Source organism: Acomys russatus, chromosome 21, assembly GCF_903995435.1.
Source record: "Acomys russatus chromosome 21, mAcoRus1.1, whole genome shotgun sequence".
NCBI classification, from domain to species: domain Eukaryota; kingdom Metazoa; phylum Chordata; class Mammalia; order Rodentia; family Muridae; genus Acomys; species Acomys russatus.
This window is the reverse complement of record NC_067157.1, coordinates 25,756,533-25,828,621: the sequence shown is the minus strand read 5'-3', so window position 1 is coordinate 25,828,621 and position 72,089 is coordinate 25,756,533. Positions and strand designations below refer to the sequence as shown.

Genomic DNA, 72,089 nt, shown 5'->3' with positions numbered 1-72,089 from the left:
AAGTCTGAAAGCAAAACTTTGACAAGTATAATATTGAAGTTTTTATATTTAAGTTGTCCTGGAAACACAAACACAAACCTTTGTCAACCCACCCAAGAAGGTCAAGAAACACACCATAAATATTGGTCATTTAATCTGAATTCATTTAGTAACTCTTGTTAGAAATGCCTAAATATGTGGAAATACAAAAGCAAATTAGATTCTTCTACTGAGATCTTCATTCTGTGACAGAACAAGGCAGTGAGGGGGTTCTTCTGGCTTGTATTCTTACTGCGACCATTTAAGGTTTAAATAGAATTTGAGTTCCTTGATGGAGAATCCTATGGGAAACAACCAAACCTTATTCTAAGAACCAAAGGTCCTAGCTAATGTAGCTTCTGTTACCAGCTAACTGCTTACGTTAGCCTCTATTAAACTGCTTGCTTCTGTAAAGCCCCCTGTAGCTGCTGATCATTGAAATGCCTTTAGAAACCCTGTGTTCTGCATCCAGGTTCTCAAACACTTGGGTGTGGTCCCAGCTGACTGGAGTAAAGATTTTCCATTGGTTATAAGCCGTGTCTGAGTGGTCATCTCTGGTAAACTCCCTGTAACAATATTAATAGAAAAATAATAGACTGAAGTTGGAGACACAGCTCAGTTGTAGAATGCTTGCCTGGCATCATATGAAATTGGGCTTGGTAGCTAACATATGTAATTCCACCTTTTCAGAGGTGGCAGCAGAAGAATCAGAAGTTGGAACTCATTGTGATGGTTTGAATAAAAATTGTCTTGATAGGCTCATACTATGAGAAGGTGTGGCCTTGCTGAAGTAGTGTGGTCTTCCCGGATGAGATGTGTCACTGGGAATGCACTTTGAGGTTTCAGATGCTCAAGCCAGGCCCAGTGTCCAGCTCTCTTCCTGCTGTCCTCAAATCCTGATGTAGAACTCTCAGCTCCTTCTCCAGCACCATGTCTGCCTGCATGCTGCCATGCTTCCCACCATGATGATAATGGACTATACTTCTGAACTGTGAGCCAGCCCCCAATGTTTTCCTTTATAAGAGTTGCTGTGGTCATAGTGTCTCCTCACAATTAGAAATCCTAAGCTATTTGCAAATTTGAGACCACCTTAGGTGACATAAATCCAAGAACAGTAAAAGAAAAGTACTTTAAAGATCATGGCTGAATGTAGGTGTAGCAAACACAGTAGGGACAACAGGAACAGAGATAACAGATAGAACCTGTAAAGTCCAAAGTTCAGTTCTGGTCCTCATGTTCCCTTTCTCTTTCCAGCTGTGCTGTTCATGTTCACTTCAACTGAGTATCCAAGCTCCTCTAAACTGCCAGCTACTAAGATCAAGTGATTTTGAATATACCCATATACAAATCATTTTTTATTATATATGTATTAGTGTTCTGCCTGCAGGTATATATATGTACCACATGCATGCTGGTGCCCATAGAGGTCAGGTATACCAAACCATATAAACAAATTCTACTATACAATTTGAAGAGAGATAAAATACAGTAGCCTTTATCTGTCTTTCAGACATTCCTTATACAAAGAATATTAGGTATTATTTTGGCAAACCACTTTATGGCATCACTTAAATGGCTTTGAAACTTGGAGTTGAATAATTTTAGATTATATATAAAGATACATGATAATAATAGATTCAAAGTACCAGATATTATGTTATACAGAGTTTATTAAATGAGCATGGGGGAAAAGGAAAAGGAAAAGGAGAAGGGGTACTGCAGAGAGAGACAGAGAGAGAGAGAGGGGCCCCTGGACGGTTTGTCCTTTTATATGGCCCTGGGCAGGGCCACGCCCCCATGGCAGGTAAGCAATGACATCATAGGTAGGTGGACTGAAGAACTCTAACATTCCTACCTTTTCCTATAATTAAAAAATGAGGAACATTGGATTGTTTTTATATAAGGTAAGTTAAAGCATATAAATGAGGGTTCATTGGAAGCAGCCTTTGGCTGCCATGTAAGGGGAAAAGAGAGAAAAAAGCAATAGCAACAAAATGTCCAGATTATATAGTGAAGGGGAAAGAAAAGGTTTGCCCTGAAAGTTTAAGGTAGAGGGCAGGCTGTGTCAGCCATGCTCTGCAGCAGATAGGGACCAAGAAGTGCTGGGAGAATCTGGAGCTTTTTGTCCCAGGTCTGGAGCACACCATTTCAGCCTTTTGCAAATGGATAAGGGGTGAAGTAATCGTCTTTGCTACTTCCTGCTGACAGCAGGGCAGTGATGGGAGTTTAGAAGGCTGAAATGTTGGCCAGGTCCCAAATAACAGGCTGTTGCATTTGCTGTCCAGGGTCTGACAACATCTGCAGCTGGGAAGGGCACTGCAGATCCAGCTAGGAGGAACAATGCAGGCCCAGCTGGCACGATCTATGAAGTTGGACAGGAGTACTTGTGGGCAGCTGCTTTGATGATGTTTCAGATGTAGGAAGTCTGGCAGGATACTGGAACATGCATGTGGGCAGAAAGCAAAGTTAGTAGGTTATGGAGAAAACTCCCTTTAGGTGTATGTTTGAAACTCTTGGGAGAGCAAAGAGAAAAGGTTGGAGACAATGCTGACAATTCGTGAAAATCTTGGGAGAGCAAAGAAAAGGTCTGAACATGGAAGAGCAAAGAAAGTCCATTTTACACAACTGTTGGCAATAATTAAAAGGCTTTAGTTGGATCTGTTTAGGTTTGATTATAGAGGTGTGTAAGCTTAGAAGCCATTGAAGTAGGCGTAGGGATTTGAGATTCTCTAAAAGACATCTCAAAGGCATGCTAGGAGGAGCAGGTGTCTGGATGTTTTCCATGGGGAGGTGAGGTCAGTAACCTATTAGTGCATCTCCAAAAACAGATAGTGACCCAGGAAAAACAGGGACAGACTGGTCAGGGGCTCATAAGTCCTGACCAGTGACCAAGAGCGCAGCTCAATGGCGGATTGAGCTGGCCATGAGCTACCCAGTACACTGGGATTTGGACAGCTGCAGCAGATGGTGAGGACAACTGCAGAAAGGAAGCTACCTCTGAAAGCTCACCTGATGAGAAGGAACCTAGTTGTAAGTCAGAGGTTTGAGGTTGGTACCTCTACTCCCAGTGAACCAGAGAGGTGTCAACTGGTCTCTTGGACAAAGGAAAGCATTTATGTGACAAGAAAAGGGGATTTAGCTGGTGTTGGGTACAGAAAGGTGGCAATCAAGTAGTTAGGGAGAGGAGAGCCTTTTAATTAAGATGGAAGAGACCACAGTCTTATCTACTTTAAGATATTTACATAGGCAAACTTTGATTGCAGTTTATCTTACTACTTAAAGACTAGGAGTTTAGGGTTTTTCCCTGTTAAGTTGGAATGTTGAAAACACAAGTACAGTCCAAAAGAAGCAGAAGAGTTGTGTGTGCTAATAACATCACACTTAAAATTTAGAATAAACATGGTTTAAGGCAGTGATTTAAACTTTAACATTGTAAACAAATTAATGTTAATACAGTAGACATTATAGAATAAGTTAGAAAACCATATTAAACCCATTAGCCAGGGAGCCTGTAGTTGAATCCAGGTTAGCTGACGACAGGGGGAACAGCATTTATCTTGTTAATTTGAATAGACCTTTATATTACTCTGAAATAAACATTTAGAACCAGGGTACAATAAAATGTTTTTTTTTTTTTAATCTAAAAGGAAATAAACAGAGTGTAAGTTTTAAATAGTCTAAACATCACACCCAATAAACAGTCACGATTTTTTTTTTTTTTTTTTGAGAGTAGAAAAGATATCAGAGGCAATTTTTTATTTTTAAGAGTTGGAAAATAGATTTAGAGAAAAAGGCACTTTTTTTTTGGTTTTGTTTTTGTTGTGGTTTTTTTTTTTTTTTTCCAAATCCAGGTGTATTTGACTTTTTTAGTCCAAAATTAACAGAGTTAGCAAAGCTGAGAGTTTGCGGTCCCAGGTCTGCAGCCAGTCACTGAGTACAGGGGGGTTCACTCTGCCCCTGGTCCTGTCTGGCCTGCCTGAGCTGATTAGTAGGCTGGGCTCAGAGAGTAGGGGCCTCGCGTATGCATATACACTGAATCTCTGGCAGCCCTGAGGTGAGAAGCCGGTGGGACCAGGGCAAGGGCTGGAAGCATGTGGCTGCCCTTAAAGATAGCAGCTAGCCACCTGGTAGTCCTTAAAGACAGAGGGTAGCCATGTGGTTGCCAGTAACAAAAATGGCGGCTAGTCATGTGGCTGGCCTGGAGAGCAAGCACCTCAGCGGCTGTAATGGCAGGCTGATTTAAAATGTTAGCAGGCTGCCAGCTCAGGGGTAGGGTTGCACAGCAGGCTGCACAGTGGCTCTGTCACCAGGGAAGCGCAGCTGAGGCAGTGGTGGCTGGAGCTCTCTGCTGACCCCTTTCTGTCCCTTCCTGGCCTGCAGAGCAGGAACAAACCAAATAGGGGGAGTGGAGACAGCAGTGCTGGGTACGGGAGAGTGTGCACGCAGCTGGCGGAACAGGGCAGGGTAGGCCATTATTGGCCTCCCTCGGAATCAAAGTAGACCATCCAGGGCAGTAGAGCAACCCGGGGGACTTGGCTACCCAACCCAAGCAGATGAAAGCTGCAGCCGGTAATCCCAGAGAAAGCCACAGCTGATGGAACAAAACCAGGAGGGGTTGGGGTTGAGATTTACAGGTAGCTACCAAAAGGATGACGGGGGGGGGGGGGGGGGGGGGGGGGGAGGACGGGGGGCCGGCATTCAGACGCTGGCAGGCAGTACCGTTGGGGGGAGGTGCAGCCATGCGACAGAGTTCGGAGCAGCAGAAATTCACCTCTAACTAGAATCGTGGTCTCAGACTTGAAAATGTCGGCAAGAAAGCTTTTTAGGTGGGCTGAAGTCCCAGCTGGTGCTGGTGGGAAGCGGAAGTCCTCTGGATTTCTATCCGAGTCACGTGCACCAATGTTATGATTAATAATTAAGGCAGTAAGATATAAGGTTAAAAAGGTATAATAAGGTACCGGGTAGCAGATATTATGTTGTAGAGGAGTTTATTAAATAAGCCTGGGGGGAAAAGGGAGAAGGAGTACCCCAGAAATAGACAGAGACAGGAAGAGAGAGTACAGAGAAAGAAGGGGAGGAGAGAGGAGGGGGCTAGGTAGGACTGTCCTTTTATATAGCCCTGAGCAGGGCCACGCCCCCACGGCAGGTAAGCAATGATATCATAGGTAGGTAGGCCAACTGAAGAACTCTAACATTCAATCCAGTAGCCTTTATCTGTCTTTCAGACATTCTTTTTGTTGTTGTTTTGTTGTTGTTGTTGTTGTTGTTTTTGTTTTGTTTTTCGAGACAAGAGTTTCTCTCTGTACCCTTGGTTGTTCTGCCCTCACTTTGTAGACCAAGCAGGTCTTGAACTCACAGCAATGCACCTGCCTCTGCCTCTCAAGTGCTGGGATTAAAAGTGTGAGCCACCACTGGCCGGCTTCAGACATTCCTTAAACAAGAATATTAGGTATTATTTTGACAAACTACTTTATGGAATCACTTAAATGGCTTTGAAACTTGGAGTTGAATAATTTTAGATTTGACTGCTAGGTCTGACAAGCTGTATAACTGTTGTACCTATCTTTTACCTCTCTACTTGCAAATTTTTTCACAGACAAAAGAAGAGCAACCTTTTAAATTCTTTAGAGTTGATATGTACTTTGCATGAAGTGTTACAAGAAAGTGTTAAGTAAATGACAGAAACATAGCACTGTTGCTGTTTTGCAGAACCTTGGTGCCTAAATGCAGCACAAGAAAGCAATTGCTGCTATTTTCCAAGTGCCACACTTTCTGCTTTGAGGTCATGAACAGCATGTCAAGAAATGGACATTTTCATTTGTCACATTTTCATTGTGCCTTTTCCCCTTTACTTTTCTAGTGTATTTTGTTTAATGCTTAAGGAGTTTCAGCTATTTTTGTAAGTAAACAATGCACATATTATAAAGTTTAACTAAGATGGTATTCTTGGCAAGTTTTAGTTACATAAAAAATAATGGTCAGTTCAACATGTAGCCCTTGAGTTACTGTTTCAGAAGCCAACATCCACTGTGGACATACAAAGCTGACTGTGATACTTAAAGTTTCACTCTTCAACTGCTTCCTGATGGAACTATGATCTGTTTTGTTTTTCTTGGGTTCTGCGTTAGGGTTCCTAATGCTGTGATAAAACACCATGACCATAAGCAACATGGGGAGGAAAGGCTTTATATTCTTATAATTCCACAAAGGAAAAATTCAACAAAGGAAGTCGAGGCAGGAACTCAAGAAGGCTAGGAACATGGAAGCAGGAGCTGATGCCGAGGCCGAGGAGGAGTGCTGCTTACTGGCTTGCTCCTCATGGCTTGTTCAGCCTGCTTTTAGGACTACCAACACAGAGCTGGCACCACCCATACTGAGCTGGATCCTCCTACATGAAATTATTTATCTCATGGTTAAGAATCAAACAAGAAAAAGACCAAGGTGCTATAGTTTTCTTAAATGAAAGCTTTCAATGACCAAGAGCCTCTCAATTCCTGGGCCCCATCACCTAAAGGCTCTACCACACCCTAATAGTACCATCCTTGAGACCAAGCTTTTAACACCCTGACCACTGCAGGGGAAGATCTTTTTAGATCCCAACTGGACCAATAAATATTTATTAAAGGTTGAAGATATACAGATTTGTAGTATATTTTATAAAATTTCATAACACAATAAAAGACATAATCTCAAAACAGTACAGATTTAGATCATACAAATTAAACAACCCTGGGCTGAAGCATGGTTCCACTAGTAGAGTGCTTGTCTGGAAGGGGCAAAATGCTGGGTTTAGTCTTCAGTGCTCTTCACCAATAGACAAGTGTACATGTGTATACCTTATGTGTGGTATGTGTCTGTGTGTGAGTGTGCATAAGTGTGGGGTATATATGTATGTGTGTGTGCATGTGTGCATGTGTATGTGTGTATGCATGCACATGCGCTCATGTGTGTGTATTTTGGTTGAAGGAGCATGTAGCAGAAGCATTTCTTCAGTATACAAAGAAGAAGAGGGAGAAGAGAAAGAGGGGAGGAAAGGGAAAGTAAAACAGGGGCAAGATACTCTCTATGGTCTGTGACTTTCTTCCTCCAGCTATGTCCCATCTCCAGATGTTTCAAAACCTCTTCAAATCCAACTGAAGACCAACTGACTAAAAGCAAATCTGTGAGGGATATCTTATATTCACATCACAGTAGTTTTTGCTGAGCATAGTAGCCTACACCTATAATCTCGGAACTTGGAAGGCAGAGGCAGGAGGATCAGGAGTTCAAACCCAGATTGACCACATCGTGAGTTTGAGGTCAGCCCAGGCTGTATTAGAGCCTTTGTAAAACAAACAAACAAACAAACAAACAACAACAACAACCCAAAACAAAACCAAGATGGACATGGTGGCACACGCCTTTAATCCTTGTACTCAGGGAGGCATAGGTAGGTGGATCTTTGTGAGTTCAGGCCAGCCTGATCTATAAAGCAAGTCCAAGACAGTCAAGGCTACACAGAGAAATTCTGTCTCAAAAAACCAAAAAGAGAAAAAAAGAAAAGAAAAAAAGAAAAAGCCAAATGCTGAAGTTTTAAAGATATCATCCATAATAATATCAAAAACTTATAGAATATCAAGAGTTAAACCTAATAAAATGAATATATGGCCCTACTTCAAAAAATAAAAATATTATTAAAATACATGAACTATCAAATATGTGAGAAGATAGACCTGTAATATCTTCACACAAATATATGTATATACAATTGGGAATTTTTTCCAAATCCTAGTTCAGTTCATTATGAACCTGAAAAACAGGTTTGTAAATGCTCAGGCAGCCAAGAATTTGAAATTAATGAGATAGGAAAGCTTGCGAAGTTATGTAGCAATGCTTGTAATACAAATCAGTCACAGCTGAAATGTGTGGTCTCAGCAAACGAAACAGCCAGCATCAAATGGCAAGCCTAGAAATGATTACACAAACACAGCTTCATATATTTATGAGTGGCCTATGAAATCAGTAACAAAACAATGACTATTTAAATAAAAGTTGCTAATATTTATAGATATAAAAATATCCATATGTTACAGCATACTTGAAAACCATCATTTAAAGCCATAACTATAATAAGCTGTAAAATTCAGCATTGGTTCCTAGCATTCACATTGCAGCTCACAACTGCCTGTCCCTCCTGCTCCAGGCACTCTGACACTCTTTCCTGACCTCGGCAGACACTGTGCACTCTCATGGTGCACATACACAGATGTGTGAAGGCAAAAATCCTCATGCAAAAAAATGTCGTAACCTTTTAAAGCAGGTTAAAATAAGCCACATGCAGGAAGAAGACATTTGCAGTATATATGAAGAGTTCAGCTTCTGAGGTCAAGTAAATTGTCAAATGCTGATATGAGTACTGAGTTTTGTTTTCTCACCTTAGAGATTTCAGAGCATTCATGATTGTATGAATTACCAAATAATAATTAATTTCTATTTTCAATTAAGAAAAACACAAGTTGTGGACGATGTGTGTTTAATATATGCACTGGAGGCCGGAGGAGTAGAGCGTTACTTTCTGGTCTCCGTATGACTGAGTGCTTGGCATCACTGCTCTGTCTCCAGGCTTGGAACTTAGATGATTCCTCTGAACTCCCTTTAACTCCATACATAACACATACTGTTTACAGCAGCTACAACAAGACTTACTACAAAGGCAAGAATCCATGAAAGGCACATGTATCATTAAAATAAAGCCAAGCATCACCCCAGCCCCACCGCAACTTGCTGGTAAGCCAGACAAAAGTGCCAAAGTAAACCCAAGCCAAGCCTGCCGCCCTCTCTAGAAGTAGATCAAGTCATAGGTTTTATAAAATGGAAATTAACATTTGCTATAGTCAGCAGTACATTAGAAAATACTGTCTAAATATTTCAGATAAAAGTTTGAAAAGTCTCCCCTGGCCTGACTTAAAATGCTCACTTATATCCCTTTTAATTTCTATATTCAGGCACTGCTATATAAACCTGCCAGTGTTATTGATGCATCTTAACTACTATGGTTCCTTGGTGTTACCAAATATGGAAGAGCAGAAGAGTAGGCCCTTAAAAGAAGAAAAGATGATGGTTGTAGAGGGAGGAACAGTACTGCCTTTTCTCTTTTCTTCTTTATATATTAGACCTTCACATAGGAACACACACACACACACACACACACCTACAGAACAAATGTACTTTACTTAAATCTTAGGCTATATTTTTTCTTTAGAAAGAAATCACAGATCATGTGTTTAAGGTAGGGTAAAATTTTCAGTGTGTAACCACCATATTATTTTATCGTGCATGGGTGCTTAACCATAGTTTAGTTATTGAGTTTTTTCCCTCACATAATTTGCTTCCTGGTCTGTGTGATGGCTGATGTTATGTTTTAAGTTTAAATTACTGTGCTTAAGAGATCTATAAACAAAAATGCGTTTAACCTGTAAGCCCCATTCTCCCCAAAACAGAGAACTTCTTGGAATGCTGGGGGTATTGTTGATGAAAGGTAACAAACAGCCTGTTGTTGCTTCCGTGAACAAGCTTGGCTGCCCTGAATGTACAGGATATGTACTTGATTACACGCAGGCAGGAAGTAAGTAGCCGGGTGAATTTTGCCTTCATATGCCCCTGACTAATGTAATTCCAGGTTATACTCTCAGCATGGGTCTCAGTTATGGACCTGAGCAGTATTCATGGTCCTGGCCAGTATTTAATAAGCATCTTATTAAGATTTATTCTTGGCCAGACTGGTAAATCTCTGAACAACCCCCAGACCTATAACTGTCTGAAAGCCATAGACAAGCTGGAAACTGTAAGGGCAGGTAGACTCAGGTTTTGTATGCCAGGATCACATAGAGACTATACTATATAGAGCAAAGTGCTGTTTCTGCATGTTCTTTGATGCTAGTGCCAGAAATTTCACTTTATTATCAGCTGTAATGGGTTTCATCAGCCTTTGGCAAGCTTATCTTCAAAACCTTTGGTTTATATTTCATCTCTGACAGCTCTGTATTGTTTAGTTTCAACAATGACTCCCATGTCTCCATTGGCACCTAATCTCTTTCTTATGGCTCTTCCCTTCCCTTGTTCAAGGTTACTGCTTTACCCATGTGTGCCTTGGGTCTCCTTAATCTGCTTACATCACCATAACATACCATCCCCTCCTTAGTTTAGTTTATGTACTCAGTGTAACCCCCCTCTCCAGGTGCACCTGTTTCCCTGCCTTCTCTTTCTAGCACTTTTGGAATCTTACTCTTTATTTCTAAAACTTTAAAAATCACCCCATGAACTCTGATAACAATATTTGCTTTTCCCTAGAATACTCAGTATTTACTGTCTGGACCAGGATGGTTCTGATTGGCTCATGTAAGGTTCTTACAATTTTTTACTTCAATTCCAACAATTTGTTTCCTGTTTCTTCCAAAGAGACCTTGAAGTTTACTTTTCCCTCCTCTTCTGACTTCTAGTTCACAGTAGCTGTTTTAGGCTAAGTAGAAACTGTTTCTTCATCTAACTTCTATGGTCTTTCTCCAACACATTGAAGTTGTTTGTCCTCACAACACTGTCCTGAGTGTGTAAGTCTACCCTCTCGTCTTCACAGTCCAGTAAGCAAGGATAATCACAGCATGAGGACAGGCTTCAGGAGAAGAGCAGGATTCAAGCTGGTTTCTTTGTTGATAAGCCTGTGTAAGGAAGGAGGCACTAATAATGTACTCCTCAGAGCCATAATGTCCACACATGGCCACAAGGTTTCTGATACACAGTCACTACATCTTTGTCATTGAGCCACTCTTGGGCTTTGTCATCCAGCACAACAGGCCAGATGTGCCTGCGTGTTATCACAATGGCTTGCACAGTGCCCTGCTGTGGAGACACATGTAGTTGGCTCTGGCTCTTGTCACTGCCTTGATGAACTGTTTTGCATATGTTACATGACTTCCTAGAGCTTCCAATGGGCTCAGACTCCATTTGCGTATTTTGTGGCTAGTGATACTTCTTGCCTTTTGAGGACCACCTTAGCCAATGCTTTAGAAACTTTCAAGATATCTGAGTCACTACAATGGTATCTACATCTAGGGGAAAAGTCAACAGGTCATTCTTTATATAACTTCCTCAGACATATTGCTGGGGATCAAGGCTTCAGCAAGACAGCAAATCCAGCTTCAATTGACCACACCTCTTCTATTGCTCCTATCTTTTTCATAATCAGAAACTACTGTGACCAGTCTTGTGGGACACACCTGTAATAATATCTACCCTGACACCCTAACTGGGCTCTGCAACAAGATCAGATTGTTGGATTATGGTATTTAGTAGGGCTCTTTCTGGTATCCACCCTAGCTTCCAAATAAATGACACAGTGACCTATTAGACTTACTTGATAAGCTTTAAAGCTCTATAACTGGGCAGACATTCATCTGTTCTAACCTCACTATGCTAGTCTGGCTACTTCCCAGCCATGTGCCCTTTTACTGGCTATCTCAGTCTTGCCATAGCCTTCTGTTGTAACTCTCTGTCCTCATGGAGATCTTCTCATGGTAGCCTTCTTCTCCTTCTCTGGTCCCTACCTGAGACCCCCTGGGAAGGGCAGTTCTCCCTACTGTCTTCTCTGTCCACTCATTGTCTCCTAAGCTTCTTTATTAACCAATCAGAAATAATTGGGGGGCAGTGTTTATACAGCATTGATACAGGAGATTCTTCAATGATCATGACAATGCCCACATCCAGACTTCCACCAGATCTCAGGGCACAGAAATAAGCATCTGAATACACAGTGTACAAGACCTCCCCCAACATCTCCTCTTTTTAGTCCAATAAAAGGCTCTTTCTTTTAATAACTTTAATTTATGTGTTTAGGTTTATTTATTTAATGAAAATTTATTTCATTTAATTTCTTATAATAACTATGTACAATATGAACAACTATGAAAGAAATATGAAAACTGTCATGTAAGAATTACATTCACAATGTAAGGCTCATTTGTATTTGGCAATTTAAGAGAAAGTACTGTAGTATCTATCCTATCTTGGTGAGTTCAGAGTTCTGTACTTAAATAATTTTTTTAAGTCATAGCTTGCATTTATCAAACTAAAAAAATCTACTTAGACCTAAAAATATCCTTTTAAAACATTTTTTAAAATCCTATACAATGTAAGCTTAATTGTGAGACTACAACTATCTAGTCTTCAACCCCATCACACTTGAGAAGGAATAAATATTACTGGAGTAGACAGGAAGTGCAGAGCAAGAAGCTTCCAAAACTATGAACATGACAGATAGTTGGCTGCCTGGACAGTCACCCAATTTCCTCAGCAACATTGAGGACTCATCTTCAGCCTTCTGGCCTAGTATATGACAGCCCTCTCTGTGAAGCAGGAGCTATGAAGGATTACTTACCTTGTCGTGGTGAAGCTTGACTGTCAACTTCCCTGTGTATGCTGCTTGTCTACAGCTTGGATAGCACACTATCTGCAGTTGATGCAAAGGCAGTTTCTTACCCACTGGTTAGATGCCACTTTTGAAACAAACTCCATATGGAGGTTCTTCAGTGTCAATCACCTTTTTTGAATTAGGCTGGGGATGCTGCCAGGGACTGACATATCTCACAGTCAAAAGATCCTTTTATTAATAAAACATCTTTAAATGTTATATTCTATGGATCTCTGATGTTTCTGAAGACCATCTATCTATTAATTGTATATCTGAATAGGTAAATGTTGTTTACTATCTGATTAACTTTTAAAAAACATTTATAGGAGGGTAAATAAACCTTATTTCTGTGAATAACTAAACTAGTACTAAACGCGACCATAAGTTTGAGTGACTACTAACCTGAATTTTAAAAGTATCCTTAGCAGTTTGTTATAGCAGCTTTCAAAAGGAATAGAGCTTCACACTGTATTTTTAAATGAGTTGCATAGGTATAATACCTTGAACAAGCATTATAGCACAATTACATGTGTAGCGAAAATAACCACAAATTTCTATCAAGTATACAATAATCTATCCCAATGAAAAAATATTTGAGACTAGTAGCTGCTTCTTAGTTTAAAAGTAGATCCTATAATCTACCCTTTTATCCTATTATCCCTATATCAACTTGAGAACCCGTCTCAAAACCAAAATTCACTGTTACTTCTTTTAACTTTCTTACTCTTTAAAACTTAGAGGGACATATGCTCTTTTTAAAAGTTTTTTTCTTTTATTTTTATTATTCATAACAGTATCTAAAATAATAATTTACAGCATTACCCTCATATCATTACTGTTTTCCTCACAGATTAACTGATAAGAAAATAAACAAGTATAAGCCAAAAATACTATTTTACTCTTCTTCCTCAATGTTTAATCAAGTAGTCGATCAATACTATTAGCCGTGTTGGAGTTATAACTAAATATTATTATATTTTGAGTGCAACAACAAGAATCTGGTTTTGTTTTATAGATGGTTTTTGTTTTGCTTTTATTATGTATTTATGTTCATTTATATATACCTCTGTGTGCATAGGTGGATTTATATGCACTATATTTGTGCAGGTAAGGGCATTGGATCCCCCAGGGCTGGAATTACAGCCAGTTGTGAGCTGAAAGCCTGTGTGCTGGGAAGTTTTCTGGAAGACTAGCAAGTACTCTTATCTCTCTAGCCCTCTTTTGCATTACTGATCATTTGTATTCTTTCTACTTTGATTGAGGTTACTTACTCAAAAGTAACACATTTTTGGAGTTCACTCCTGAAATGACAGAAATGAGGCTTACCTCATTAAAAAAAAAAATAAACATACTTGGTAAAAAGTTACTTTTTTAAGAATACAACCAACAAGGGTGTGTGGAAAATGATCTTAGAGCAGAAAATAGGTTGTTTGTTTACATTGTTAAAGAAAATCTACTATAACTCAATATGAATAATGAGGCTTGGAGGACTTCAAGCTCAACCTGCTTCTCACCTGCTTTCTGCTAGCTCAACACAAGGGTGACTTCATTCTAACAAGTGCAGCCAAGTTCTTAGTCTTCTTTTCCCTCCAGCTGCCAGGTGTTAGAAAGGACAAATTCCAGCTGCCAAATTAACAGGTGATTTGTTTCCTTCTTGTACTCTAGCCCTGCTCATTCTTTCTTCCACCTCTGCAGAGACATAAAGGAAGTGTGTAGTTGCTTAAGGAGCCTGATGAACTGCTCACTCTCATCTCACCTCATTCATGGGGTAGAGGCTCCATTCTGATGAGCAGGCCAGAAGGGCTGCAGGCTATAATCTCCTCCCAACACTCCATCTAAAGGCAGGAGCTATATCATCCACAGGGAAACCCCCATTCCCTTTCCTTAGAAAGAGTGATGCCTTTAGAACAGAGATGCCTGAAGTTTTCTACCAAAATAATAACTTTATTTGATACAAAATGTGGGAGAATTTAATCCAAGGGTGGGCCTGAAAAAACCATACAGGTGTCTTTAGGCAATGAAAGACATCAAGTTAGTGCTTATAGCAATTTGGCCCAAGAAGACAAGACAGACATCAGAGAAAAAGTACTTCTGCATCAGGCCAATCTTCCTATGACTTCTAAAGCAAAGGTCAAATTTAATTGCATTTAAAAGCAGAACAATTCATGTCTAGAGATTGTAAAAATAATAAAGCAGTCAATTCACAGTTACAAAGGTCAAAGTCTAAGTGAGGTCATAGAGAAAAAGAGTCTAAGGGAACCCTGCTGAGACCTTTTTCACCCTTGGTGAAGAGTTCTCTATCCACAGCACATCAGTTTATATCTGAAATGAGCAAAACTCATGTGTTGAAGCTCTAGTGTCCAGCGCAGTAGTGTCTAGAGGACACACTTAGGGTAGAGGACTAGATTCCGAGGGCTTGCCTCCTTAGTAGTTGGATCCGGGATGCTGCTTATATCTTAATTGACTCCTGAGAGGGGCTTCATTGTTGTCCCCCCTGGATCCAGAATCCCCTGAGACTGAGGCATTCCTTTGCATGCTTGTGGGTCTCTGAGGGATTCCAGAAAGGATTAGCAGAGGAGGGAAGACCTACTGAAGGAGCAGAATTATTACTGCAGGCTGGGAACTCATGCTGCAGCTGCACAAAGTATAAGAGGATAAAGGGAGGCAAGTTCTGACACCTCCGGCTTCCAGCTCCCACTGCCCTGAAGTCCTACCTGAGCGCATGGAGTTATATGACTACGGCTAGACCCTTCCGAGACTATGAGCTAAAATCAAGCTTTTAAGTTCACTCTAGCAGGAGATTTGTGTCACAGTGACAAGTAACCACACACCCAATGTTGCCAATTCCTCTGCTCTACTCTCTTTACAACCATGAAAAGAACATCCTTCTCTTTTCACCTTGATGTTCTGCATCAATAAAGACCCAGAAATAGTGGTACTAAGTGAGCATGAAGCTGTGAAATTCTAGATAACGTTTGCTTCTCTCAACCCCCTCCTCTGTTGCTGAGCCAGGTATCTGCACACAGGCCTGGCTGTCCTGAAAGTCACTACGCAGATCACACTGGCCTGAAGCTCACAGAAATCTGCCTGTCTCTGCCTCCTTAGTGCTAGTATTAAGTGTGTGTGCAACGATACCTGGAAATTTTTCTTCCCTTATTTTAAGTGCCCTGTTACAGGTATTTGGCCACAGCAATGCTAGAATGCTTAGGTAGAGATGAGTGGCAAGAGCTGAGAAGTCCAGGACACTGACAGGAATGTCAGAGTAATAGTCAAATTTATGAGGCCTCAGCTAGAAATGCCTTTTTCATTAGAATTTAGACTAGATGTCATGTATGATAAATTCTGGCAAAGAATTGTTTGCATTCTTTTCAGGCCCTGGGATCTGTGGGAAGAGTAGTTTAAAAGTACCAAACTAATCAACCCAGTGAAGGAAATGTCTAGGGATCCCACAATAGAGGCTGTGACAATGGTGCTGATGACCTGACTGATTTACATTGGGACCAGGAGCAAAAAAAAGCAGAGCATAGAGAGTAGAAAGAAGTGAACTTTGTACAGAAAATAATGTGCATAAGGCTGCAATCATAGTGTTATTACTATGATTATTAAGTGGGTTTCTCTCTCCCTCTCTCCCTGCTTTGCTGTCCTGCAGGAAGTAGTTACCCTCAACATGCCCCTGAGTGCTGCGTGGTGCTCTGCTTCACTACAGGTCCAGAAACAGCAGCCAAGTGACAACGGACTGACACCCCTGACACCACAAGATAAAATAAACCTCTTTCTACCCCAGGGGTTCAGTCAATGCTACAGTGATCTGAAGGCACACGAATTAGCTGCTGTGAGGAGCAGTATCAGAGGCTACTCATCATTGCATTTGGTGCATTACTGATGAACTAAATCACTGAGCACTAAACAAATAAGCAAGCAAACAACTGAAAGCACCATAGGGTAGGCACTCATTATTTGCAGTTGCATGTATTTTAAAAAATAATTTGTAGCTGTCTCTTTATAGTAAAAATATTTTTGATATTTTAAGAAATTGTATTTACTACTATTGTAGTAGTGTGAGTGGGTGGGTGAGTGAGTGGCGCTGGGGCAGCTGTGCAGAAGTCAGAGGGCCTTGTTTGGGAATTAGTTCTCTCCATCCATCATGGGTTCCAGGGGCTGAATTCAGGCCACTGGGTTTTCTGTGGCAAGTGCTTCTACTCTTGGAGCCATCTCACTGGTCTAAAGACATTTTTATATTTTAATTTTAAGAGGATATATATATATCATTAATTTACCCAGAATTATGAAAAATTTTAAAAACTTAATAAAGCCATAATCTGATTTTTAAGGAAAAAATTTTGGGTAGTTAAAAAAATGTAATAATGCATCTACACATAGCTAATTTGATAATAAAAACTTTAGTTTTCATATCATACCTAAGAAATTTCATAATCAAATGAAAAAAGATTGACTCTTCTGAATGACTTTTCTGTTATATATAGATACAATTGATTTTGAGTTTACTTTTGTATATAGCAATTAAGTAGCACACATTCAATTAGTTAGACTGCAGCCTGTAAGGCATTTAATAATATACATATACATATGTATAAAGTTCTGTGACTTTAGAGAACCCTAATACAATGATTAAATCATGCATATAAATACAAAGGAGACTGTATATGAACTATAAATAATGACTTGGCTACTTTATTTCACCAAGTGTTCAGTTTTTTTTCTCTACCCCAAATTCCTAAGATGCTTTTAAACTCTTTTTAACTTTTTTCCTATTACCCATTCTACCTCAACTTGCTGTTAAATTCCTTGAGAACTGGTAACTCACTGACAAAGGATAGGATAGGATCATATCCAAATTACATTGGTTTTTACTTAATAAAGATAGAATCAGAGAGTTTTACACCCCGCCTCCACACACAGAGGCTATCAATCTTGGAGGCTGCCTGGGGCACAGTGAAGACATCAGTCAATGAACAAAGTACCAAATGAGTTCTGTCAAGTCACTGTTGTCAAGAGCTTTTTCTCTTTAACATTTTTTAATGGTGTACACTGCTTACCACATGAGGTATTAGAGGTCAGACTGGTCTGAAGAAAAACTAAAACTAACAGACAGTAAATTATTTTAAATACTCCAAATATAAAATCATTCATAGAACACAAATAACTATACATATAGGAGAAAACATAATCTAGCTTTCAAAGATTTTGATTGGTTGTAATGGGAGTTTTGGTTTCTTTGTAAACTCAGTTGTGTTATATAAATGTTTTGGCTTCTATTCCCAAGTGTAGGATTTTAGTTGAGCTTTAGCTTGTCCATACCTGTTATCTGTCTCATGAAGGGCATGGCTTTTACTGGTAAAGGCCTTACTCATGCAGCATTGAGAGGGGTGTGGTCTAGGGCTCTGAGGATATAATGAGATAGAGAGGGTGGTGTGTACTGTTGGCCTGTGGCGTCTGGCGGTTTGAAGATTCCATAGATGGATAGTTTTGAGCAGATGAACAGAGAGAAATGCTTTGGGATGCAGTGGCTTAGAGGACACTGTTGGCTATGTCTGCTGTTGACAGAGGTGAGTATAGACCAAAAGAACCCAACTGACCCTAAACAGCCAGGAAAAGTAAAAGGCCCCCTTCTCCCCACTAGCCTTCTCTTTCCTAAATAGGGTTGGGAGGTTGAGGCCTGAACACCCCTAATACAGTAGAGTTAAAAAAAAAAAAAAAAAAGCCCTACAGTTGGTTACATTATCTGTTTCCTCTTCTGCTACCTTCACTTTGTTAGGCCAGTGCTTTGATTAATTTTAGGTGTGCTACTATTATGTCATGCTATGAAAATACAGAGGAAAGATAAACCAGATCTAAATCATAATGTCCAGTAGATTCTGATGAGAGGATTCTGAAGTTTTTCCTCAGTGGCTTTACTAGTTACTCCTTTCTCCTAAAGACTAATTTCCTGTTTACTATTTTTTTTTTTTTTTTTTTTTGGTTTTTTGAGACAGGGTTTCTCTGTGTAGCCTTGGCCATCCTGGACTCACTTTATAGACCAGGCTGGCCTCGGGCGCACGCCTTTAATCCCAGCACTCGGGAGGCAGAGGCAGGCAGATCGCTGTGAGTTCGAGGCCAGCCTGGTCTACAAAGCGAGTCCAGGACAGCGAAGGCTACATAAAGAAACCCTGCCTCAAAAAACCAAAAAAAAAAAAAAAAAAAAAAAAAAAGAAAAAAGAAAAAAAAAAAGAAAAAGAATAACCTATTTACTATTCAACCTCATTTACATCAGATTCTAGAAATGAGCTGTCCTAGCAACAAAGAAAAATTAGTATCTGGCCTCTCCATTGATAAAGGTCAACAGGGGAAAGTATGACAAATGTTTCTATAAAGAACCACAGGGAACACTGAGCCTTCTGCAAGGCGAGGCACCTGCCTAAATAAAGCCTTCAGTGTTTGTGGAGAGCCTGGGATGGTCCAGGGTCAAATGACGACTTACCTTGGGCCATCTTTAACCTACTTAATAGTCATCTGTTACCCACATGTCTGTGACCGAACAATTTTGTGACCATTAGGTGAATCTTTTGAAATAAACAAACTGATATCATCCACGCACACAACTGCTAAGAATGCTGTTGACTAGCAGATAAGACCTACAGCTAAGGTTTCCCTGCCCCCATTCACCCAGCTTATCTCACATTCCCAATGTAGTTGGGAAATATCTTAATTCACTACTTCAGTTGTTGTTATTCTGTTCCTTTAACACCTTCATAAAACTGCTACCATATTGGAACAAAGGATTGTGGGTAACCCAAACCTCACTCATACTTGGCTTTAGGATAAATTTTTATTGCCTTTTGAAAAACTACTGGAATTAAACAGTTCTTCCTACCAGTTCAGCTAACCTAGACTTCTGATTCTAACTACATACACCTCTGTGTTCTAAATTTGCCATCAATCTGTTCCAGTGCTTTGCCACATTGTATCACCTGTCCCACCATAAACAAATGTCTTTATTTCTTTGATCCTCATCTACGATAATCACAGAAGTCTAGGAACGCCTGGTTGCCATCCAAACCAAGGCACAGAGCTGACCAACCTGATTCCCAACTGATGACCTCTGGATACCCATCTTTCTAGTCTCCCCTTTTGTAAAAACAAAACAAACAGAATTTCAAGTAGGCCAGGCTGGCCCTCAACTCTGCATAGTAGAAGGTGTCCTTGAACTCTTGATCGTCCGGCATCCATTTCCCAAAGTACTGGGATACCAGGTGTTTGACATCAAGCTTGGCTTAGGTTTCCCTTTCTTAACAGAGTTACTAGAAAACAAATTTTACAGTTGTGAATCTCTCACACACAATTCTGGATCACATTAAGGGCCAAGCCTTTTGTTCCTCAGATCATGTAGGTTAGAGCTCTGTGGTAAATACGAACTCAGAAGTTCATCTGGAGCGTCTCTACACTGACCAAGAGGCTGTACTTCTCAGTTCCCTGATTATTGAACTCCAAGTCCTCCTTTTAATACTCCCAAATTGTGCCTGTCCAACTAGGAGCACACACCCTCCTCTCCCTACTGTTCAGTTACTGACTAAAAATGTTTTAATCATTTTACTCTTTTATATCATCTACCTAATATTTAATCTGAGAACTTTCTCTGTGATAAAATGATTCTAAAGGAGTTAAAGGTTTGCTTCTTTCAGTTGTCTCCCAAAGTAATTCTTTACAGACTGTGCCATTAAAAAGGGGTTGGTACAGGACTTTTAGCTTAGTATCTTTAAAGAGCACATGCCATAGTCATACCACATAAATTTGCTGAATATTTAATTTTTGGTAGATGACAAAATACTGCCCACAGCAAACTGTAAACCTAGGAAGCCTTGGTGTTCGTTACCTTTCTCTTTCTTTTCAGGTTTGCAGCCAAACCGGGTAGGGAAGATCTAGGTGGCCTTCTTTCCCTAGACTGAACCCTATACCAAGGAACTGTGTAGCAGGGTAAAAAAAAACGGAGCCCCTCCTCCCGCTCGCGACATTCTTGGAGAAAGTTCCCGAAAAGAGAAGTCTGATGGGAAGGGGTGGGACTTCCGGGGCTGCGGGAGAACCTTCCGATAGCCTCGGGGCTCGGGACCTGCGAGCGCGCACTGGAGCGGAAACAGCTTTGGAAGCGGAAGAGGGTCGCGCGCATTGGAAGGTGGGGTACGAGGAGCGGAAGAGGGTCTCCGAAAGCGGAAGGGGAAGTCAGAGCGAGGGGTTGCAAGCCTGCGTGTGCACCAGGAGCGGCGGTAGGGCTGAACCCGAGTGTCCGTCCGCGGAGACCACCTCCTCGAACGCGCTGTGGCGTGATGGGGGAGGAGCGCCTTTCCTGGCGAATCCCGAGCGCAGAGAGAGCGCCTGGCTGCGCGCCGATACACCGCGCAGGCGCACCGCCCCCTGCCGGCTCTTGCGGGCAGTGCAGGCGCCGCGCAGGTGGGCTCGTGAGCTTCTGGAGGATTCTGTGAAGAGTCCCCCTACACGTTGCCGAGAACGTGGGAAAATAACGACGTTGGCAATTTCAAAGGATGAGGAGGTTTGAGTCCAACTCTCTAAGTTGATTTGTGTATACTTTGGAACCCCTGTGAGAAATTAGGTAATGTTCTGGGGGAATCTCTATACTGTCTGTGAGCTAAAACTGTCTTGCTTATTGTAAACATTTCCTACATATTTGTTTCGTGAAGCCAACAAAAGAAGAGCAACTCAACTTTGGCGGGTTAAACTAAATGTTTCTTACCCACTCCCAACTTTGTCAGACCCCCAGGAGTTTGTGACTAGAAAGGCTTCCCGAAGGACCTGACAGTTAACACTTCTTATTTTTCCAACTTCCTCATCCGATTTTATAACGTGCTACTTTCCTCTTGTTCTGGGTGCTACAGGTTTAGAGATATGCTCAAGGCTAATCGAAGACTTAGTTTGAAGAATATCACTCTTATAGGGGCACTGACAAGGAGAATTGCGAAATCTCGGGAGTTGAGGAAGAAGGGACATTGCCACAAAACAGGTTTCTTTTGTTTTGGGACTCCTTATTGGATGGACTATTTATGACTTGACAGTCAATTAGCCAGTGGCCAGCTGGGGTGCATAGAGCGACAGTCATCACTCCAGTAAGGCAAACAGAGTTGCAACAGGGTAAATTAGAAGAAGAAACCTGGTAGATGGTGAGTTTGCTTGTGGTCAGGTTCTTAAGCCTACCAAATTATTTTAGAGAAAAGCCTTGGAAATTACTGTTTTTCCAGGCACTATTTTCAGCACTCCTGATGCCTTCTTGGCTACCTAATTTAGTAGTAGGATTTGTCAGTAGTTAATGATAGTGTTGGGTGTGAACACCGATGTTGGTAGTGGAGATGGACTGGATTGTATATGTATGTAGCTTAGGGAGTTAGAGAAGATGAACTGGAATTACTTTCTGAAAAACAAAACAACCCCCAAAAGCCTGTAACAAGTGCTGAAATTTGGGGATAACAAAAACCAGGACTTGAAGAAATGAAAGTTGTTTTCTTGGAGTGTGTGCATGGCATGGAGTGGAACTTGGAAGGATCAAGTTAAGGAGTGTAAAACCAAAAGCTTGAGAAACGGAATTATGTTAGATATCTATAACAACTTAGTGATTCCCGTGTGATTTTTAAACAGAAAAGGACCTTTAATGAACTGGCATGTCAGAATTGGAGAGGGAAACCTTTGTTCTCCGATGGCCAGAGGTGCTTTTCGCCTTTCCAGTGGCCTGGCAGTGAGTGTGGGTAGCTGCAACGATCTGTTGCCTGGTAGGACAGCAAAGCAGCTGCCAAAGACATTTTCATTGTCTGTGTTCCCAGCATAAAGCAAATATAGATTGTTTATGTGTGTCTAGTCTATGGCTATACGTTTATGTACTGTCCTGATTCACTGATGTCTAATATCTTAGGACCTGAGTCTTAAGCTCTATTTACTGATATTTTTAGATACTACACTGATTCACTGATGTCTAATACCTTATCCTGTATGACCCTAGTTATCATGCGTCTTTAAGAAAGATGTTTTAATTATGTATGTGGGGGGCAGGCAGGTTATGTGTATGAAAGTGGGAGGTCAAAGTGGGCTGAGTCTCCTGGAGCTGGAATTCCCAGCTAAGAACCAAATGCAGGCTCTCTGGAACAGGGATACATGTTTTTAACCAGCCCAGATCATTGTGTATTTCAGTTTGTGTGTTTAGAACTGGGATGGAAGTATGCACAACAAGCTATTATTAGAATTGATTCCCAACCCTTGGGTCAGTGGGTTGAGCAGGCTTGAGCTGCACTTTGAATTACACTGGTACAGACAAGGAGTATAGAAAAGAAAGGTCAGTATTGGAAGAGACACTACATAAAGAAGACAAGAAAAAATGTGGAATTAATAAAAGAATGGGTACATGTCATAATAGAAGGCTTTCTTGGGAAAGTGTCCGTTTCTAATAAAGCAAAGCAATGGATTCCATAATGTTTGTGTCCACTGATCTGGAGGTAAGGAGACATGACCTGATACCATTTATGTTAGCCATGTTAGAGTCACCAGATGTTGGAGGCTGAGACAGTATATCTAGATAAAGTAGGCAGGCACCTTACCAAAAGAAAAAAATCATATACTGATTCTACTAATGTATAATAACAATTAAAATGCCCATGATTTTAAGCCTTTATATTTTATACTTTAATTTTTGGATTTCTTTTTTCCTGAACAAAGCATTATAAAATATAGACAAATTAATATTCTTTAAATAACCATCTAAATTCTAATCAAGTTTTCTTAGCATTCTCATTTGAAGACATGAACAGTGTGGGGAAGATCAGAATTTTGGCTTCAAATTAATTTCTTAGCTGAGTTATTTCTTCATGCTTGATCATACTCAGGAGCAAACCAAACATTCACAGAGCACACACAGCCCATGTAAGAGCAGTAAACTCATTAGGATTATTTCTGGGTGTGTAGGCCACTCAACTTTTCAACTTGGGATTTTTGATCTCAAGAGTTTATTTATTTTTTTTTTTTCTAGACCAGAAGCAGATCCAGCAGAACCTTGACACCTTCTGTGTGGCCTTCTTACAGCGTGCAAGTAAAGGCAGCTCCAGGTGTCTTTCTCAAAAATAGGAAGGGTGTTGTGGGTAGTTAGACTGGCCAGGAGTGAGGAAATGAAGAAGAGAGTTAGCGAGTTCATCGTAGCAGGGCCAGGAGAAGCAGCATACGTGGTTGCCCTCCTCCTACAGAGAGCTCTAATTCAGTCTGTCTCTGGAAATGAGTAGGATGACACAGGTCAAGACTGGGTTTTCTCCAGTAAGTTTGTTAATAATTCTTTGCCATTTACTGGTAAATTGCCTCTGAATCTGAAAAAAAAAGAAAAAAAATGTTAGTCCTAACCCATAACGTCCATTAGCCTTGTGAGAGGAAAAGAAAATTATTGATATGTGTAACATGTTAACATGGGGTAATATTGATAGTCAGCTTTTAGGTGGAAACTTATAAATTCTGTTTTTGAAGTACTAGGTCAAAAAAAAAAAAAAAAAAAAAAAGGAAAGGAAACATTTTAAGGGGGAAGTTACATTTGTAAGACTCTAGTTACATGTATGTGTTTGTGTATCTAAGTATGTATGTATATGGGGGAGTCATGAGAGAGAGCTTTGGGCATGGTTCATTTGTTAGTAGAGAGACATTAAAAATAATCTCAATTTCAGAATATCCCAATTGGATTATAGAGATAGCCAAATGTCAATATGGCCAGAATCAGAGCTGGAAATGTGAGGTTTGTTTTGTTACAGACTTTAGGAAAATTGTGGGTAGTGGAAAAAAAGATCTGTAACAGCCAGAAAAAAATGTACGCGCACGCACGCGCGCGCGTGCGCGCGCACACACACACACACACACACACACACACACACACACACACACACACACGTTTTATAAGGCATAGTTCCTGGGGGAGATGCCTTAACACAAATGTCTGTTCAGTCCAGACAAAGAACCAGTAACAGACAGAAGTAACAATCCACAGAAGTCCACTGACTGGAGCATTGACTGGGTTCTTCACAGGGGCAGGAATGATGCAAAGGGAGATGCATCACTGAAAGCCCACCCCAGCATGGGTAAACCCTTACAAAAGCGGAAGCCTTGAAGAAAAATGAGCTGTAGGCTAGCCTGGTCTACTTAACCACACCTTGTCTTATTTATTTATCTATTTTTTAAGCTGGGGTTTACCTTCATTGGAGAGGTTTTCATAATTCAAGAGAAAGGCTTATTATCATATCCAGATAAATCAGTAGAAAAAAGTAGAGTCTCTTTTTATTGGAACAGCTGTATGGTTCTCTCTTTTCTAGAAATGGCAAAAAGTCTTTTGACATCTTCTCTGTCTGTGAGAACAAAACTGTTACAAACGGGAGTGTCGCTTTATAATACATCTCATGGCTTCCACGAGGAGGAAGTGAAGAAGGTGCTAGAGCAGTTTCCCGGCGGAGCCATTGACCTTCAGAAGAAAGAGAATGGCATTGGCATTCTGACCCTGAACAACCCCAGTAAAATGAATGCTTTCTCAGGTACGCCAGCTCTGCCCTCTCCAGGTAGAGACTGACACTAAGGTGTGGCCTGCTGTTGTGGCTGTCCTGTCCTTACGCTGGTGAAGATATTCTGGAAAGTCTTGGTGTTCTTTGTAGAGTGTATATACACACAGAAACAGTTTTCTATAATGTCAACCAGAATATGTTTTTGTAATTACATATATGTTGATTTTTTTAAAATCTTGAGTATAAATCTTGATTAAAAATGGGCACTGCTAAGCCAAATGTTTTCCCATCAGACTATGTTAACCATATAAAACTTTGACATGCTGGTTGTCAGCTCTTACTACTAGGAAGCCAGGGGGCAGAGATGTCTAGGATTTTCAGTAGTTTGTTATAGCTGTCATTGTTAGTTTCTACTCCTGCCTCTGTAAGTTTTCTTTTCTTTTCTTTTTTTTGAGGTTTTAATACAATTATATCACTTCCCTCTTCCTTGTCCTCTTTTTCCTGCACTCCCATATACACCCTGCCTTGTTTTCTCTCAAATCCATAGCCACTTTTTTATTAACTGTTTGGATCTCTCTCTGTCCGTGTGTGTGTGTGTGTGTGTGTGTGTGTGTGGTGTGTGTGTCCCTAGATACATAAGTGTAACCTGCTTAGTCTGTATGATGTTACTTGTCTGCATATGTTTTTCAGGGCTGACCCCTTGGTGTTGGATAACCAAGTGCTCTTACATAGGGAAAAATTTTCAACTACTTTTAATGTTCCTTAATTGCTTGTAGTTCTTTGTTTAGGGTTGAGTCCTCATGATCTTTCCCTTGTCCACATTGGCATGTCCATTAGTGTCATCCTTTTTCAGGTCAAATTTTGGCAGCCATGTTGGTGAGGCTTCAGGGTGTAGCTTCTGCCTTTTCTAGAAGACATAACCACAAAGTAAATACCTTTCTTTGGCTCTTAGAGTCTTTCTGCCCCCTCTTCCACAATGTTCCTTAAACCTTAGGTGCAGGAGTTGTGTTTTAGGTGTATATGTTGGGATGGTGCTACACAGTTCTGCATTTTGTTTTTTTCATATTTTTATTAACCAACTATACTTCCTTTTATTTATTTTTTTAAATTTTATTTTATTAATTTATTCATATTACATCTCAATGGTTTTCCCCTCCCTTGTATCCTCCCATTCCTCCCTCCCTCCCATTTTCCCTTACTCCCGTCCCCTATGACTGTGACTGAGGGGACTTCCTCCCCCTGTATATGCCAAGGACAATACAGGCCATAAACTTCAAACCCCTACCCAGATCTAGCCAATGGACAGGACATTCTCCACAGTTGAGTGGAGAGTGGGATATGACTTTCACACGTACTCTAGTGCCTCACATTTGACCACGTCCCCTGAATGAGAGACCTGGTGGCACTCAGAGGAAGGATAGCAGTCTACCAAGAAGAGACTTGATACCCTATGAGTATATACAGTTCTGCATTTTGATTGGTTGTGGTTTTCAGTATACCTCACTCTCAAATTAATAGCATCTTTTTCTTTTTTTATTATTATTACACATGCACATGCATAGATATATTAAGTGTAAGCTGCTGCATACATTTTTTTCTGTTTGTGTATAAATGTTTCAGTGCTGACCACTTTGTAGTGAGGTCACCCTGGGAGGCTAATCTCCCCCCCTTTCATGTTAGCATGTTATTGATATTGCCTTTGTTCGGGTCTTGTTTATGTAGTCATTTCTACTAAAAAAAACAAAAAACAAAAACCTGTTTCACAGCAGCCATCCTGGTATTTTTGCTCTGGCTGTCTTTCCACTCCTCTTACTTGGTGTCCCCTGAGCCGGATGTCAGGAGCTATGGTGTAGATATATCCACTCTGGCTGGGCTCTCTGCAATGCATTGATGTCTGCACTGTATTTGATCACTTTTGGTTTTCTGTGATGTCTGTCTCCATTGGCTGTAAAGAGATTTTTGTTTTTGTTTTCTGAGAGGTAGTAGCTACATTTGTCTGTAGGTATAAGGATAAGATTTAGAATGCAGTGAGGAATTTTTCTGGCCTAGCAAAGTGGTGGAAGTAGATTTTCTTCTAAGGCCCATGACTTACTTGACTACCACCAGGAAGTTAGCTAAGTTTCTAGTACCAGACATGATTTCTCCTGTTGAGTAGACCTGAGTCCAAGTAGATAGTCCTGTGTCCTTAGTGCAGTGTTTTCAGCATTAGGTAGTTACCTTCAACCTTTGAAAGGCAACCAAGAGCGATACCAATAGTCTATGTTGTTTGGGGGTGGTCTTGAATGACTCTGACCAACCATTTAGAAATTTCTCAACCCTGGTACTTGTTCTTATGGGAAGCATTATCAGCCCAGGAGGCATAGTTTCCTTTATATATATTCATATTCCCCCCCTCTGTGTGTGTGTGTGTGTGTGTACATGCTTATATGTATTATGTGTAATTTCAAGTAAGTATAAAATAATAAGATTCATTGGTGTTATTTGCTCATCATCCCTTCTTCTATCTTGACCTCCTTCCACACTCTCTAGTTCCCTGTTTTTCTGCTTTTCACTTTTCATCACCCGCTCCCTGCTCAAGTCCCACAGCATCACCTCATCCCTTTATACCCTGATTTCTGAGGTTTCTCCATGTTGTATACTTGCATCTGAAGATGTGGAACTAGAAACTGCAAATCAGAAAGAACATGTGATATTTGTCTTTTTCAGTCTGGGAAGTGTCAATATAATCTTTTCTAGGTCTTCCAGTTATTTGCACATTTTGTGATTTCATTTCTATTTATATCTAAATAGTATTGTATCGTGTATATGCACCATATTTTCACTAGCCGTCATCTGTTGCAGGACACTGGGTTTGAGCTTTTCCAGTTTGTTAGCTATGGTGAATAGGGTGGCAGTGCACAGGGTCAAGCAAGTACCTGGACTAGGATGTAGGGTCTTTGGGCATATGCCAGAGTGGTATAGCTGGGTTATAGTAGGGTTATTTTTAGTTTCCTGAGGATTGTGCATACTGATTTCCAGAGTGTCTGCACTAGTTTGTGTTCTTACATTTAACATTTGAAATGTTAGGCTCAGGAGCATTTCAAGAAATTTTATGTGTTTACACATAATTTAATAAATTATAGACTGTAAGTTTCCAGTACTGGGCCTTTATGTAAAGGCAACTTTGATTCTGCTTACAGGATTTAGAGCTCCTTGTTTATAGCAGTGGTGACCAGCACAAATTAAAACACCGACAGAAATGAGATACAATGTTAAATATTCTAGCAGCCATCACTTAGAAAGCAAACGCAAATAGGTAAAATTAATTATAATAGTATAATCCATTTAACTTCCTTCATTCAAAATATTTTCAATAAAAATACTATAAGAAATTACATATGAGATGCTTTTTTTATTTTCATAGTATGTCTTTGAAATCTGCTGTTACATTTGGTGTCTATCTCAGTTGACTACCTACATTACAAGTGTTCAGAATTTGCATGCGATTAATGGTGGTAGGACCATATATCCAGTTATGTAGGGGGAATATTAATTTGATGTGTAATGTACAAAACAAGTAAAAACAGAGATGCTTTAAGTATTGGTGTTTTGTTAGCTTGAGCGAGGATGAGTTAATTCCCAATGCCTTTGCTTAAAAATAATCAAAGCAGATACTCTAAGGCCTTTACTGTGTAGGGTCTCCTCCAACTCTTAAGGTTTACTGTACTAAGTCAAAAAGAGTGAGCTTAAAATGAACTAGTAGTATAGTTTTTATATTTATAGCCACCATTATTTATCTAGACACTTAAATATCATGCATAATTTAAATTGTATATTTGTCTTTATAATTTTACTCTTACCCTAATTGTGTGGATTTTTGCTTTCTCCCATACTTTTGTATGCAAAAATACTTTTAAAGCACACAGGGCATTCTTGAGAAATTTCCATTTTAAATAAGTAATACTTAGATAGGATGATTTTGCTAGTTATTTGTGAGTTCATAACATTTATCTAACATTTCCTATAGAACCCATCACTACTAGTTACTTTAAAAATGGCACAGTAGTGATTACTGATCTTATGGGATTTTTTTTCCCTGAAAATAAGTCTGTGTATTTTTATGAGATCCATCTAGTAAGGCTTAGAAAAAAATAGATTCTATGGAAATTATAACCTTCAGATATGGTCTTTACTTTAGCTTCTAATTTTGTTTTTCACAGGTAAAAGAAAATAAAGTTAATCATATTGCAGATATTATGACCTTGGAAGTTAACCAAAGATGTGCATAGATACAGGCTATTCATTAGCACTCAAAATGACATTCCTGCTGTTTTGGATTTTAATTTATTGTTAAAGGAATCTTGTGCAGAATTTTGTAATCATCATGATAATAATGTGTAAACTGTTGGCCTGAGTATGGGTAGACCTGGGAGGCACTTTCATACTGTGCCTCAGGTATGGCAGTTTGTTGGCCATGTCATAAATTTATAATGTGCCTACCCGAACTCTGCTGGAAAGACATTAGAATCTCACTTTGTTCTAAATTTCTTTATAGCTGGTGTATCATAAAATCTTATAGTCATGTTATGCTCATAAAACTTGTTGAGCTTGTTCCTTGAGAAAATGTGTATTTCCTGTCTTTACTACAGAAGTAATTTTTTTCTTATCGCTGAATCCAATAGTATGTATTCCAATTTTTCCATTTCTAGGACATGAATATGATACATTCTTATTTTTCTATTTAAATACATTTGTCTGGTTTCTTAAGATACACAGAGTAATGAATTTAGGATTTTAAGGCAGGGTGTATTTTATATACCTTGTTTGTATATTCCATTGTATCAGCACACTAGGCATTTGGCAAATACATGGTAAATGGTTATAAAGTATATGTATGCATGATGTTGGAGTGTTAACATTTCTGTTTTTAGCAATCTCTTCCATATGCTCATGTTCTTCACTCATCTGATAGGTGCCATGATGCTACAACTTCTGGAAAGGGTAATAGAATTAGAAAACTGGACCGAAGGAAAAGGCCTCATTGTCTGCGGAGCAAAAAACACCTTTTGCTCAGGATCCGATCTGAATGCCGTGAAGGCACTCTCCACTCCAGAGGTGAGTACGCAGGCCACACCCTCAAGGCTGCTTTCCTCAGACACTGCTGAGAGTTATACTTTATGTGGCTGTTGTCAGAACTCTTATTCCCTAGTAGCCTTCAAGCTTGTTTTGGTTTGCTTTGTGAGAAATTATAAAGACAGATAAGGAGAACAATATGGGAACCCAAGTAAGTGTTGATGTCTTGCCTAGAGGGTATCTATAAGGCATTTTGGTTGGCACGCAGATGTGACTCGTCTTGTGGCCCCAGTGGAGCACTCTGGGTTGTGCTCGTGTTTCTGCAGAATGAGTGTCTCTTGCTGTCAGCATTGCTTCTGCTACTTCCCTCCAGCAGTGCCCTGCAACAGTCTCTCTTTTTCTAATTTGATTGATTTTTTTTTTTAAATTTAAACTTTAGACTAATATTAAGATTGTGAAAAAGTTGCAAAAATAGTATAGAGTCCCCCATACACATGCCCTATGCCCTTTGTTTATTACTCTGGTATAAAGGTTTCTCAAAAGCTTATGCACCAACGCTGGTACTTTACTATTGCTAGTGAAACTCCACTCTCTGATATCATATGTGGATTCTCAAGTACTGAAGCTCTCAGAAGCCCAGGGTGGAATGGTGACTTGACAGGTACTAAAGGTAGAGCATGGGAACTTTATTAGTTCTAGACATTAGTTCCCTAGCACTGTCTATAATGAGCAATGCTGTTATAATAATTTGTATTGGTTCGGCCTACAAAGCCAATAACTGACACAGAGTCTGAAATGTACTTTAAAGCTGTTAGCACTATGCCCCAGGCAGAATCTAAACTGATACAAATCTACTGGTAAACTAAACAAACTACTCTAAATCTCATAACATACATATATTCCAAGCACTTGCTACTATGGTCCTTGGGCCATTCTCCCTCCCCGCCTCCTCAACTATCATCTCCTCTCCTCTCAACTGTCAATCTTTGTTTCCTCTCCAGGAAGTCCCTCCTTCCACTTCCTGTCCTTCTGCCCAGCTGATTGGCTAAACGGCACTTTATTGACAGTTGTTACATACACTCAAGACATTCCTCCACAATTCCCCTTTTTAGTCTAATAATAATAATAAAAAGCCTTTCACCTATACATTTATATCATTACACCAATATACAATATACACACATAAGAACCACAAAAAAATTGTTGTATTCACGTTATACTCATAATGTTTCGCTGTCTTCAATCCCATCAGAGACTTGAGAAGGAATAAAATTAATTAGCTGAGTAAATAGGAAGTAGAGGATAGCAGCTTCCAAAATGAAAAAAGTGACAGGGACACCTTGCCGCCTGAACAGTCACTCAAAACTCTTTAACATGTTGGAGCATCATCTTCAGCCTTCTGGCCCAATATATCTGACATGTGAAGCAGGGACTTGCCTACCCTGTCTTGGCAGAGTTTGGCTGTCAACTCCACCTGCATCCAAGCTTGCCCATTTCAGGCAGAATTCTGTGTGTGGCAGAAAACAAGGACATTTTTGCCCAGTGGCTGTTTTCCCACATCTGAAGCATCTCCATAAGGAAGGTTCCTCGTTGCTTATTACCTTCTTTTGAGGCAGGCTGGGTGTTGCCAGGAGTCAGCCTGTCTCATTTTCAAAGAATCCTCAAAGCAATAAAATTTTCTTTAAGTGCCATATTTTGTAGATCTCTGAGGTTTTTGAAGACCTTATCTAAATAGTTCATCTTATCTATCTGTTGAACCTAGGATGTATATTCTTGTGATAAAATTGAATCATACAATGAATTAAAAATAAACTTATTTTACATCAATATCTAATATTCTATACCAATGAATTAAAAATAGCCTTGTGAGTAACAATTAAGGCCTTAAGTTGAAGAGAAGATTCAATAATCTACCTTTTGTCCTATCATTCCTATATATTTATATATTCTCAGAGGAAAATGCCTGAGTCCAACCTTGTTCTCTCTCTGAATAAAACCAATAGTAACACAACCAATTCCCAATGAAGTTAAATTTCATAGTCCACAACCTTACCCAACCCCCCTTTAAGGGAAATGGGACGGCGTTCTCTTTTTAAGGCTGATTTGGGACAGATAATACCTATGTAGGGACCCAAATAAAACTGGGAAAATGGTTAAATATGCTATAGATAGCATTTGTGGTCCAGTCTCTAAATGTTGAGAAATTCAGGCTTAATAAAAGTCCTGTGTAGGACGGTCTGAAACGCTGGATGAATCGGAATCAGGAGCTTTCTTTGAAGCTATTCTGGCAGATGTTCTGTTCTGATGACAACAGCAACTGAAGCACTTGTGGATGGAACATGAAGAACGCAGGATGTCAGCATCTCAGCATGCTGGAAGATGCATCCTGTCAGGTCTGATCCAGCATCAGTGTCTGGTACTTTAATTCTGAAAATAGATAATTTCTCACAAGCATTATACAGTTCTAAAACTATAAATGCGTGAGGTGTGCAGAATGCACAGAACAATCGAGGCTAGTTCTGTAGTTTGAATTCATGTACATATAGACTGACTTAAAATAGCAGTCTCGTTTTCTTCCAGGTCTGTTTTATTTTGACCTCTTTCAAAGAGGAAGTATAATATTACCATTACCAAAGAATATACAATCATTATTTGATTGAAATCAAAACAAGATTGTATAGTTCTAAATGTCCTTTTCTAGGCTGTATGGTGCCTGATGTATATATGGCCAGGCCGCTACCTGTCTCCCGAGAAAATGTATCCCATTTTAGAGACAAGCGGATGCCCTGAACAAAAGAATAGGCATTAAGCCTTAATTAAACGTATGCATACCCTAGGCATCTCACACCTGCAGGTCCTTTGTGTGCTTATGATGGGTGTGTGCACAGAGGGTGGCGCTGCAGCTCCTTTGTGTGCTCGAGATGGTGTGTGCACAGAGGGTGAAGCCTGCAGCTCCCTTGTGCACACTGAGTCCTACACATGCTTGGCGTGGTTATTACTGGAGGAGCTGGAAAGGTGGAGTTGATCTCAGGGCGCAGATATTTGAAAACCACCTCTGCGCAGCTCTGCGCACCTTTGTCCAGTGTTTCTTAGCCACTATACCCAGGCATTGGTGCTTGTCTTTTCTGTGGCTACTCAATAGCTACTTCCTCTACTTACCAGGTAAAGTTTCATTCTTCTTGACTTGTTTTCTTTCTTTCAATTTTTTTTAATGTGTGTGAGTGCTTACCTGCACATATGCCAGTGTTTCACTTGCATGCATAAGGAGAACAAAAGAGGGCATTTGATCTCCTGGAATGGGAGTTACAGATACTGTGAGCTGTAGCTGGAAATCAAACCCTGGTACCTCAAGGAAAAGCCAGTGCTCTTAACTGCTGGGTCAGGTCTCCAGCCCCCTTGCTCCTTTTCTTTCTTCTACTCAAGGAAACAAATGCTTGACCTTGTAGTTTTGGGAGAAGAATCAATGATAATTCTTTCTCCTCTCCTTCATCCTACTCTGCTTCTTCACTTTTGCAGTGTTGTCCATGCTGGCCTGGAACTCACAGAGATTCTCCTGCCACTGCCTCCCAAGTGTTGGCATTAAGGTGTGTACCACCATGCCTGACCAAATTAAATCCTGCCCCTAGGTCATTCGGGCCAGTATTCATTTCTGACTTACGATACATTTATAGTCAAAACACACTCATTACATTATATGATTGTTACTTGTATTATGAAAAATCTAGGAATCAAAGCCTTAGAGTGCAAGATCCCAATGCTTATTCTACCTTCTTTAATTCACACACACCTTCCAGCATTAGCAGGTGGCCGTTGTGTTAATGGTTCATCACGCTCTTGTGAGTGGAGCGCCACTCTGTTCTAGGAAGCTATAAGAGTCTTTGGTGTTGTCAACTTGGTGGGATTTAGAGTTACCATGGCGACAAACCTTTGGGCATTCTTGTGAGAAATTATTAGACTGGGTTAGTTGGGATGGGAAGACCACCCTAAATGTAAGTGACACTGTTCCAGGGGCTGGGGTCGTGGTCTGAGTGAAAGGCAGGCAGACTGACTGAGAATGCAGTGTTTCCAGCTGCCTCGTGTTCCTGCTGTCACACTTGCTTGCCATGGTGGACTAGATCTTACATCATCATGCCAAATCCTTCCACCCTTCCTCTACTCCCTCCCTCTTTTCCTTCCCCCTTCCTTCCTCCCTTTCTTCCTTCCTCCCTCCCTTCCTTCCTTCCTTCCTTCCTTCCTTAACTTCCGTCTTTAGTTCTTCTGCCCTATCAATGAGAAAAGTAAGTAAATCAGGTTTACCGTCTGACTCACCTTGTGCTGTGTGAGTCCAAGATCTGGGAGAGTGGCATACACAGCACCATTTACACTCAGCCTTAGAGAGATTGAAATGAAAACTTCGATTTTGAAAAAGATTGGCCTAGTTCCTTTTCAAAATCTGAATTTTTGATTCTTATGTAATTTGATTCTTATATATTTTGATTCTTTTGTAATATGCTCATATTTTTCTCTTTGTTTTTATTTAAAGAATGGAGTGGCCTTATCTATGTTCATGCAAAACACCTTAACAAGATTTATGAGGTAATGTATCTTTCTTTTAAAAATAGGATTTTAATGATCATTGCCTAGGCTTTTAGAATGCATTTTCTACCCGCTGAGGACATTTCATTGCTGGAGAGTTACTCATGATAGGTAGGTGGCATCAGAGCCGCTGGGCCTGGGTGATTATTAGCTACCATATCCAGGCATAGAGAGCAAGCACTCCAAGCCACTGAGCCATCAGCCCTTTCTTCTAGATATTAATACTCATTTGTCTCTTTGTTTCTGAGGCAGAGCATTCTATAGCCCATTGCGGCCGCAGAATGTTAGTTAAGGTGACCTCAAACTCCCTGTTGTCATCTTGTAAGTGCTTGGTTACAGGTGTGTGACACCACAACTGCCCAAAAGTTACTCTCGTTTAACCCTTTCTATGTGGAAGGAGGGCATACTAAGAAATAGCTAGTCACGTTAGGCCAACAGCTTTACACTTTGCTTAGAATCTGTAAAATTGCATACTTTGCAAACGCTTTTTATCTACCTGGTATTCTCACACTGCTGTGGTACGGCTTACTTTAGTACCTTCTAAAACAAGCTCCCGCTATATAGCCCTGGCTGTGCAGGAGCTCACAAGCTCCCGCTATATAGCCCTGGCTGTGCAGGAGCTCACTAGACCAGGCTGGCCTTGTTCTCTCAGAGATCCTCCGGTCTCTGCCTCTCAAGTGCTGGGATTGCAGGTCTTTACCAGTGTCCTGTACATGTGGTTCTGTATAAACAGAAACAGTAGAAGAAGCAGAAGGCTTCTCCTAGTTCCTTACCTAGAAGGCAGCTGCAGTGTGCCTCCCTGTTAACCGGCAGCGACTCAGGTAGGTGGTTTGCCGACCTTGTGTAGCACTAGTGTGAGCTTCTGGCTTTGGCCTCATCGATTTTCTCCTGATGGTGCACAGGTTCAGGGATTTATGTCCTTAATGCTACCTGTTACTAACACCATGACGTGCTAAAGACTTAAGATGATACATATAATGAACACTCAACTTAGAACTGTTCACATCCATTTTTTCCCTCAATATACAGACTACCGTTAATAAGTGTTGCTCTGGTTCAAGGCTGGGCAATGGGTGGAGGAGCAGAGTTTACTACAGCGTGTGATTTCAGGTAAGATTAAAAATTGCGTTGCTGCAGACATAAACATAATTAGCACATGCTTGGATTTAGTTTTGCCTTAATTTCAATATTTCATATATCCTTAAGCAATATAATGAATGAAGTTTTTTAAAAAATTAGTCATTAAAGTAGCTTATTTTTAATTTAGTACAATTATTATCACTCAATTATAATACATTAAAAAAACAGTGACTTTTAATAAATCAAATCTGTATTTTCAAAGTTCCTAAGAAGGAAAGTTAAGGAAATATATGAAATTTCTAAATCCAAGAGAATTATTCAGAAGGAGTTAGCCACTGAAGAACATAAGAAACGGAGAAGAAGCTGGACGGTGGTGGTGCACGCCCTTAGTCCCAACCCTTAGGAGGCAGAAGCAGGCAAATCTCTATGAGTTTAAGGCTAGCCTGGTCTACAAAGCAAGATGCAGGACAGCCAGGGGTACACACAGGGAAACCCTGCCTTGGAAAGAGAGGTGGGGGTGCGGGAGAGGAAATGAACACATATTGTGCTGTGCCTGTTTTCTCACCAAGAAAGACATTTTCTGAGATCCATTCCTTTCTGAGGTCCATGCTTTCACTATTTGTGATTTATAGTACCTTTATAGATATAGGAAATCCTGGGAGCTGCTAGTTTTCTACCTTAGAATGATTTTCCGCTTTTAGTAGCTATGGTCATAAAATCTGATGCTTTGCACAGGCTTCTTATTGCTGTCCCAAGGACTGTGGGAACAACTCAGAGGAAACCTCTGTATTCTTTTATATGCATGCCCTGAGATTCATACAAATGGAGTAAGACAGTGTCACATTGGACTGTTCTATATTGACAGCTTTGAGAAGTCCCTGGAGTTTTTAAGTCATAGCAAAGAACTGTGTTTGCAAGAAACACACACACACACACACACACACGTTTGTATTCATGTATATGTATATATATTATATATATTAGCATAATGCTTAACCTTACTGTATAAAAATTAATAAAATACTCTTAAAATTACCTTATCTTACCACTATCTTTTTCTAGTAGAAATGTCAATTAAATAGTTAGCTGTCATACTTTCAGCCTTAGGGCTAATCTTGGTTTCTCTTTATGTATTTTAAAAATACAGAACTTTATAGCAATATAGTTGACATATTAAATAACTCTTATAGAATGATTCGGTACAATTTTAAACAGAACACAATTTCAGGTTCTAAACTCCTTCCCACAGAATGTGCATTTTTAAAAAAATCACTTTTTAGAAGGATTTATTTTTTTCTTTTTTTGTACAAATGTTTTTCTTCATTGGATGTGCCCTCAGAAGCCAGAAGGGCATCAGACTTCCTGGAACTGGAACTCAGACAGTTCTGAGCTATGATGTAGATGTCTTTTTATATATACCCCATATGTAACTGAGCATAGATTCTAGTAGGTCACATGATTTAGGATCATACTTCTTTTCTTTTTTTTGGTGGTTCTAGGTACTGAATTTATGGACGTGTTGGGCAGTCTGCCTACCACTGAGCTACATCCCCTGCCTGTCTAGTTGTGATTTTAGTTTTGAGATGGGGGTCTCACCAAGTCACTCAGGGATGTCTTAAAGTTGTTGACCCTATTTCTTCCTCAGGTTTTTAAGAAACCACAATTAACAATCTGCATAGCAGGGCAGGCTAGGGGTGACTCCTTTTATTCCGTGTTGTAGCCTCTGCCTTTTAATTGGTCGATTTGTACTTGTTTATACTCACTATATATGTTGATGTTTCATTTTTGTGTACTACCTTGTCTAAAAAAATTTTTTATATGCATGAGCATTTTGCTCACATGTATCTATATGTACCACACGGTACTCTCAAGAGGGCCAAAGAAGTTCTTGGATCTCCTGGCACTGGAGTTACTGGCAATTGTGAGCCACTATGTTGGTGCTGGATTCTCTTCAAAAGCAGAAACTGCTGTCAATCACTAGGCTATCCTTCCTGCCCCCAGTCTAACATCTTAATAGTTTTTTTCCTAATGACTTGATTCTGTTTGTACTTTTACTCTTTTTTTTTTTAACCTCTTGTAGATTGTGTAATTCCATTTTACTTCTATTGAGTACACACACATGCACACATGCACACGAGAGAGAGGGTGGGGGGAGAGGCTGTTTTCTTCTAGTTTTGAATTAACAGTATGCATCTTAAAGTGATCATAGCCCTCTGCCAAATACTAAACTAATTGATGTAAGATGTTGGGATATTACACTGTTACTATATCTTGTGTCCTGCCCTTTGGGTATTATTTTTATTTTGCTTCTATGCGTTGTCATGCCACAATAACTTTATTTTTGCTTTAGTCAACTATCATCTAAATAAATATACATAGTGAAAGTAAATTAGCATGTTAATTACTTATATTTTCATCAGAATGATATTTGGGTTCAACATGCTGCTTCATAGTGGTTGCTGGCTTATATTAACATAATGACTTCAGAGACAAAGCACTGGGCGTATCCATGAGGAATTACCTAAATTAGGTTAATTATGGTGAGAAGATCCTTCCTAACAGTGGGTGCTACCATATCCTGTTCTCTGGTTCTGAACTGTATAAGAAAAGAATTCACACAGCGCCCCTGAGTGTGCAGAGCTGCCCTCCCCCTCCTGCTACACCCTCCTGCCCACGGTAGGCTGCACCTTCCTGTTCACCATGGCCTTCTTCCTCCCCATCCTGGAGGGCACCTTGTAACCGTGAGGCAAAACAAGCCTGTCCATCCTGACTTTGTTTTGTGTTAGGAGTTTTGATATCACAATGAGAAGAGTAACAGTCACAGATCCCACACAGTCACTCCCAGGTTTTTTGTCAATAATTTTTAAGTCATAAATGAAGATGAAAATTTCCCTAACAAGGAGTCCTTGTGGCATTAGATTTTGTTGTATGTTAATTCACTAGTTTAGAAACTAAGTTTTGATGAGGCAGTCTAACATTTTGGTTTTGTGTATATCAAATATAAATGTTCTATTGAATGACTTGTTACAAAATCAGAACCTAGCAAACTATGACTCAGTCAAAAGTGGTGACCTGGAAACTCCTCTGGAGCCTCCACTTACCCTCTTAGTCACAACCTTTCTCACTTCCATACAAGTTTAGCCCAATTCATTGAGTACTATCATAATGCTTGTCACGACTACCTGTTTCATGAACAGTGTACTGTAACAAATATAAAGTATGCTTTCCCATTTCAGCTTCCTAAAAATGACATAGGATAATAGAAATAGTGTGAGAGACGATTCAGCAAATTCATGAATGAGAAATATTTTGTTTTTCATTTGATAATTAAGGAATTGTTTCAGTTAAGTTTCATTTTTTTACTGGAAAACTTTAAAATTGTTTTGGTATAGGAGACAATTTACTAAGATCTCAACCTCCTTCAAAATCAGCATAACTGGATTCATGGATAAAACAAATTAAAAAAGAAAAAAAAAAAAAAGAAGTCATTTCATACAACAGCACCCCCTGCTGGCATGACTTCAGACTGCTCTGTGTTACTCTTGAAGAAGCAGCTGTGTGGTGCTGTGTGGGTGTGTGACGCTAACTAGGACTTTATGTATCAGTTGATTAAATGCTTTCCTTATTTTACTCAGAGATACAAGTACTTACAGAGTATGTAATTCAAATATGTAACTATATAAATATAAAATATCTTTAAAGCATTCTAAGCTATATAGAAACAGGTGCTAATACACTTAATATTCTTCCACAGGAGCACAAGTTAAGAATTTATAGATGTTCGTTTGAGAAAATAAATAAAAATCCCTTAATGTTTTATATCTGGTGCCCTTCTTCGTTTGCTAGACCTTTGTATCATATTTTCATATTATCAGGTAAGACCACCAGAGACAACTTTTTTTTTTCAAGACAGAGTTTCTGTGTAGCCTTAGCTGCCCTGGATCCGCTTTATAGAACAGGCTGGCCTGGAACTCAAGAGATCCAACAGCCTCTGCCTCCCAAGTGCTGGGACCATTGGTGTGCATCACAAGACACTATTTAATCGTTGATAATACTTTGTCATTTTAGAGTTTGATGCATATTGGGATCTTACTAAGTATTTGCTATGATATATGTAGTCATATCTCTCTCTTATCAGATATATGCAATAACAAAATGGATGCATTTTTAAAACAGCTTTTCAGGAAAGCATGGCCACTGTTATGCCAATGATGCTGTTATTAGTCGAATATTTTTAGCACCTGTATATGCTAGGGATAGCCATCTACAAAACATGATGTCTTATGTTTCTAAAATTTTTTCTATTATTATGTATTTGTTATTTGTAAAGAATGTACCCACAGCTAATTCTGGTATCCCTTGTCCCAGATCAGGATTTTGCACTTCTTGCTGTCAGTTACCTGTAGTCAACCACAATCTAAAGGTATTAACTGTAAATGTCCAGAAAGAAATACTTCTTGAGTTTGAGGTGGCATGCTCTTCTGAGTGGCCTGGTGACATCTCGTGCCATTCCGCTGTCTGCTTAGTGGTGAGCTATCCCTTGTACAGTACAATGTCCATACCTGCCTTTTGGTCATTAGGAGCTGTCTAGGTTATCAGAGCCTCTCTGTCGTGGTATCACAGAATCTTGAACTCACACAATTTTGTTTTGGTTTGGTTTTTGGTTTTTGAGACTAGATTTCTCTATATAGTTTTGGTTGTCATGGACTTGCTTTATAGACCAGGCTGGTCTCAAACTCACAGAGATCCAACTGCCTCTGCCTGGGATTACAGGCCTGCACCAGCACACCTGGCACTTAAAATGTTGTTTTTCTTTATTTTTTAATGCACATTGGTGTTTTGTCTGCATGTATGTCTGTGTGAGGATGTCAGATCTTGGAACTGGAGTTATAGACAGTTGTGAGCTGCCATGTGGGTGCTGGAAATTGAATACACGTCCTTTAGAAGAGCAGCTTCCTCACCATCATGGAGTGCTCTTTACCACTGAGCCCTCTCTCCAGCCCTACAATTTTTATTTTATTTAATAATTGCTGTAGAATACATGAACAGTGATACCAGGAATCTTATTTCAGTATACAGGTAAAATTGGTCTATTTTATTATTCATTTTAATGTTTTAGCTGTACTTCATCAAATCAGACTTTCTTATGGTTTATATCTTTAGGGGAATTACATATAGGATTTGGCCGTAGGTACATTATCATCTATAGAGGAAGAAGAGATAGTAGAATCAATTTTTGGTAAATGAAGAAGAAATTGAAAAGCATCCTCCTGGATTATTGAGCCCTTTTTAGAGCTACGTCCCAAGAGCAGCTATAACATTTAAAGTGAGGGCTCCTACAGAGGATTGCCTGCTGCGGGGCCTTCATCACGAGCGCCAGTTACAAGGAAGTCAGTACCTTTGATAGTACCTCAGTATAGGTCACCTTAGTTGATTCTGCCGCCCCCTCCACCCGCCCCAGTGTCTCAGCAGCTATCCCTGTGATACAGTGTTTTACTTGAGTGTCTGCAAACACCAAAAGCTTTCATAATGCACTAAAATGCTAAGTTCCTATTGAAGTATGTATTCGGGCTCTTTTTAGCTTTCTGACTTTCCTAGCTTCAGTAGTTGCCTGGAGTTCATGCAACTGGCATTGTCATCCAAGCTGTCTTCTCTTTGGAAGCTGAAGATAACTAATATGAACAGTAGACTTTTCCCAGACGCAGCCAGCAGCTGGTAATAGATTTAGTGAATGCAACTATCAGTGTCTTGAATCAAAGCTTTTATGTCTTTCCAAGTGAAAATGGCCTTGAAAAGGGCGTAAGGAAATAACCTAACTAGATGAGTATTACCAAGTTCATATAGTTCTTAAAAAATTGTACGTCAAGGAGATATGCCAGTTACGTACTGTCTACTCTGTCTCACTTAACCTTCATAACACCAATGCTTTAAAATTTCTATTTATGTTTTTACCTATATTTCCTACGCTCCCTTAAGAAACCTTAAAGCACAAGTGTTTGATTTTGCTTTGTTTTTTTTCTCTCATAATCAGTTTGAATCTTGTACTTCAGCCCCATGTGTAGATGAAAAAGCATCATTTTCTTATTTGGAGAGACAAAAACATGCATCATGTCTCCATCCATGTAACCATCATTGAAGGACAGCACACTACCATACTGGACTTCAGTGTAGATACAGTTGCTTTAATTTTGCATTCATTAAGGATTATGTAATACTAGACAAGGTAACAATTTAGAATCCTAGCAGATACAGTGTTACTGTGCTGTTCTGCTTAGCAGTTCTACTAAAACATGGCTAAGACACAAAGCTTATTATGTGTGAGGCTACAAAACATATAACTTAAGTATTTGTAAGTAAAAGTATAACATAAAACAGTATCATAGGTCTAAAAATAAAACATACAGTTCCTCTCATTTTATTTATGAAGGAATGGAAAGTACACATTCTAAATATTCATAATGTAAGGACATACTTGATGCCTAATGGTTCTAAGGCATGAGTGCTGTTGACTGACAACTGCTTTCTAGAAAAGCAAGCTCAGGTCAAGAGAGGCCAAGTGACTTCTTAGGGTCTAATAATGACATTCCTCCTCCTGTCTTGGGGAGAACTAGGCAATCTATCCTTCCTTGTGACCTGCGCTACTATAAGGGCCACACGGCAGGCAATCCTCTCTAGGAGCCCTCACTTGAAATACTGTAGCTGCTCTTGCGGGGTGGATATGAAAAGAGCTTTTCAAACTTCTATGGTGAAGAATCAATTTCTTCACTTAAAGAAAAATTGTTTCTATTAGCTCCTCTTTCTCTATAGAAGATACACCTTAGCTGTGCTCTGTGGGGTGCAATGTGCAGCCAGAGAGGCTGTGTTAGGGTTTCCAGCCCTGCAGTCTGGCTGTGGCTCCATGCACCCCACAGAAATGCTCTGCAGCCTTCTAGTTCAGTGCATAGTCCATCCTTTATCATGGGCCACTATAGCTTTCTTCATCAATGAACACTTCTAAAAACCAGCTTTCTTTTATACATTTTATAAAAACTTTCTGCTTAGTAAAGTTTGTTAAATTCATTAAAAAATGTTCTTGGATATGTTTGCTAACCCTGACTTAGGGTTAACTCAGGAGAAAGCAGTAGCATCACAGAGTAGCTTTTCCAGGGGTCACCGTTTGATCTGCGTCCCCTGTCAAAAGTATCAGTCAGGCTCAGCCATCTCTGAATTCACTCTGTGGGTCCCACATGGCAGAAGGGAGAACCACCTCCTGCAAGTTGTCTTGAGACTTGCACGTGTGTGCTGTGGTGGGTGTGTCATCATATATACACACAAAGTAGTAGTCTCTGCCCTGTGTGGGTAGTTTTCTTTCTGTAACTGTTCCATCCAAGTAACTGTAAGAAATATACTAACACCTAATGAATTTTATCACCTTCTCACCACTATATCAGTAGCACATAGAACTTTTATATCAAAGGGAGTTTTGATATAAAACCACTAAGGTTTTATAAGTTGAATATTATGTCTTTATAATTATAAGGGTCTTCAATATAGATTCTCCCTAGCAATAAGCATTCCAAGGTGATAGTAGGTAACTGCATGTGAATGCTGGAATAAATTTTAGAATCAAGCCATTTTTATTTTCAAATATATCACCTTATTGATTCAACCAATTCCTCTTAAATTATATTTTCCAAGACTTGAAATTTTGTACTTTAACATTGTGAGGCTAATAAAGGATCTTGTAAAATGTCCCCTGCTGAGTCCTATGTATTTCTGTCACTGTTGAGATACCTTTTGTTGTCATCAATGGATTTTTAAAATTATGTTTTATGTATACTAAAAGGTATATCAACACAAGCATACTAGCTATGTAATATATAAAGAACATATGCCAGATTATAATGCATCATTTTTACAGGGATTACTGGAGGATTTGCTATTTGTAAACTAGGACTCTACTTGGGGCAGTAAGATGGCTGGGTGTGTGAAATGACTTCCCAAACAAACTTGACAACCCAACCAAGTCCCATCCACAAGATTCATTTGGTGAAAAAGAAAACCTCCGTATATAGCCATGGCATGACATGAAAAATAAATGTGATAAAAACTTTTTTAAACATACAAAATTGACCTGGTAATCTAAGGATGGTTGCCTAGGCTTTTTAGAAGCAAAGGATTGCTAACATGTGGCCGCAGTAATAACTTGTGCAGTGTTATCCACACTGCACCAACATCCAGTGTCTTAATAATACTTATGTTCAATTCTAAATAACTTTACTCCTTACATCATCATTTTCTCAGTTGTGGTCATAGCTATACCAACACACGGCAATTCCAGTATTTTGTTTTAAAACTGGCATATTTAAGTAACCCTGAGATGGGGCTCAAGAGTAGCAAACATTTCTATTTTCACAACTATTAGATATTGTAGTTTGAAAATTCAACTCCTTCCCGAGTTTTTGGCAGATTCCTGTTGTATGAAGATAGATTCAGGTTCTTTTGATGAGGCTTGCTCTGCTTGGTACCCATTTAAAAGCTGTTTATTAAAAACGTGTCCATAGTCTTTGACTGTGGAAGCACTTGCTCATCATTGTGACAGATTCTTGGTAGAAACTGATCTCTTTGAGGAGGAAGTTTCCCAGTAGGTTATTAGGCTTTTGCAGGAATTCTCCACTGCAGTGTTTCACAATTAAAGGTCAGGCTGCAGTCTAAGAACTGAGTCATCCACAGTCGAATTGGATTGTGCTGGAAAGGTAGATCACTTTAGCACTTGTATTTTTTTTTAATAATAAGCAGTTTTGAAGAGTTATTCTTAAGAAAAATTAAAACTTCAATTTGACAGGTCAACTTATAATAAAAAGCCTTCTGCTGTTGCATATAAGAAAAACAGTGCACAGGAAACACTTGTAGACACTGTAGAACGTTAGTGTGCCGAGTGTACGAGGGACCGGCAGATTCCTTTTCTACACCCACCAATTTCTATGTTAACTCCATTCACTTCCCTTTTAGACTTACCCTAGTCCCCCTGTATATGCTCATAGGGTTCAAGTCTCTTGGTAGCCTGCTATCCTTGCTGAGTGCCACCAGGCCTCCCCTTCCAGGGGATGTGGTCAAATTTGGGGCACCAAAGGTCCCCCTCAGTCACAGTCATAGGGGAGGGGAGTAGGGGGAAAGTGGGAGGGAGGGAGGAATAGGAGGATACAAGGGATGGGATAACAATTGAGGTGTAATATGAATAAATTAATAAAATATTTAAAAAGAAGGCTTACCATAGTCATAAAAACACTGGTTGTGTCTAAGTCCAAAAGGAACTTCCTGCTGTCAGTCCAGCCCAAGCTACTGCATCTTCCTTACTGCTATTCTTGCTTCTGTTTCAGTCTAGCAAGTTGTGCCATGAGATAAGCACCCAGACACCAAAGCCAAAGATCCCGGGTCAAGTTCTAGTGCTACCAAAGCTGTGTGCCTTTGCCTGAGCTATTTAGTTTCTATTCCATGTTTCTTCAACCATGAAAAGAGTATTTATGTCACAGTTACTCTGAGAAATTGGTAACACTGAAGGAACTTATGTTACCAAATTCTAAGTTCTTTCCCAAGTTTGGAAAAGCTAAAACAAAAATGTCAAAAGCAAGTATTTGGTGACTAGTACGCCTAGCTGAGGACATTTTCCCACAGTCTATGTCAGTGAAATCTTGTCAGACCAGGGGCACTTGCAGGTCTCATATACACATGGAGTTACAGTTTTTCCTTTTTGTTTTTACAGGTTAATGACTGTGGACAGTGTGATCAGATTTGTCCACAAGGAGATGGGTATAGTTCCAAGCTGGGGTGGTGCCAGCCGGCTGGTTGAAATCATTGGCAGCAGACAAGCTCTCAGGGCACTAAGTGGAACGCTCAAACTGGACTCCAAGAAAGCTCTAAGTATTGGCTTGGCTGATGAGGTCTTACAGACTTCAGATGACGCTAAGGCTCTGGAAGAGGCAGAGGAGTGGCTGGAGCAATTTGTCAGTGGACCTCCGGAAGTCATTAGGGGCTTAAAAAAGTCTGTCTGTTCAGGTCGAGAACTGTATTTAGAGGAGGCATTACAGAACGAACGAGATGTTTTGGGAACACTGTGGGGTGGACCTGCAAATTTAGAGGCTATTGCTAAGAAAGGGAAACATACTAAATAGTTTTAAAAATGTGGGTATATTACAAGTGACACCGCAGTGAGGACGTGGGTGGAAGGAGTGCTAAGGAGCAGTAGAATCCATCTGAAGCTGACTGCCAATATGCTTGTTTTAGGTGGCGTTTTCTCCTTTAAAATCATTTAAGTCGCTTCTACCAATTTCTACATTCCTGTAGTAATTCGTAGCCTGGACTTATCTTTTGTAACATGCTTGTTTTAAGCCTGGGTCTTAAACTTTCTGTGTAGCCAAAGGCAGTCTTGAATTCCTAATCCTCCTGCACCACCTCCCAAATGCTGGGCTGCGTATGTGGCTGTTTTGTTCTTTCTAAAGTTGAAGTACTTTTAAAAAACAAAGCAAAATAAAAAGACCTCAGTAAATCTTTCATTTGAAGCAAAAAGCAGGGAGTGATTAGAGAGGCATGTAAGAAATATTAGTCATTTTCGTCTGAATACTTAGGATACTGATGGGAAATGGTCCTTCATTTAAAAAAAGGGGAGGGGGTGTATTGCCTCTGAATTTTAAGCCTTAAGTGGTTTTTTTCCAGCTGATTTCTATGATAAAAGACCCACTAGACAGTGAAAGTCACTATACAAAGCACTCACTGGCTGTACAAAGTAGTGTTGCATTGTGCCCTGGAATTCTCAAACTAATAGTAAAACAGTAGTGTTGATGGGGTTTTAAAAATGAAACTATTAAAGATTCAGGAAGCATCTTTAAAATGTTAATTTTCATTTTCAGCAGATATTATAATGATACATAATTTTAATTTTTGTGTTGCTATCTTTTAATTAAACTAAATAAAAGCATTTGCTCATCTCAGAATTCACTTCTTTAAAAATGTATGTCTAAGAATTAAGTTTTCCTAACCAGTCTCAACAACAGGAAAAAGACACTCAAAGTATTGACTATTTTTAATTTTTGTTGTTATTTTAGCATTCTATTAATAAAGGAAATTACAAGTTCTTAAGGAAAGGATCCCATTTTCTAAAGGAATCATGGACATGTTTTCTCCAGAGACCAATTCTCAGTTCTGTGTTCATCAGTACTCCTACCTTGCCAAGGCAGTCTATTGCATCTATAACACTATGTATATGCTTTCTGTGTAGCCCAGACAGTAGCTAATACCACTGACAGAGACTGGTAAAGGAAATGTAAAATAATGGTACTAGATGCTTGAGAAAGGTTTATCAACCAGCCTTTGGGTCTTCTTAAGATCTTTAAAAATAAACATATTTATTCAAAACACAATGACTGTAGATGCCTCCTCTTTACATACACTGTTCTGAAGAAACCACACTTGTGGTTAGGGACAATTTAAACAGTATACAAACAATTCAAACCCACCTTTTAAAAAGCTCTTTAGCCACAAATACCTAAGTACCTTCATCCCTTTTACAGACTCAAAAAGAAACAAATTATTTTTGATAAACTCTAGTATTTATTAAATTATAAAGTTTTTTTAATCAAAAAGAAAAATGCAGACTAAGAGAAACCTCAAAGTACAAGGACAAGACGGTAAATCTTATGGAAAGAACGACATGAAGTGTTACAGATTCTGAAACAAGGACGTCTCCGCCGCAGCTTTACATTTCTAGCTCAGTAAGACCAACCATAAAGTGTTAGTCATCTAGTTTTCACATGAAGCTTCCTTCTCATAATGATATCAAATCTCTCAGTTGCCAAATTTTAGTAATGATTTTATACCAATCCATGCAGAAAAATAAGTAGTGCAAGAGTCAGATGAGGACCATCAATGCACAGGTACACACTGGCCAAAAGAACCAAAGAGTTAAAAGAAATACACTACAAAGTAAACAGATGTCAAGAAAACTGTCATTACTGACTGAACAGCCCTCAACTATCAACACCCCAACTCCTCACATTAAATAAATTTCAGCGGAGACATGTTAGACATTTTAATTTCAGGTCTGTCCTTCCCATATCCCTTCCCACCCCAACTCCCACAATGCACTGCTAAGGATGAGTATAATGTTATGTGGGCAGAAATTTACAGGTATCCATTTCACCCTTGAGTGTGGTGCTGGAGATACTGGTTTAAACCTCTGTCACTGTGCACTGTCCATCAGGCCTCCTAGATCTGACGTTGACACTCATGGTCCCACCCCCTGCTGCGGCTCGGTCAGTTCCTGATCGGTCTGATCGTTCAGCCACTGTCTGGTTTGCACTTGAAACCAAAAGTCTCTGTTGCGTCAAGGAGTGCTGTGCAACAACCATAGGGGCATCCTCACTGTCACTACTGGCATCTGATTCGGTCTCTTCAACGGAAGTGTCTGGTACTCTGCCAGAAGATGGTGAGTCGCGATCCTCTTCACCTTCACCTCGATGACTCCTTTCAGCTATGCTGTCTCCACTGAGTTGTAAATGAGCAAAAGAGTCTTCCAGAGAAGTGCCAGCATCGGGGGACGGTGTGACAGGGCTGGTTAACTGACCATCCACTGACGTTAGGGGCCGTGTGGAAGACGGCACTGGAAGCTGAACAGTCGCTCCAGTCTGCGCCGATACACTGTCCGCACCATCGGCAGAGCTCTCTCTTGCTAGGTTTACAGTATTAGTATCACAGTCCAGCCTGAGTCCAGCCACTCCCTTCTTTGGTATATCTATTATATCTCGCTTAATCTTCCTGCGACGTCCATGTTCATTTCTCCTATACTGAACCATGTTTTCAAGATCAGCAACATACAGAAATCCAGCAATTAACATTTCTGTGTTCTTTTTACCTTTGGAAAATGCATCTTCCAGCTCCCGACTAGTGCGCTCATCGTACTGCCACCACCCGTTTCTTCCTTCATAATACCAGGCATATTCACCATTGCCTCTACTTGCAGCCTTAAGTTCTTCTGGTGACAACAGGGTTGGCTTATCGAGAAAATCCTCGGGGATCTCTTGTCGACAAAGAGCACATCGCTTCCCAAGCCACGAAGCGCCCTTTACACACAGATAACAGAAAACATGCTTACAGGGCAGACTGACTGGATGAACACACGTTTGCAGACAAATGGCGCACTCGGGAACCGTTAGAGAAGGGGCAGCATTAGAACAGGGCTCATTCGCCTTCTTATTTGCAGGAAGCATATTTATTGTGTGATCGATTTCACCACAGCCAGCCATCCTAAGAAAACAAGGAAAAAAACTGTAATCAGCTTTAAACGCTCCTAATATTTTAATTCACTAGTTCAGAAAATACTCAGTAAGCACCCATCCCATGCAAACCACATGCTATATAAGGAAGATAGAAAAATGAAGAGAAACCAGCAAATCCAAAGTCAGCCTGGAATATATAATGTCCTAATACACACACACACACACACACACACACACACACACACACACACACTCTCTCTCTCTCTCTCTCTCTCTCTCTCACACACACACTCTCTCTCTCTCTCTCTCTCTCTCTCTCTCTCTCTCTCTCTCACACACACACACAGAGAGAAAGAGAGAGAGAGAGAGAGAGAGAGAGAGAGAGAGCAAAACAAACAAGAAGGGAAAGTGAAAGAAAACAGGAAAAACTATATAAAACCCCTTTTCTCATTTGTAGTTGTATCTTGATTCAGGAACCAGTGAAAATTATTTAGCAAAAAGCAACCAAAACATCAATAGTATATCTTAAATACTATTTCTACCCAGCCACAGAAGTTGAGACAGAACTAAATGGAAATTTTTGAAAGCATAGAATCTACTCAAAGTTGGCTTCAGAATCAGCATGAAGAGGAGATGGAAACAGCTAGATTCTTCAAACTAAAATCACAGACAACAGCAATTTTACAGTCTTTCAACTTCAAGTCAGAAATTAGCTCCTAAACTGCCTTTCTGTCTCACTGCATTCAAGACATCCAGAACGCACACTACTATCTGCTCCTGTCGGCTCAATCCATACAGTACCCATTCCACCTTTCTCAAGCCACCAAACGTCAATTATTAAATCACTTCATGTGCTGCTTAACTCAGCCACACTCCTTCCTTAAAAAGCTAATTTTCAGGTAATCCAAAATCTCTAAGGATGTCTTAAATGGTCTGCCTGCCACTTCTTACACCATCTCCATCTCCTATCAAAATTCCCTCTTACTCAGGCAACCAACTGTGCTGTGGACAACCTTCGGTGTGGTCTATGTATTCCCATATAGGACCTTGCAAATGGTTGCTAAAACAAAATACATTTTTAAAAGTAAAACCATGAAAGCACTGTACTGTAAATCAGAAATTTAAGTTTCATTTTTCATTAAGCTCAGATATCTAGATCAACATTTTTTCAATACAAGTGATTTACACATACTGTGTCATTATGAGAAAGTTCTGTCCTGTACTAATGACCAGTGCTAAGAGAGCACAACAGACACCAAATAACAAAGGCTGCAAGCACTCACAGAGAAAGCATAGCATGAAAAAAAATACAGTGAACCAATATTGGACAAGAAATCTAAAAACCCATGTTTGCGTTACCTTTATTAACTACATTCCTTTAGTCATTCAGGGAACCTGGTAGCTTATTAAATTTCCTTACTTGAAAATTATAAGGTTCAGGTAAAATCCAAAATTAATGATGATGATAATGATGATGATGATGATGATGATGATGATGATAATAGTAGTTTCTAAAGTTCTCTGAAAGTTCCACATAATCATGAGAGAAAAATATACATTTCAAGCTGGGCAGGATGGTGCATACCTGTAATCCCAGAACTCAGGGAGGCAGAGGCAGGTGATCCCTGAGTTCAAGGCCAGCCTGGTCTACAAAGTGAGTCCAGGACAGCCAAGACTACACAAAGAAACCTTGTTTTGGGAAAAGAAAGAAAGAAAGAAACAAAGAAACAAAGAAAGAAACAAAGAAAGAAGGAAGAAAGAAAGAAAAGGGAGAAATAAAATGAAAAATATATGTTGCTGTCACAAGAGGAAGGAAAAGAAAGGATTTACCAACTTGGATGTAGTAAACTTATTAATAACCCTGATAACAACTTCGGAGTCATTTATGTAGATGTTGAGGGCTCCTGACCACCTGGAACAGGAGTCTTGAGTGGCTGTGAGCCGCCAGAGGTGACTACAGGGACAGCCAACACATACATGATGAGCCCTCTCTCCAGTCTGGACACTTAGAACTGTGCCTTATTGAGAGAAGTACCTACTAACACCCACCAGGACATTAGCAGTCAGGGCTGCAATCTAAGACAGATAGGACACATGTATCTGCAAGTAGAAATCTAAGACAAATAGGACACATGTATCTGCAAGTAGAAAACCACAAATAGGATGTAGGGAAAATGTGTTTAGACACTAAAAGCAATGAGCAGAGATGAGTGGACGTGAGTTATCAAGTTTGAGGTGAGCAGTTGCGGGGCTGGATGGTGGCAACTTCAGGCAAGTATATACATAAGGGCCCGAATCAAGGAGGAGACTGAGCTAAAAGGTCAGCCAGACTGACAAGTGGAGGTGACAATACCAGAGATTAAAAATCAAGGACCAACTCCTATTTAAGTGAGTGACAGCCTCTCTAAAGCTGCCATGCTAAAAATTGAGAAAGACTATCCTTTGGCTTTCATCACAGCCCAGTCAATCTTATATCCTATTATTCTGCCTTTTCCTATAACACTGGTTTCTTAAAAGACATATGTTTAAAATTATACTGATTTGTAAATTAGATTGCACTCAAAAGAAAGGACACAACACAGTATATGGGAAATAATAATAGAAATGCTTAATGTATACATTATTCTCCAATTCTTAAAGACATTACCAATTAAGCTTCATGTTATTGAAATCAGGAAAGTGTAACTTCTTTCTTCCTTATTAGAAATAAATCAAGTAAACATGTGTCTCACTATAGAAGCTTCAAACTACTTTGTCATGCTTTCAGAGAGCTAATTTAAAACAACAGAATTTACAAGTATTAGCATAGGCTTGTACCCCTCAATCATCACCACCATCTGTCCTTGCCCAACCCAAATGAACTGACGAAGTACAGCTTTTGCTAGGGTCTCAAAAACCTTCATTCCCTGACATTTAAATCAAAGAAATTAATTCTAATGAGATTTCTTTTTCCTCCTGTATGTGTATGTGTGTCTGTATGTGTGTGTGAACATGTGTGGGCTCAGACATGGTCATGTGCACATGGAGACCCAAGGCTGACTAGAGAAGTCAATTGCTCTCCACCGTTTTCATTGAGGCATTGTCTCTCAATGGATCACAGCTCACCATTACGCCTATTCTGGCTAACCAGCTTGCTCTGACAATGTTTTTGCCTTCCAAGTGCTGAAATCACAAGCTGTGTTACCCACCCTGTATTTATTTATGTAGGTACCAAGGATCTGAACTATGGCCTTTCCATTTGCACAGCAAACACTTTATGAGCTGAACACAACAGGCACCAGGGAGCACAAAGGAGGAATGGTCACCTGCAGAAGGGACACATACATCTTAAATGGTAACATGTACATTTTAAGGAGTGTGCAAAAACTAGTCCTCATTCAATCTAAATGAATTCAGACATTTACCCTCAATGCTAAGCTCTTAAACAGATGTTAGGTCACATCTTATTAAGAATGTGATGAAATCTTATTTTAAAGGTTAAAACTGATCCACATATATAATCATCCAGTTCTGAGTAATAAAATATACATGGCTCTTAATGACAGGAAAATGAGTTGGTGACCAAATGAAATGAGTAAGAACAACAGGAAAAACAGGCACAAAACCTTAGGTTACCCAACATTTAAAATTATAAACAGCCTGTAGGAGATTTTAAAAATGTTCAGAGAAGACAGGAAAGTGACATCTCCAAAAAGGCAACAGGAGAGATGTCTGTCAAAGCAAGTAAAGCAGCTGTGCCGCGCAGCTCCACACACTGGCCTGCTGCTTCAACTGTCGGAGACCACCAAGCTTGTTCCCAGTAACTCAGCCAGACAGCTTTATTTCCTATTGCCCCAAAGAGAGCTGTAAAGTTTCTTCAACCCTCTTAGCTATGAAACCCTCTGACTCCTCCTGTTCTCACAGAACTTACACAAGCCAAAGAATCATCAGCAAAACAAGCTGGCCTTGTCCTGTGCCTTAAGGGTCATTCCTCTTGGTTCAGGATGGGATTCTGCCAGCTGTCTGCAAAACCTAACCCCTTAATTTTAAAAAGATCAGTACCATGCTGATTCCTCTAGAACTCTGGCTAGCATCTCGAAATTAATGATCTCCTTTGGCCTTAATATCCTTGGACCCATTCTTTTTGTAAAACCTTATACACTTCCTCAGTTCATCTCTTTCATTTCCTTCCCTTTTGTCTAGTACCCTTCCAATATCAGTACTCCTTCAAGACTACAGGTATTCCTTGTTGTAAACATTATATGCTTGGTCAATACTCTGAGCATCTCACATGTATGGACCTGTGTGACTCCTCACACTCCACATCTGAAAACGCTCCACCTCGGACCTGTACTTCTGATTTGGTATTCCAAAATTCCACCTCAACACACTCTAGGCACCTGATATTGACCATGACTGAAAACAAACTTATCTGCTCCCTAAGTCCTGTGTGTTGTTTTCTTTGCTCCCCACCTTGGATAAATCACTGTTTGTAGTGCTCATTTAAGCCCTGGCCACAACTCCTATAGAGTCTGCCTCTTCATCCCAAAACCTGTCAACTTAGCTCCAGACCCTTCACTACTCTTTGCACAAAATACTAACCTTTCAATATAGACTTGAGTCTTCTCTCTCCCTGGCTTCTCCTCTGCCCAGTTATGCTTACTCATCCATCTCTCAACCTTTAATAGTTTCCTACTGTACACATAATCCAATAGTTCAAGGTCACTGATGCAGCCTTGGCACTGAACAGTTAACGTCTTAGTTCTACCATTTTCCTTTGTGTTAGCACCTTCTAAGTTTGCCTAAAGATAGGAACTAATGTGCTCTTTCTGAACCCAGGTCTGGATTTGCATTCGGTAGTCTGTGTTTTTAAATAAGTGCCCCAAGGGATCACTCTTAGAGAAACATGGTAAACACTGTCCTGGGAAAATGACTTAATGTCTCTATTTCTGTTTCTTCATAATGCTATTCTTATATTTAATAATTAAATTCAGTAACTCAAGGACAATACACACCAGGCACCTGGTAATATACCAAGTATTAACAACTATTCTTTCCTTTAGCTCTGATGGCTCTTCCACTCTTGTATTTACTATCAGTTTCTGATGCTCTCAAGCACCTTGATACTCGGAATTGGTACCCCTTTCTTGTTCTCTTTGCTCTCACTCCTTTACATGATATTTCTTCTTCCTCTCAGTCCAAAAGCATCTCATTGTTATCTCAATATGGCACTTGTACTACCACTTAATTAATATGTCTCATCTAATTTACTAGGCTATAGTGAGTTCACTGATGACTGACATCTAAAAAGGTATAAGCTTAATCCCGCTTCACGTGCACTTCCCGCCACAGGTGTCCAGGAAGTCTGCTCAGCGCTAGGGAGTTTGCCTAACAAGCACAATGCCAAGGCCTAAAATGTGGTCCCTAATCCTGGGGGGCGGGGCACAGGAAACACTATTCAAAATTCACTATTTCCAGGTTTAAAGAAAGTGACTTATAGTGTCATTTTTCTCTTAATCAATTCTCAACACTGACTTAGAATGCTATAGTCATACTTTTAATGGAGTTACCATACTGAAAAAGGTAACAAACTGGTTTCTGTGTCAAACTTTAGAGAATGTAAAATAGTGTCTGCAATAGTTGCTCTGGTCCAGGAATCGCAACCCGGTAATGATCAAGACTGAAAGTCAACAAGGTTTCATTTCCCATGATCTAGAACTATGGTGTTCTGTGTAGGAAATATTACATCAAAATATAATGAACTTTAATATGAACAGGTTCAAGGTTGTCAAATACCTAAAGGCATATTACACAAAGCCTCAGTGACAGAAAAATACAACTAATGAAAATACAAATTAGAGTGAATTGACACAAAAAAATGATGTACTACTTTTTAAATCAGGTATAGTTTTTATTTTTAAAAAATCATTAAATTTCATGAAACAAATTTTTAGTAATTAGTTCTAAAATCCAGAAATCTTTACCTTAATAAAAGCTGAAATGTCTTACTTTAGTTACTTAAGTAAATTATTACACAAAATAAAGGTGGAAAACACAGACCTCCAGCTTTTTAGCCTTATTATAGCTTCCTTATGTAAAAACTGTTAAAAATCTTGATCAAAATCATTTGCTGTGCACAGAATTACTAACTGTATAAAACACTGATAAGTCAATAAAATTTCATTTTGTATAATTAAAAGTAAACACAAGCATTTTTCTCTGCATTTTCCCTACTTAATTAGAGCTGTGACACTCTAGATGCTATGCTTACATTGCCATCACAGATCCCACAGGCACTGGTCATAAAAATAAAACATCTTCTTTATCAGTTGTCATCCAACCTGTAGTGTTTTCTCTTCCACTGCTGGTTCATTCTCTGTGCTGAAAACAAAACATAACAATAAAAAACAGTATCAAAAGCAATCCCTCTACAAACTGGATTAATACATTAGTCAATTAAGTATGACCCTTTGGCAAAATATAGTGGCAAATTTTATTTTAAGATTAAAATAAAAGTGAAGCCAAGGAACAAGGATGCCTTCTTTCATCATTGCTGTTAACATAATGGAAGGTCTAGCGGAGAAAATAGACTGAAGAAGCAATCAAACCATACAAATTAGCAGGGAATAAGTGTTCAAAATGTACATTTTCACTTGTACAGATAGAAAAAAATCCTTATTTTCTCTAAATGAAGAAGAAATTGAATAACCAAGTCCAGCAAAGCTGTAGATTGTAAGTTGTCACACATGTGCATACACACACAACCAAAAACAAAACACTAGTAGTGTGTTCCTATATAACAGCAATCAACAAGGAATCAAAGGAAAATCCATTTACAGCAACACTGAAAGTAATAAATTTGTTTTGGACTGACAACCAAGACTTGCCTGAAAAGTGATAAAATATTACTGAAGTAAATAAAAGAAGGCTGAATAAATGAAAAGGTAGCCAGTGTTCATAAACTGGAGGACATGAGAAGACAAGTACTTCTCAGAGCGATCTACAGATCCAATGTAATTCCTACTAAAATCTTGACAGCCTTTTTGCATAAACGGAAAAGTTTGTCCTTAAATTCATATGGCATTCACTAAAAAAATCTGGAAAAATAAGAAAAACAGTCAACAACTGCCACCTCCCAATGTCATAATTTACTAAAAATCTGAAATATCAGGACAGTATGGCATAGAATTATGCACAGATAAACACATCAATAAAATAAAATTAAGAATTCAAAAGCAGACTTGGAGAGATGGCTTAGCAGTTAAGAGTGCTTGCTGTTCTTGCAGATTGCCAAGGTTTGGAGTCTTAGCACCCACACAGCAGCTCACACGCACCTCTGAGGCCCTCTTCTGGCCCCCACAGGCTGTTACATGTATGTGATGCACATAAACTTACACAGACACATATACATAAAAATGTGTAAATAAATCTTTTCACTAAATGCAGACATAAATATACTATATGGCAAAAAGATCTTTGGAAACGTGTATCAAGCCCACTCAATGGGGAAAGAGTATTTCCTCAATAAATAATGGGACAACGCAATTTACACATGCAACCAAGTCAAGCCACACTTCACACAGCATATAAAAAATCAACTCTAAGTTAATCAATGGCAAAATTATCATAATCAAATCCTTAAAATCTTGGAAGCCAATAGAAGGCAAACTCTTGAAACACTGGAGCACATGACACCAGCAGCACAGGGGACAAAAGGAGCATATAAATTAGACCTCATTTGAATGTTAAAAACAGATAATGTGTATAAAGTTAGAACATTTTTGAAAATCAGACTTAATTTTCAGACTGAAGAACTCTTACAGCTCAATGAAAAATAAGCAACAGGCATGCGAAATCATTTTTCAGAAGAAAGTGACCAATGAACACATGAAAAGGTACTTAGTACTGGTAGTCATTAGGAAAATGTAAATCAGACCCACAGCACATTTATAGCTGGAGAGCTATAAATTTTACAAAGTGGAACTATACGTGGGTGAGGATGCAGAAGAACCAGACTTTTGCTGACTGCTGGTAGCACTATAACACAATACCACCCTGTGGATGTTGGATAACTATGACACACCCCACAACCCCACTAGTAGGTCCAAAAGAAACTTAGGATTCACACAGACACATGAATTACACGTCAAAAGGTAGATGAACACAAAGTGCTTCTCTGCAGATGAATGGATAAGAGGAACATGGCGTGAGCAGTGCACCACCCACAACAAAAGAATGAAGTTTGTCCAATATGGATGCACCCTAAAAACATGTTGCTAGGGTGAAATAAGTCAGACACAAAGGGAGAAATACTATATTTAGTTCTATATGACAAGGAATTTCACATAGACCAACTTAAAAGTTATCAGATTCCAGAAAGAGAGAATAGAGAGCCCTAGCCTCAAAAGTACACATTTTCTGCCTGGATATGAAATGTTTCTAGAAATGCACAGTAAGGATGCCTATACACCACTTAAAGTGCTGGTATACATTTACAAATGGTTAACGGTTGTTCTCATATAGTATTCCTTCCTCTGCTTTGCCCACTTTAAGGGGCACATCATTCCATGTAAAACTTGGTCATGCACATGATCACTAAAGAAATGACCAACTGCATAATAAGTAAAGCCAAAAGAGGAGACACTGGATCCTGTTTCAGTTCCATGAGCCTCTCACAGTTGGCCACTACCTCCCTAACCTATCTAATACTCTGATGACTACAGGTAAATGCAGCACCTGTGGTCTCTACACAGAAGCCAGCTTTCCTCAGCACATGTTTAAGAGAATAAAGAATCTATTTCAAGGCCAAAGAATTTTCTAAGTAACTAGCTAAACAGCATTTCAGAGAAATGTGCTTCAGTTTGCTCTGACTTTATTTAGATACCATGTGTGCCATCATTCCACTCTTCCTACCAGCTTTTACACACTGCCTTCCTGGTGACAAAAAGTTCAGTGGTCTCACAGGATGCTCGCTGCACACCACTCCCACAGCCTACTCCAAACAGACACTGCCCACTCTCTCACAATGCCATCTGCTCCCCATCTGCCGATCAGAGGGAAACGTCCTATTGTTCCAACATGGCTTACTTTGAGACTCTAGCACTGGCTGTGCTAACTTTATCATTTCAGTACATATCACCCTCTTCACCCCTACTTACAGCCCAGCTCTTTGAATGTCCGCAAATTGTGCTCCAATTAACATTCATTAGAAACCAGGACGTAGCTTCTTAGGAATACGCATGGGGCCCTCCTGTTGTAGATTCTAGGCTGGAGATACTGATGTGAGTGAGTTTAAAAACATAAAACTATCCTTTATTTTCAACTTTTGAACACCCACACTCAAGTAATGTTACTTCCTCTCAGCAAAATCAGAGGTCACCATGCCATTGCCAGAGCCCAAGTGCTGTCCTTTCAGATCATCTCTCACCCCCACACCTGCTCTTTACTTATAGACACCTCTGGCCACTTCCCCATCCTCTTTCCTTTATACAGTTCCTGATGTCACTTCCTTTGCTGCCCAATCTAGAATCATCTGGAAGTTCTTCTCTAACAGAGCCGTTGTTTGGCACGGCTATTTCCGTCTCCTCTGTGTCTACACACACACAGTTCTCTGCTGAATCTTGCAATGTGGCACTTCTGTTTCCATGCCTTAGCCACTTAGGTCACAGGGAAAGAGGAAACATTCTTACTACCTTCTCTGGCCCTACATCCTGTCACACCAAACCCTGCCATCTTTTATCCTAAACATTCTGGGAATCTACTTCTATGTACTATTACAGAACCAGCCTTAAATTCATTCACTAGCCTCTGAATAATTCCTCCAGGAGAAATGAACCACTGGTCCTCCTATACTAGAGGCCAAACTTCAGTTTTGCTGTCTATACAACAAAGGAAACTCCTTAGGGAGGAACAAAGGCTTTAGGGCTCCGAATCCTAAATAAATGAGATTTATCCTTGGCAACCAGCATTCTAGATTAATACCAAAGTTACATCAAATTATGCAGTACTCCAAAGAGCCCTTGATAATTTTGTATATCATCCTGCCTTTAAAACTCTTCTTTTACAGTTTATGAAATAAAATGCCTAATGATGTTCAGTGCACTGAACCAAACTATTTCCTTCTCCTATATTTTCATCTATTTTTTTATTACTGAGCTTATCACGAGTATTGGCATTACTAATCTATGCACTGACTTTTCCACTGAATCATGAAGACATGACAAACTTTATGTCTCTAAGTGGTTTGTAAGCTGCCAATTTGTGTTGGTTTGACTATAATTTCTTTAAATACCACAATACTTAAGTCACATAAAATACCCAAGTTTCATCTGAAAAGAAGGCACTCTTTTGGAAACTACCAAAGACACAAAAATAAGGAATCCTTTAGCGGCTGGTAACTGAGAACCATGGTTACAGCTCTACAACCTAAGAATATACACAGCCAAAAAGCAAACAGCCTTTTCTTGACAGAGATATGTAATAAAGATAAGGATGACCAGAGAAGACACAATCTATATATGCCCTTGTCTCTAGTGTTTTAGTTTGGAAAATAAAAGATACACTCTGCACCTCACTCATCATGTTTTTGGACCATGACTCAGAAGTCAATTTACACTTCACCCGTGTGTGTGTGTGTGTGTGTGTGTGTGTGTGTGTGTGTGTGTGTTTACACACAAAAACCTGTGTCGGATATTTGCCATCCATCCTTCTCTTGCAAGTTGTTTAAAAAAGAATCAATCACTGTAATCATTTATTCCAAGCACCTGTAAAATTTGTTCATGTTTCTTATAAAAATCTTAGCAGATCATTGCTTAGAAGTATTTATTTACATACTTTCTCTTTAATAGAGCACAACTGTTCTGCCTACTCAGGCACCTATCCTATCTATAAATATTTTATCTCTACAACTGGTTTGTACTTTAGAAAGATCAAAGTAAACAGAAACAAAGAAGTTTCAAAATAACCCACATAAGTCTTTAAGAACTCCTGTATTTGAACAACTGAGTAGGTTGTGGCTTTTACAGAACTAGCTATTTAGTAAACAGCGGCAGAGCATCTACCCGACTCACCTCACCACACCTAGCTACTGGACTCAGGGTTAGATTAAAAACAGTATTCCTAAGAGACCACAATGAGCATTCCAGTGCAATTTCTTGCTAGCTAATGTGATCTCTTTTCAAAACATGGTTAAAATACATTACTTTGCCTGTTATTTCTTTTGCACTCCTTTTTTCATATTTATTCTGTCCAAACGAATAAAAGATAGGACTCTTAGAAATTCTTTTCACTAATCTTAAGTTATTGATTTCGTTTCTCCCTGCAAAGCTCTTTAGCAATAGGATGCATTCAAATACCACCATTACTTATTCAGTGCATTCTTAAAATTGCTTTACTTCCAGTTATGCACTCATTTTCAAAGTTCTTGGCTCTCATAGACAAACTCTGCCAAAGCATCCCATCAATAGACATGACTCCAGCCAGATGGGGCTTACTTTTTAGATGTAAACAAGGCCGTCCACAGTATATCTGAGTGCATAGTATATACTTCCTAAATCCTTGCAGGTTATGGCGACTTTTCCAATTTCTTTATCTCACAGAAAGAATTTTCAAAATTGAGACAAAATGTATAGTAACATTTTAGGGAAGGAAAATGAGCTAAAATGCTTCCAAAAACCTAAGTGCCAGAGGAGCAACATCAGTACTACCAGAGGGTTGGTTCCTTGGTCAGGACTATCTGAATCCCAGACTAGAGTCAGATCTCCTGGTACCTATGTGCTCACTGAGCTCAGAGATGCACTGGTAATCACTTCAGCCACTGCATCCTTAAAACAGCATTGGAACTGGGACTATACAATTTACCAGAAGGAACACAGGCATATGGCTTACTGAAAGTCAAGAAGATACTGAAAGTTTGAGATGGGATTTAAATTTAAGTATAGTACATCTTTTTTAAAAAGCTGTCTTAGCATTGGAGGGGCAAATGCAGGAAGAGTGCCAGGAGTTTGAGGCCAGCTTGAGCTACACAACGAGGCTTTATCTCAACACACACACACACACACACACACACACAGAGAGAGAGAGAGAGAGAGAGAGAGAGAGAGAGAGAGAGAGAGAGAGAGAGAGAATGCATCACAAACAAAAACTTTCTTTTAGAAAAGCTAACATTTTCTAAAAGGAACTTGTAAAAAGCCAGCATCTAATTTTAAATTTTCTACTAGTTACATTAAGGCTAATAAAAGAGACAGGTTAAATTCATTTTAAAAATGTATTTCACATATAACTCAATGTAGCTCTAGAATTGCCATTTTACACTTTACTATGTACGCAGTAGAAAATCATGAGTGGGATACTTTACATCTGTGTATCTGAAATCCACATTTACTTTATCCCCACAGCTCTGAGCTACTCAGTTCCATATGCTCAGTAAGCCTGCCCCATCTACAGTGTCTCATGTATTAACATGGGTCCTTTAAAAGATGAAGCTGACAAACTCTTAATTCCTGAACAGAAAAACTAAACTCCATATGATAGCTTACTTTGCTGAACACAGATTTAAAATCAAACAAACAAAACACCTGTATACATTCTGTTGCGATCAAAGCTAATGGGTTTAGGTGAGCCTCCCAAAATAACCCACTAACTACAATCTCACAAATTACAACCTCAAAAGGGGGAAAATGGGGGGGGGGGGGGGAGAATACATGTCATGTGACACTCAGAAGAGTCCTATGAAGACACAAGAAAATAATTTTCACATTATTTCAAACATTTTTAAAGTCAGAAAGGTGTTTTATTTTAATCAAAAGAGAATTTTTAAGGGAGGGGGGGAAGGTGATTTCAAACTAGTGCTAGAAATAGTTTCAAAAACATAGATGCTTCAATTATACATAATTCCTCCCACAATGATTTTAAATGATACACCAAACTCGACACAAATTAAGAAAGTAACATGCAAACAGAAATGAAACAAGGTTCTTTTCACCTCAGCAATTATGGAGAAAAAAGTAACAGACTAATTTTATATAAATAGGTTTATATGTTAGCAATGAATTTATATATTTATCCATTAACCCAACTAAATTAAAAAGCAAACTGAAAAATAGTCATATTGGATTACTTAAAAATTGTAACCACTAAAGAAATTCAAGCTATAATTACTTGAATATAATGTTAATTCCTAATGTAACAATTTAAGATTAATAGCAATTCCATTTTTTAAGTGTTCATGTCCCTAGATAATAGGTTTAACTGTTTTCAAAAGGGTGAATCAAAGAAAAAGATGAGCATATAACAACCGTATAAATAAAAATATTGAATTACATACACTTTGTTTTCCTATTTAAAGTTAAGGTTTGATGAAATAAGAGTTTATTCTTTATTCAAAATACACAAAACAGTATATATTGTATGGAAAAGGTGTCAAGGATAGGGAACTACTTCCAGCCTTAGTATGTATATATTTTTACTTACATATATATTTATTATAAGCATATAAGCACAAGAGAAGAGAGTAGAGGTCACATGGAATTTAACGCACATTTTAAATTTTTCTTTCTTTTGTTTTTTGTTTGTTTGTTTTTGTTTTTTGAGGCAGGGTTTCTCTGCTACACAGAGCCCCAGCTGTTCTGGACTCTCTTTGTAGACTAGGCTGGCCTTGAATTCACAGAGGTCTGCCTGCCTCTGCCTCTGGAGTGCTGGGATTAAAGGCCTGTGCCACCATGCCCCCTTCTTAAAATTTGCAAATTGACAGGTATGTAACTGTTATAATGTATCAAGCTTTGTACTTCACCATCAAATCAGCTTTCAAAAGAAGCCTAAGTCAAACTTGGAAACAAGTGTTCAAACAAAACTCACCACCGAAATGGGGTCCCATATTTTTGAGGGATGTTTTTGTCTCGCGTATCACTGCCCTTAAGAAGCATCATCCTATGACTATTTACTGCCATCGCAGTCTTCATATTTAAGCGTAAACCTTTAAATTCCTCCTCTGCAAAGTGGCCTTTGCATTTATTTCAATAATAACTGTCAAGAGATACATTTAATCTCAACAAACACCGGTGTGTTTCTCGGTCAGCAATCACTCTGTAAATAAGAAAGTTCTCTTATTAATTAAGAAGGCCGGGCAGTGGTGGCGCAGGATTATGAGGACCCAGGCCACTGTGGGCAGCGGTATTAACCAGGCACGTCGGTCTGGGATGTATAAGAAAGCTGGCTAAGCCGGGTGTAGTGGTGCACGTCTTTAATCCCAGCACTCGGGAGGCAGAGGCAGGTGGATCGCTGTGAGTTCAAGGCCAGCCTGGTCTACAAAGCAAGTCCAGGACAGCCAAGGCTACATAGAGAAACCTTGTCTCAAAAAACTGAAAGAAAAAAAAAAGAAAGAAAGAAAAGATGTGTGACCTTGGTCAAGTCATCTCTTATGATTCTGTTAGTTCATCCTCCCCTCTGTAATCCTATACAATTCAAAATGCTTAAATTAACAGGCCTTTAACGACAGGCTTTGGATTAACTAAACAGAAAGACAAATAAGCAAAAGAGGTTGCTGCGGACTGATGTAAACACAGTGTCTGCACACAAGAAGACTGGTTCTAACCCAGGCAGCAGTTTCACAAATCCAGACTCTGTTCCAAAGAAAGCAAGAGGGTAGAAAAGACTCAATACCTTCCATCTCTATCACTGCCCAAAAAAAAAAAAAAAAAAAAAAAAAAAAAAAAAAAGTGGTAAATCCTTCAAACTCATATGTGGCTAACAGAAAATATGTAGTAAATAGATAAATATGAAAAGTTATTATTATCGCCTTAGAGACAAAACCAAAACCAAAACAAAACAAAAATGCCCAACAGTTCAAAAGTGACATTTTACCACTTGACACGTCTCCTAAAAGATAAAAAGAATATTTATTTTTGCAGTCCTCTTATCTAACGACCAGTTATTTGGGTGGTTTCCCTAGGATTACCACTCTACTCAGGTCTTGGCCAGCATAAAACAGAAACCTTCAAATGGTTAAGTAGCATGGTTTTCATTCTGCGCACAAATAGGCCCATTTGACACATGAATAAACCCAAGTGTTCAACTCGATGATACCCAGGACCCAAGCAAACACATCCAAAACTCCACCGTTAGGGTGGCAGTCACTCTTCAGTGTTCTCTTTAAAAAGAAATTTACTTGACCTATTTTCATGCGTTTTTATAGCACCCAGACGCTTTACAAGCAATAGCTGCTAGTCTGTACGGGTACGGGTCATTTGTTTTCAATATGCCATATCCTTTATAAGTCTAATAGAGATCATTTACTGAAATGTTCTACGTATTCAAAATTCGGTAATATACGGCTGTCAGTGCCCAAGTTCCATGTACACATTTCATTTGCAAAACCAGATACACACACACACACACACACACACACACACACACACACACACACACACACACACACACACACACACGGGAGGGGAGTAAACACACCCTGGCACCTGAAATGCCAATCAAAGAACAAAGCCTTTTCTATTTCCTCTTGGTTTTCTTCTTCCCCAAGTTCTCTAGTATTTCAGTGTTGTAAAAAGAAAACAAAATGTTGAAAACTTGAGTCGTGCTTAAAGAGTACCCAGAGAAAAGATAAAATGTAGTTGTCAGAATGCGTGTGCTAACTTAAGAGCCCGGAACACCTTACCTAATTTAGAGGACGGCTCCATTTCCACATCCTCAAAAACAGTAACATAACACAGCCCTTTCTCTAAAACAAACAAACAAACAAACAAACAAACGTCCAAACGTCTAGGAAAACAAGACTGCGACAACAATGGGGATCCCGTGGGCTCTCAGTAGGGTGGAGGGTAAAGGAGAGAACTCCGCACCCAGCAACCAGAACAAAGCGACCGCCGGGGCTCTCAAGATGCACCCGGGTTGGGAGGCCCGAGGCGTATTCCGACACCTCCCGGTGGTTTCGGGTTTTGGTAGCCATCAAAACAAGAACACTCAGCCGATTCCGCCAGCGCGAGGAGGAGGGGACGTCTCGGGGCTCTGGGCAAGACCCAGAGGAGGAGGAGGAGGAGGAGCAGCAGCAGCAGCAGCAGCAAGGCAGGCAGAAGACGGAATGCAGCCGGTGGCCGACTCAGGCCAGGCCGAGCCCCGTTGCGCTGCCCGCAGCCCGGCCTGCGCAGTAATGGCCGGGGCCGGGGCCGCGCCCGTCACGGTCCGGGCTGCGCCAGCTCGGCCTCCCTCCGCGCGCCCGTCCGGGCCGCGCTAGCCAAGGGCGTCCCTGTCCTACCGGCCCCCCGACCCGCCGCCGCCCGCCACCGCGGACCCCGAGCGCAGCCCCGCAGCCGCCGAGGCCGTAGCGCCCGCCCGCCGAGGCCCGCGGCCCACGAACGCCCGCGCTCCACACACCGGTCCCGCCCGGCGCCCACCTCACGGTCACCGCGGCAGCCGCCTCGCAGCCTTTTCTCCTCCGCTTCCGAGCCCGCAGCGGACGGGGACGCGCGCGGCCGTCACGTGACCGCCCGGCGCTCGGGGAGGGGGCGGGGCCGCGCCGGCGGAAGCCACGCCCCGCCGCCCCCACGGCGAGCGCGCGCGGCCCTCCACTGTCCGCACACTCGCTACGCGGGGGCCGGGCTGCTTTTGATTGCGGTGCGGGTGCTCTGGCGTCCCGGTCCCTCGCACGCCCTCTGCGTGGCTTGCCTGGTCACCTCCTGACTCTGAACCGACGGAGGTCCATCGGAGAGGGCTGCGGGAGTGAGTTAGGCGTTCAGGACCAGGAAGAGGAGCTTTCACGAAATCTAGCCTCGTGACCAACCCCACGAAGCCTTCCAGGGCCAGTGCCGAGTTTCGTTTTGCCTTGCCCTTAGCGAGAGTTCCGCTTGTTCCTTATTAGGAAGTCATCGGTAAAGGCACCGCGTGGACTGGAGGGTCTCCTGGGATGCTCCAATTTATTCATCTCACGAATGGCTAGAAAATGTAATGGGAGAGGAGGCGGGCATGGGTTGGGAGTTTCAGCAAGTCTTCTGAACCTTAACAGCACAGGAAGCTAGAAGAACAAAGTAATCGTCTTACAAATCTAGAACAAATTTCATGGCTTAGTTTTTGTAGCAAGCATGTAGTTTTAAACATCAAAAATTTAGTCGTTGTTCATTTTAACCAGCACACGGTCTATTTTCCACAGCGGAGTGAGTTTTCTCATCTTGAACTGGCACAAGGTGGACCCGCGGGCCTTTTCGTCTTTGGAAGTAGTTCCACATCCTGTTAACTATTGCATTGTGCTTGCAACAATGTTGCATTTTGACGTTTCATTAACTGTTTCAATTCAGGGGTGAAAATGTTAACACAGGATAATTACAAAGCCTCTGATGCTCCAAAGGGAGGAAGAATTTATCTGGTGACACATGAGTAGATGTGAATTCAGACATGATTCAAGAGCATGGATGGGTTCGGCTTACTCCCATCTGTTGTCATAAGAAATATTACATGAATTTGTATAGCCACCAAAGAAAAGGTTGTACATAATGTATTTGCCAAATACATTGATAAGATATTGGATTGGTGGGTGGGTGTGAGTGAGCATACGGATCTATTTCGTAGGCTTCAGATGTTATAGCATTCTTAATGTTAAAGGTGCTTAGGGGTGGAGTGCTTGCTTGTGCTGGAGGATCTAGGGTCAATCCCTAGTACCATTGAGGGGGAACGGGGTAGGTCAGAGGGATTTAAAAAAAAAAAAAAGGTTGATGGAAGCTACTGGCAAGCTAGGTTTCAACTGTACATATCAAACAGTCACAAAAATGTACACACACACACACACACACACACACACACACTCACACACACACGATGTGTAAAAGTCTTTTGGTGTCAACTACTTCAATAAATTTTTCTAAGTAATACCATTTTTTTTTAACAATTTTAATGTTCAGATACTGGTAGACATGTTATCTAACTTTAAGTTTTGGTCCCCGCCATATCCTTTTATCTTTAATCCCTGAAGTATACAATCCATGTAGATAATAATAGCAAACCTGTGATGTTTACTTCAAGATTCAAGCTTGAAGAAGCAGTACCAGGACTACCAATGTGCCCGCTTTGTTCTGGGTGGGTGCTTTACCATTGTCTATGCCCCACAATAATCTGTTGTGGCTTCTATTACTACTCTCATTTACAGCACTGGCATCTGCCTGGGGTTTTAATTCTGGTGGAGACTCCATGAAGATGCATGAGGAAATGACTTCCATAAACAAAGTCCTGTTTGAGAGAGCTAGAATCAGAGAGACCATAAATATGTTTATTGGCACCTGCATCTGTTATGAAGTAGCTTTTTTTTATGCTATCCTTCAGTTTCCCTGGGATAGGGATGGCTCATCTAAGTGATGGGAGTTCCATTTTGTCTGCCTATTGGAAAATATAAGACAGAAATGAAGCACCAAAGCATCCTAACTAAAATACTTTCAGATTCAGGCCTCTCCCATGCGCACAACCATTGTCATTTCAGTAAGTGCCTCTGTGTGTCTGTGTCCCAACCTGTCTTTAGTTTCTCCCTTTTTTGTTGCATATACATTTTGCATATAATTTATTGGCTCTTTCCATCTTCAAAATACACCCACAAGCCTACATTTTATGCTGACTTCAATCATACTATCTTTAAGCCAAACCCATTAAGAAGTGAGGTCAAAGCTGGGGGTGGTGGCGCATGCCTTAATCCCTATCCCAGCACTTGGGAGGCAGAGGCAGGCTGATTGCTGTGAGTTCGAGGCCAGCCTGGTGGACAACATGAGTCCAGGACAAACAAGGCTACAAAGAGAAACCCTGTCTCGAAAAACCAAAAAAATTTTTTAAAAAAGTGAGGTCAAAAACTCTGAATATAAATCAGTATCTATCATAACTCATCTTTAAGCTTAATTGTAAAACTAAACTATCTGGTCTTCAACCCCATCAGAGACTTGAGAAGGAATAAAATCTGAGTAGATAGGAAGTGCTGGTTAGCAGCTTCCAAAAATGAGAAAAGGATAGACTCACCAAGATAGGAAAGATATTTTCTTCAAGGTTGCCAAATACAAATAGCCAAACACTATGAATGTTACATTTATATAATTCCTGATTGTTTCGGGATTCTTCTTGTTGTAGGTAGTTATTGTATACATGTGTAATAATGTTATGTAAAAAAAGAAAGTGAGGTCACACTGTACTTCCGTGTGGTCCACATACACAAATCCCCGATGGCTTCCTGTTCCCACAACACCATACGCAAGCTCAGTCACCTTCTGTGCAGGCCACTTCCCCTCCTTTGATCACTCTTTCTCACAATGGTTGCTTCTCTCCCTCTTGTGCTTAAACATCTTTGTACTACTCCCCCCGCCATTCATTTTCTATGTGTACATCCAGTGTAATGGTTGGTATGTTTGACTTAACCCATATTTATTGAATTTTTCTCTGAGCCACAGCATGGAACTCACAAGCACAAAATTTTGCATTCTGTTTGTATGGTATGTTAGCTAATCTTGTCAACTTGTTGGGATTTTGAGTCATCCTGGAAACAAATCTGGGCACACCTGTTTGGATTATCTAGATTAGGTTAATTAAAGTGGGAAGGTCTGCCCTAAGTGTGGGTGGTACCGTTTCATGAGCCCGGGTCCATCTTGGTCTCAATAGAAAGAAAGAGATCCAAGCTCCCGTAGTCACCCTTTCTGCTTCCTCACTGTGGGTACAGAGTGACTAGCCACCTCTAGCTGCTCTTACTTTCCTGCCCGAGGGACTGTACCCTGGAACTGTGAGCCAAAACCAACCTTTTTCCCCCCTAAATCTTCTTATTGTTTTATCCCAGCAACTGGAAACAACAAGTACATATGCCAACCGCAGGAACAGTGTCTGCCTTTATTTAGACAAGTTTTTCACAAGTCTCAAATGGATGAATTAATTCATATATGCATTTGAAAGTGTGTGTGTGTGTGTGTGTGTGTGTGTACCCTCCATGTAATGCTGAATAGTACATAAAAGAAAATGTATTCTTTGTCAGGAATTGTAGGTGCAATTGTGAATTTATTCTTTGTCAGTAACTGTGCAGTCACTGAGGTTTATGAGATACTACTTACCACGTCCCCTGCTTCCTGGAAGACACTGTTGTGTTCCCATCTTTGTATAAGATGAGATGACATTTTCCAACATGATCAGGAGTTTTTTAAAGTACTTAGCTCCCAGTCATTATTAAAGGCTGAAGCATTCAAATTAGTTAAAGAATAAAATTAAAGCCTAACAGATTGAAGACATCTCTCTGATGATGTTCCCGTCACTGGCATTCTGTTTTGTGTCACTGAATTAAAGATAAAGGAGATGCAGCTGGCATCAAGGAAGTGCCTGGATTTGAAATTTATTTCTCCATGCCAGGCTATGAAAGACTTTCATAGATCCAACATCTTCAGGTAGCCAACTCTTCCCCCAAACTGTCCTCCCCAACCATCAAACTTTCTTACCTTGTTTGTTCAGCTTAAGAACAAAAATGAATTGGATTTCCTGAAAGACATGTAAAATGTGCATGAGAAAATCATGTATGTTGCAGTGTCGTGCATATAGAACACAAAGATTTTAGAAACCGTAATTAGCAAACCCTGGGCACTTGCAGGGGTTTACAAAGGGATTTTTTCCCCTTAATAATATGGAGATGGCAGCGCTCTTGTTCAGTTCTGTTGAATATCCAGTGCTTCTCTGAATCTACAAAATATAGAATGGAGCTAAATAATGAATGTTGAAGCAGATGTGAGAGTTTGACTGTTTCTATTAAATGAGGCATGAAAGACATTTAGAAAAATGTAAAATAGTGCCACTCTTGTCATTCGATTATATTTGTTTTGGAAATATACTTATTTTCATAGCATGCTGTTTATATACTTAGAGCAATGACACGTTTTAAGTTAATTAATACATTTTAAACCATCCTTAATTTTGATTTCTAATTTGTTAAATGTTGACACACACACATAAAAAGTCTTTAGCGTCCAGTGTAATTTTTGAATATTTACAGGAGTGCTGATCTGGAACTATTTCAAGTACCAAGTAACTGTGAATTAGATTTCTTTCCACATGCAAGCAATGTTCTGATAGCTGTGGACATGGCTTTCTCATTTGTCTGGAAACAGAACAAAAACAGACTCAGGAATGTATCAGTCATTAGAGCTAGCAGATGAAAAGGAATAAAGCAAGAAGGAATTTTGGAAAGCAAAGTTTTCCATTTCAATTGAATAATTACTCTCAGAACCAATACATGGCATGGCCCCCACCTTATCCTTGATGCCTCCTGTCTTAAAAGTCATCAGATGATACTTGTTCCTTTTAGCAGAAGTATGCTGTCAGTAATAGGAGCCAGTATTTTTTTTTCTTTTTCTTTTACCTGATGTGATAATGCGTATTATCTTTGCTCTTTTCTTATCCAGTCACAGAAGTTGCTATGATAACCATTTCAATGAAAAACATGTGAAATTCAGCATGGGAACCTGGGCTTGAGTATGATTAAGGGAAGGCTGCAGGGCGCCAGAGGGAGCCTGACTGAGAAGAATGTCATGAGTCGTCACAAGGCAGTGAGGACATGAGCAGTCCCAGGGCCAGAGCTGCCGCTAACCAACACAGCAGTTCATTCACATAACACACGCCGACTCTACTTTGGCTGCATGCAGCCATCAAGCAGAGGTAAGCTTAGCACTACTTATTACTTTGACAAAATAATTATCCAGGTGGACAGTCTTAGCCATTACAGGTGTTATCACCACCCCAATGGACTCTCTGGGTTTCAGACACTCCGGTTGAGACTACGTCAACATCCTGGGCTTCAAGCTTGCAGATGACAGACTGTTGAATACCAAAGCCTTCACACACACACACTTCAGCAATTGCTTAGCAAAATACTTCTTTCTCTGCAGCTATAAATATGTCACTGGTTCTTTCCTCTGGAGAACCCTGTGACCTCTTTGTCCCTTATTTCTGTCATAGTGTTTGAAATTCTAGGAAACACTATTTTTATAAGCGGAGCATATACAATGGGTTAAGGCAGTGGCTGTACGCCAATGTGTTAATATCTGTGAGGGCATGGGCATTTGAGATAAAGGGCTGCTATCGAAACTGCAGGACGCCTATGGAGCATTTCCATGGTGAGGAAAACTGGTGTTGGGGGTGGGGGATAGTCTGGAATGTTTTGATGCTAATCAGTAAAAGGCCAATCACCTGGGCAGGTTAAGTTTCCCTGGCTTAGAAAGACAGAGGGATCCTGGGAAGAAGATGACTGGAGATAGAAAAAGACAGGAGGAGAGAGAAGAGACAAAGGCTGCCATGGGTTAGATGGAAGAGAAACATGTGGCCGATGTGGATGGGGATTTGGCCCAGTTGAAGAACTTTAGCAAGTATATGGGATTATGGATGGGAGGTAGCTTGATAGAAATTATTAGAAGCAGATGGCATGGGATTGGGGCAGGGATTCCGTACCTGCCCCACCATGGGAAGTAGTTTGGAGGATTGATATCTGCCCTGCCCCAGGTTAACTGAGGCTATTTTAAAATAAAACAAGTGTCAATGTCATGATTGATTGCTAGCCCGGCATACTGAAGTAATCTTAATTATAGGCCTGATAATAAACTATTAGACCATACTACTAATAATGGTAGTTTAAAAACAACAAACTGGCTTAACGGTGAAATTCATACTGACAAAAGAGTCCTCACTGAAGCTTCTTGAAGGGTGTTTGTTTTCTGTGTCTCCATTATGTGAGGTCATGTCATTGTGTTATAGTTCACACCTGGAATGTTCCTCTAAGCAGCATGAGCTTAAGCTGAGGCCTTAGGTTGGTATGATTGAAAGATTGTAGAAACTTTTAAGAAGAGCGGGCCAGTGACAGGATTTAGGTCATCAAAGGCCTGCTTTGCAAAGGACAGTGAGACACTGGTCCTGCTCTCTTTCATTCCTGGGTATGAAGAGCAGGGATTGCTCTCTGTCAGCCATTCTCTTGCCTCTATAATAAAGTGTTACTCCAGGCCCAGAGGTAAGGGATAAAACCACCGGTGGACCAAGAACTTCAAGGCAGTGAGCCCAAGTAAGCTTTTCTTTGTAAGCTGCCTTTCCCTCCCGCAGTTTGTTACACCGGTGGAAAGGCAGCTGATCTGCCCCTGCTTGTTTGCCTGAGTCTGGCTTCACCTGGGCAGGATTCACTGCTAGAGGACA

The 72,089-nt window shown here is 40.0% G+C and overlaps 2 protein-coding genes across 4 annotated transcripts; one reads left to right on the top strand and one right to left on the bottom strand.

The window, feature by feature from the left end:
- The first annotated feature begins 20,849 nt into the window (after window positions 1–20,849).
- Echdc1 (ethylmalonyl-CoA decarboxylase 1) lies at window positions 20,850–45,874 on the top strand. Of its 3 annotated transcripts, none has more exons than XM_051164036.1 (6): window positions 20,850–21,002; window positions 24,793–25,008; window positions 29,927–30,069; window positions 34,550–34,602; window positions 35,632–35,712; window positions 45,425–45,874. In XM_051164036.1, exons 2-6 carry the CDS (start codon window positions 24,795–24,797, stop codon window positions 45,831–45,833), a joined length of 900 nt encoding a protein of 299 aa, XP_051019993.1. In that variant the 5' UTR covers window positions 20,850–21,002; window positions 24,793–24,794; the 3' UTR covers window positions 45,834–45,874. The 3 variants fall into 3 exon arrangements, with proteins under 3 accessions (XP_051019993.1, XP_051019992.1, XP_051019994.1); XM_051164035.1 differs by having other exon boundaries at window positions 20,884–21,062; XM_051164037.1 differs by lacking the exon at window positions 20,850–21,002 and adding an exon at window positions 21,405–21,627.
- A 1,310-nt stretch (window positions 45,875–47,184) lies between these two features.
- Window positions 47,185–55,298, bottom strand: Rnf146 (ring finger protein 146). The gene is made up of 2 exons (XM_051164034.1): window positions 55,183–55,298; window positions 47,185–48,960 (listed from the first exon to the last, which is right to left on the bottom strand). The coding sequence occupies exons 1-2, from the start codon at window positions 55,188–55,190 to the stop codon at window positions 47,886–47,888; spliced, it is 1,083 nt and encodes a 360-aa protein (XP_051019991.1). The 5' UTR covers window positions 55,191–55,298; the 3' UTR covers window positions 47,185–47,885.
- Window positions 55,299–72,089: the final 16,791 nt, after the last annotated feature.

Bases quoted from the DNA above. Each gene is read 5' to 3' on its own strand.
- Echdc1 (XM_051164036.1), top strand. From the start codon at position 24,795: ATGGCAAAAAGTCTTTTGACATCTTCTCTGTCTGTGAGAACAAAACTG. The intron at 30,070-34,549 runs GTGAGTACGCAG...TTTTATTTAAAG, and splicing joins AGGCACTCTCCACTCCAGAG to AATGGAGTGGCCTTATCTAT. The intron at 34,603-35,631 runs GTAATGTATCTT...CTCAATATACAG, and splicing joins ACCTTAACAAGATTTATGAG to ACTACCGTTAATAAGTGTTG.